The sequence below is a fragment of the Coloeus monedula genome (genome assembly GCF_965178545.1).
Source record: "Coloeus monedula genome assembly, chromosome: 3".
Lineage (NCBI taxonomy): Eukaryota > Metazoa > Chordata > Aves > Passeriformes > Corvidae > Coloeus > Coloeus monedula.
In genome coordinates this window covers 102518985-102591073 of record NC_138783.1, presented here as the reverse complement: position 1 = coordinate 102591073, position 72089 = coordinate 102518985, and the positions used below count along the sequence as shown (strand labels likewise).

At 39.9% G+C, this 72089-nt stretch overlaps 1 protein-coding gene across 1 annotated transcript; it reads left to right on the top strand.

Annotated features, from left to right (window-relative positions):
- Positions 1 to 40551: 40551 nt before the first annotated feature.
- On the top strand, positions 40552 to 69967 carry VEGFD (vascular endothelial growth factor D). The gene is made up of 7 exons (XM_082278121.1): positions 40552 to 41095; positions 56448 to 56658; positions 60633 to 60823; positions 63235 to 63383; positions 65157 to 65254; positions 67620 to 67815; positions 69323 to 69967. Exons 1-7 carry the CDS (start codon positions 41006 to 41008, stop codon positions 69447 to 69449), a joined length of 1062 nt encoding a protein of 353 aa, XP_082134247.1. The 5' UTR covers positions 40552 to 41005; the 3' UTR covers positions 69450 to 69967.
- The last annotated feature ends 2122 nt before the right edge of the window (positions 69968 to 72089 follow it).

Here is a 72089-nt window from a genome sequence, read left to right as displayed (position 1 = left end):
TCAGTAAATTTAAGGGCAAATAAATTTTTATACAAAGTGGACAAGAAAAGGCATCCAAAATTCAGATGAAAAAGAGGAGGAAAAAATTGGAGAAATGCTGCTGTTAGATTACTAGGGTAGCATTGAATAAAGATGAAATATTACAGATTACAATTCATAATGAAAAGCATTGTTTTAACTAGTAGATGATAAACAGATTTTTTGCTTTGAAACAGTGCTTTTAGGTCTTACTACATAATTCAAGTTAAAGGAGTGGTGTGTACTGAAAACAGGAGAAGAATTAGATGGAAATTACCAAGTTCTATGTAAAATACTACATATCCTGAAAAAATTACATTTAACTTGATAAATTTTGTAATGCAAACACAATAAACCACAAAATTCTAACTTTAGACAATTAAAAATGTTATCATCACTCCTGCAATTAAGTTATACTTTGAAGTAACTTTTTTTATTTCAGGATAAATGTTAGAAGTAATTCAAGTTGAAGCTCTTTGATAAAAAGGAAAGAGGGTTTTAGTGTAACCTTATATATGAGTTGAATAAGGATATTAATGTATATGTAATTCTGGAGATGGATTAACTCTCCTTAAAATTTGACTCTCAGCAACCTTTTTATGAAAATGTTGAAATGAAGTCATAGCTGTACAAAATATTGCTGCATTGTAGCACATAAACAAATGCACGTCCATAAAAAAATACAAATGTTTTTGCTGAGGTTGTGATAATTTTGCAGACATCATGCAGAAACTACTTTTTAATATTTTGAAATAACTTGTCTTCATCTTCATAAATTAAAAAAAAAATATTCTGGACCAAATTCACTCCTTCCATAAGTGAGCAGTGAGCATATCGTTATTCTTCTCTGTGACATGCATCTGAATTTAGTCCAGTGATACTGAGACATGGGCCTAATTTATATGTAATTTCCTTATTCCTGATCTCCATCTCAGTTTTTATTTCCTCACTCAAAACAACTGCATATTTCCATCACTTTCAGTGGAGTCAGAATGGCAGGATTGCTGTCATTTATTTTACTCATTTAAAGGCACTTGCAGCTTATTTAAAAGAGAACTGAAACAAAACAACCAAAGGAAAATAAAAAAGCCTCATTCTGGAGATGTGATCAGTGGGATGTAGTGTGAGAGGGATGGTGTAATGCAAGTGTGCAGACAGACTGAGATGGAGGAGGGAGCATGAGAAGGCCCATGAAATAGAACAGATGAGATTAGAGGAGACAGGGGAGGCTGGCTAAAATACCCCCCTGCCTGGTGTGGGGAATTTAGGTGTGATAGCTGGAGCTTTCCTCATATGGAGAGTAGGGACTGTTGTTTGCTGCTTCCCTTTTGTAGTGACTATTAAACTGTTCACTTACACACTGAAGCTAGGAGCTTCCTGGAAAAATAATCGGACACAGTATGCAGTGTCTAAAAGTGCACGTATATTTATTAGAGCAGCATGATTTCTGGGGGCCTTGTGGTTTATAAGTGTTTTGGATGAGCTGTGAGGCTTTCACTTGGAGTGGACAGAGGCTTTATGCAAACCATTCTGTCAGTTTCTGCATGGGAGATTGTATTTGGTTTAACTGGCTCTTTAATCTGGGTGATTCTGGGTGGCCATATATGCTCCTTCGTATTTGACTTCTGAGCCCCTCCTCTCCCATTAAATTATACTCATTGACTCTCTCAATTCTTGGCTTTATTGTCCCAGGTCTGCAACTCATTCGACCTAAGTTTTGCTCAAAATACAACTTCTTTTTTTGAAGCTGAGCCAGAGAGAAGATGGGACAGCACCATTTTGTAGCTTTGCATGTTGGGGCTCATCTGAGGTGAGCAAAAGCAGGTGGAGAGATGTGTGAGCCTATGCCCAGCCGGCAGCTGAAACCAACTGGGGCCCAGAGATGCTAGGCCAGAGGAAGGTATTCCTTGCCTCAGCAGTTACAACCCAGGTAACCAGCGAGTTCAGCAGCTGGTTCGCTCACATGTAATTTGCAGTTCTTCGAAAACCTCAAAATGAGTATTATGTGCTTGTAGGAACAGCCACATCTGCACACTCCTCTGCAGATGTCTTGGCAATGCTCTCTTCAATATGCTGTTGCAGGAAAAATTGACCATGGCTTGTGCTGTGGTACTTCTCCTTCTGCTTTCCTCATTGAGGACAGTCTTAGGAAAATGTGCGGGTTTTGCATTAACCTTGTAACAAAAACAGTGGTGTGCAGCTTTTAAGATCCTTGCTAATTTCTTCCCCTCTTTCTCCTGTCCTAGAAACAAAACAAAACAAAAAGAAAGAGGAAAGTTTAAAGATGTAAGAATAAGAGTCTAGAAAAGATGGAAAGGTTTAATAAAAAGAAAAGAAATAAGGAAATGAGAGGAATAAAGAAAGCAAACCCCAAAAGTGTAACTCTTCACATTAGGTATAGAAAACCACACAAATTGACTTCAGTTGCTTGCTGCAAGGGAATAGATTATTTCTTTAATACCCTACCTTTTCTATTAGAATATGTATTTTTATTCTTAGTGTAAAGTATTTGAGTTTGTGATCATTCTGAATCTAAGTAGCACTCATTGAGTCAATCTGTATCCCTTCTTCTTCAAGGTTACTTTACCATTAGAGGTTTTATGGCTTATGAAAATTTAGGTGGACATGTGACTAAACTGAAGCTAAGCTTTTTACAGGTAAGGGAATCTTGACAGAAAGGAGCACTTGATATTTAAGAGGCTCCATCTGCCTCATGGGAATTGATGAAGACATTGCAGCCTAAAAATATTGCAGGTCTTTGTTACCAATCTCCCTGGTGTGCTGCAACCAGCTGTTGAAGTCAGACAAAGTATTGTATTCTGCCCTTGCCAATGTAGCACGTTTATATTCCAGATGAGTTCTCAACACGCCTTGCTTTACTGAAAATCTTTAGGTTTGAGCTGCTTAAAGCAGCAGTGAATTGTCATGTTTTCTGGATCTGCTAAACCTCATTAGCATTTTACTGGTGCACCATTCCAACACAGAAAAATAAACAGATAATAGATATGAAGTGATTGAATACCTAATTTACCTTGAAATCAGGTGAAAGCCTCAGCTGTATTTGTCACATCAAGTGCAATTCTAGTACATATTTTTCTCCACCTGCTTCTTTTAACGTGCTCTCTACAGTTGAAGGAGCATAGAGTATTTATGGTGCCTTTAACACTGTGAGCTTTCTACCTATGTCACCACATCATACTTTGTCTTTTAGTATTTTGTTGTGAGTTTCTCTTACATGGCAAAATGTTTTGTGGCATTTCTCCACTCCTATGGTCCTGTCTTCTAAAATTCAGTGACTGATTGATGACCCCAGAGGTGGATGCAGTGCTCCAGGTGAGGTCTCACAAGAATGGAGAGGGGGAGAATCCCCTCTCTTGACCTGCTGCCTTTGCTGCAGCCCTGGATGTGTTTGGCTTTCCAGCTGCAAGCACCCATTGCTGTGTCATGTCCACATGCTTTTGCCTCAGGGTTGATCCTTTCTGGGTGCAGGACTTTGCACTTTCCCTGGTTGAACTTCATGAGGTTCCTGTTGGCCCATTTCTTCCACCTGTAAAAACCCCTCTGGAAGGGGACACAGCCACCTGGTGTCAAACACTTCATGTTTCCTTACATGTTTTTCTTTCCTTAAGAAGTATAAAGGCTGTTGGTAGACAACGTGAAGACTTGTATTAGCACCCAGATTAGAAGGTCTTCAGTGTATTTAAGATGTATACATTAAATATATTTCAGATGTATAAATTCCCTTCCACTGAGCCTTAGGAGAAATTTTCTTTCTTAATACATGTAACTCATAGTAATGAAAATTATGGGCATTAGAAAGACAGCAACCTTATGTGTTTCTTGTTAGAAGTTAAAAAAAAAAGCGCCACACACATGTTTTTTCCAAATGTCTGGTCAAATAGGAACTTGTCTTGGAAAAAATTCAGTGGTGTACTAGGGTAATATGAAAGGGAAAAATTTTAAATAACAGCAACTAGAAAAAACTTTTAAGCTCACCTGCTTATGTAATTTCCTATCCTAGCAGCTTTCTTGCATCAAAGTGTGCCTTTTGCCAAAAGAAAGGACACGCAATAAAAAGTGGTTTTTTTCATGTTTTACTTGCTGTTTCTGAGCAATTAAAACAAAGAATTCAATCTTTGCTGTCTTTTGGGCAAGAGGTTTTGAATGTGAATGAGTCAAGATGCTTATTTTCAGTCATAAATTTGGGATTAGAATGCAATGTGTTATTAGGGATCGATTGCACAGATCTAGACAGAAAAGTCACTTTCTTCAGGTACAAAGGTTTAGGTGTGAAAGAATGCCTTTGTGATCTACAGAACTGTGTCTTGCTAAAGAAAAATGAGTTTTTGTCTTTGCTGTGTACCGGAAGGATATTTTCATGAGAAAAAAAGTTGGGAAGGAAAAACAAATATTTAGGACAGCTTGCCAGTGCCTATGCTCCTGCTCCACCCTCCTACTCCCATCTTCAGCTCTGACATTGGCTTCTGCATTCATCCCCTCCTTTTATCCCAACAGCTCTGCAGCAAGTCAAGGGCATGCAAGCACCTGTGTCTGATGCAGATATCTGCAGCCTCCAACCCAAGGGGAGTTCAGTCCAGGTGCCCATTCAGGCAGTGGCTTTAGAGGAGAGAGCCTGCAGAATTAGAAAGAGGACCTGTGCAAAATAAACAGCATGTGTAAGGAAATGTGCTTATCACATTATACCCACTAATAAATCCTTTTGCTTTCCTCCCTCCCACTGTGTGAAGATGAAGCTGTCTGTGGTAACTTTGAGTGCCCTAAATATCTGCCTGTGTCTTACTGTTCTGCCTCCAGTTCAGTGAGGATAGATGGGGTATTTTTAAGACAAATAGTCTCTCCAGGTTGTAATTGTATCGAGTCTGAAAGCTTGTTGGTTTTGTATGTTTCCTGTGAAGCCTGTAGGGTTCTACAGAAAATGGTTGAGCATCTGGAGATTGCTGAGTAATTGATGGGAAAAGAAGACTCTCTCTCTATTTTACACATTCTTCAGACCCGATAAACTATCTGTCCAGGTGCTTCTCTTTCTTCACTATCCTTACAGAAAGTAAGGCAGCAACACCTTTTATGTAAAAAAAAATAGGCCTGATGCAGTCTTTTGGAGGCTAACAGTAGGCTGGGTAAATAATACAGTGTTGAAAGAAAATAAACTGTATAGAAAGAAATAAACTCTATGCATATAAGTAACAGAGCACCAAATTTTCCAGCAGGTCTCTGTTCACAAAAAAATGATAAAAAGGGGCACATCTACTCAGTGCTTTCAGACTGATGTGGGATTCCCTATCCATAGGATGTGTGAGTTGGTTCAGGTCTGGAGCAGGGGAGCTGTGCTGTGCAGTTTGATGCTGTGGTCAGGCTCAGGTAATCTTATTTTTCACTGGGTATCCATGGCTTTATCCATAAGACATATGCTCCATGGCTGGCTTACATTTGACTCACTTGCAGCAGGGACAGAATTCACTGACAACTGTCTGGATAAATGCACCCAGACCATCTGAGGAGCAGTACAAAGTGTACAGAGGAACCGTTTCCTAACTGAGGAAGTGGGTGGTAATGGGTTCCAGCTGTAATTGCAGGCATATAAATGAAGAGAAGAAAAAGCATCAGTCATTTCAGGAATGTTTAGCTTTTTTTTGGCTGTTCTAATTTGTCTCTGATAGGCTGATATGAACTAGTTACTGTAGACTGTGAATCAGAAGGGACCCAATTTTTTTGCTGCACACTGTAGCTTGGACAGGATATTCCTTCCTCTTCAAGTAGTCTAAGATGGATAATAAGAGTGTATACAGAGGAAAAAATGCACAAGTTTTTTTCACTTGACATCAAGAGCATTAGGGATGATAGAAGGGATTTTTGAGGGGTAGCTTTAAAGGAAGTCCTACACATACCATCAGAGGCATTTGTGTTATGAATGAGGTGTCTCCTGAGTCATCTTTCACAAAGTGTTGCTGTATTTTTCTATTTGTTCTGTAGACCTCTTTCTATTACTTGTGGATGCTATCCCAACACACCCCATAATTGTGAAGTCCAGTTGTTTCATACCAAGTCAACAACATGTAAGTGCCATGACTAAAAACAGAAACTAGGTTATAGAGCATTTCTTCACAGCACAGAGATCATGCCTTTCAATCAATTTTCTTAGGAAAAGTACTTATAAGAGACAAATAATTTTGCAAGTAGAAGACACTGCGGCTAAAAATTCCTTGTACAAAAGAATGGCTAGATATGAAGACACCTTCTGATTAGAAATTATATCCTGGTTTACCAAGATTGCACCAATTCTTTCTTGTATCCCAAAGAGAATAATTACCTGATGGCAGCTTATTTAAGAATATTAGAGTTAATGAAAATAGGCCTATCTCTGCTGCAAATCTGATGCTTTAACAAATGTAGATTTGCAATAAGGTTATGCCACTAAAACAGCAGAAGCCAGACCTGCTTTTAAGAGATGCAATATGGGAGTGGATGCTAGATTACTTCTAAGGAAAAGAGCTTGAGAGGTTCTCTGAACATGTAGTAAAAGAAAGGATAGGCCTGCGTTCATTCTGATTTTAGCTCCTTACTACCTCTATTTGGCAATGCCTATACTCATCATAGCCTTTCTCAATTAAGATAAGGAGGCACCTCCCAACTGCTGTGCAGCCTTGACAACACCAAGAAGTACCTCATTCTTTATTGTCTAGGCTGATAATAAACTAGGCTGGAGTTACAAGGCTCTTAACTTTAAAACCTCAGCTGGGTATATAATGATATTTGCAGATATGGCTTGCAGATATGCAGGTCATATGAAATGCTGTGATGGAATTTCTTGTAAGGCAATAATGGTGCCTTTAGAAATAAGCAAGTGGCTTAGGAAAGCATTTGATTTCATCTGTGTTATTGGTAGATGAATAGGGAGGACTCCTTTAACCACAGAAGGCTCAACCAAGAGAGAAATTCAGGAAGGACCAGAATTTCAGGAACAGACTAAATGTCCCTCAAGAAGTACTTCCAATCCATATCTGTACTTCTGAGAAAAAAAAAAAAAAAAAAAGTTTTTTCTGTCACTGGCTTCAGCCTTAAAACCCAAGTTTTTTCATGACTTCTCTCTTCTAAGGAGAAAAAACAACTAACCAGAGTTAAAATTATAGACAACTGAATGTTGTCTGGTAAAAACTGTCTTCTGGTAAAGATGTAGTGAGTATGTAGTGATCACCTCACTGTGGGAATAGACAAATGGCAGCTAAAAGGGCGAATTGCAGGATCAGAGTCTATTGCTACATCCAGAAGGCTGGACTGATGAGTGCCTGCTTTCCAAAACCTCTTCTGAGAGAAAAGAAGAGAAATTCCAACTGCTGGTAATGTCCCTGAATGGTCTATGTTTAGGGCAGTAGCTTGGGACACTAAACCCCATTGTGTTTAAAATGGAAATTAATTGATGATGATTTTTATCTATATTGTTACATAGTTTTTTGTAAAGGGAACTTGCAAGTCGAATTTTTGTTTGGTTTTTAGTACCACTGGTAACTCCCACATGTCACACTGAAGGCCTCATTCCATTTGAACAGAAGGGAGTTAGAGAAAAATGAACAGTAATCAAGGATTTTTTTATGAATAGAGGATTAACAAATGATATAGATAGCTGCTAGAACTGAGAAAATAGTGGGAACCAATTTGTTTTTTAAATAGAGTATGGCACTTCACTAGATCCAGGAGCACTTGGTTTTCTGATGTTAAGAGACAAGAAGGGGCCATTCAGTGCAGATCTGAAGTTTTCAAATTGAAGACTGATGTAAGCTAATGCTTTTTTTTTTTGACCAAAAATTTATTTAGGCTTTGGAACTCAGTCTGTAGGAGGTTGTTGATGTTGAGAATTTAGCAAGATTCATAAAATATTTGACAGAATTACAGGGTTAATAAACTTTCAGGATTGTGGTGATTATTTTTAAAAAAATAAAATATCAGAATGCTATTAAACCACATCCTTCTGAGTTTTAGACAGTCTCTCATAGAAGAAAGAAACACACTTAATCTGTCTGATGTGAGGTTTATTATGTTTCCTCTGGAGTGCCTAATGATTGTTGCTCCATGAAAAAATGATTCTGAGTAATTGGATAGATGCTGGACTGATTGATTTAATAATTCCCTTTCCCTATGTCTCTACACATACATTTATTTAAAAAGATCCCTGAAAGAGTTCGAGGCAGAAGATTTGAGTCTTTTTTCTTCTCTGGGCATTTACATATGAGTATGTAATGCTCCCATGATGTTCCTGTTAGCATCCTGTTCTTTGCCAGGCCACTGGCACAGTAAATCAAAAAGCAGAGCTCATCTCGTATGCAAAGATTAGAGCAGTGCAAAATCCAGATGTCTGTCTGAATTCAGCCCCTCATTTCTTTGGCCTCCACTTCCAACAAATTCCTGAGAAATTATTGATTGCATGCATCCAGCTACTTCATAGATCCCCAACTGCTATAAGAAGCAGTTTCTCACTAATGAAAATAGTGATGAGAACAATTTAATGGGGAATGTAAAAGGCTTTAATGATTAATTTTATCTCTAACACTGACGATTTCTAACACAAGCCTCGGGTGCAGGCTTACTCCTCAGATGGTTCTGTGCATTTTTATGGCTTTGAAGATCCTGTGAAATACAGTCTCAAAGTTCACAAAGCTGATAGAGGCTCTGCTTCTGTGGACTCTCACAACCTGCCTCTGCCTTCAGCTGTGCCTATGGAACAGTTAGCACAGCATACACAGATCATTTTCCAGAGGAACCTGGAGAAATCGTCATCTCCTTGTCTTGCCTGCTTCTCCCAGCCCCTTGGTGCCCAGCAGTGTCCCAGAGACCACAATGGGGGAGTGTGTGTGGAGACCTTTCTGCATATGGAACTCCAAATTGCATCTTGCGTCATCTTGAGTATCACACTGTAATAGGAAGGGTTCTCTACTTTGCTGTTTTTATTTCCTGTTTGAGCTATCCAGCACCACTATCACTATGTCTCCCTCTTCTTATTGTCTCCCTCTATGCATCAGTTTTTCAGATTCCTTCCTTTCCCCAAGACATATATTTCTCCCAGACATGGTTTCACAAACCTCTCACCCTCCGCTTTTGATGAAGGACTCCTGCACTATTTCTCCCTTCTTACTGGTGGTTGATATTCCTCCTGGTTTAATTACATCTAAAAATGACATTTATGTGGTATCCCCTTAGTTTTCCTGATCGTAAATGCATACTTTAAATAAAACCAGATTTACACTGATGCCTAAATCTTCCATTAGCTGTCTCCCCTGATCTCTGTACTTAGGTATTTATCATTACCCTCTGCTTACAACATGGAGGTTTTCAGTCCATGTGACTGTTTCATGCTAGCAGGCTCACATTAATTTTGCAAGTGAGATTTTATAAGGCAGATTGGTGTAATGGTGGTATTTGCTGCATTCTTTTCCTCCACTAATCTTGTATTTCTGGCTGAAAGCAGTCATAAAGAGACAGTAAAAGCAGTGCTGAAAGACAGAAGGTGCAGCTGAGTTCAAGATGTTCAGCACCATGAATTTACAGACTAATACAGAAGAAATACTGTTTGTAGATGAGACTTCCACTTATATGTGTGCAGAAGTGTTTTCCCTCTGCCATTTGTCTAAATACACCCCATCTGTGTGAACTACTGCAAAAACGCCAGAATAGCAAATAGAGTCAAGGGAGATTTATGGTTCTCCTTGCCAGATGGAGCAAGTACATGTTTACAGAAAGGGAAAGAAAAGGGTGTAACTGAAGTTTCAAAGACCACAGATGGATGTTGAATAGGAGGACTCCAGCCTTGATGCTGTATGACTTTTTTTAGAACATAGGGAGTGGAATTATTTCACCTGATTTTGAAGGTCTCAGCTGTCACTGGAGAAGATAAGTATTTTCTTTTAAACTAAGATTTCCATTTTAGGTCAGTCTGAATCAGGCCTGTTGACCTCAGGAAGTAGTTTAAGATGCAAATGTCTGCATTTTATATGATGGCTTTTGATCAAAAGAAACTGTTTCCTGATGTTACTAAAGAGGAGGAGCTGTGTTATCCTGTGCTATGCCAGAACAGAGAGGAAAGGCAGGCTCTCGTTTTTATACATACCATTCTACAGGTCACTTTCCACATTAAGAACAGCTGTTGGCAGTATTACAGATGTCACTTCAAAGTGCTCCCCAAGTGCTTCTTCCTGTGCTAGGGAATGGTTCATGGCCCGGCTGTCACCTCCTTTTTCTCACAGAAGTGAGATAGGGCTGGAAACCTGTTTCCCTACACACCTCAGATCCTGAACACAGAACTGGAGCTGCAGTTGCTACCACACATGAACACACATGAACACACTTTAAAATACTTCTCATGACAATGGATAAAGCAAGAGGTGAAGCTTGGGAACTCATGTTCTTCATGGATTTGTTGGACACCATTAAAAATTAGTTTAAAGAAATTTTGCCTTCTCTAACTCCTTCCCTTCTGCAGAGAGTATTGCCGGGTTGTGTAGCCTTACTGCGAGAGTGTAGACAGCTTGATTTTTCATTTAATGTCAAACTTCTGATGCTGTTTTGTCCATCCAAAACAAAGTTTTAAATGCTTTCTGACTGTTGTGCCAGTATTTTGGGGGCCACAGAGACTGAAACTTATAAAGAATTCAGCAAATCAAGATAAGAGTCAACTTTTTGTTACCAACTGAAAGAAACCAGATTTTCAGCACAAGTGCCATGGGAGTCTTTCATTGCCAGAAGATAATTGTTGGTTTGACTCAAGTGCTCATGGCCTTTTGCATTTTTCATAGTTGAAAAGGCCACTGCAATTTATGTTGTTGTCTCAGTGAAAGGATTGAATTAATGCTTATTAACTAAGCAGCCCCAGTTAATAACACCCTAAAACTGAACATCCCACTACCTCTGACATAAATGCATTTCAGGCACTCATGCTGCATGACGTAAGGCAGTCTTATGTAGCTCCTTCGTTATTCTTTTTTTTTGCAGAGGTATATGGCTCTGTGGTTCTAATATCTTTATTAAGATTAGCCTTTATGGGGGAAAGGGAAGGTGAATGCATATTTCAATAACATTTCTATATCTGCTACTAAGATTGTAATCAGATGCCTTTTATTTTTTCATCAGTTCTCCTAGGTATGATGGTTAAGCACACACTTCTCATTGTTCTGCAGCTGTGATGTTAGTCTTTATCTGTGGGAAAGGATCTATGGGAAAGGGTGGATGAAGGAACAGCTCAGTCCTCTTGATTTTTGTGATCAAGCTGGCAGCACATTTCCAGTTGACAGCAGTTGGATGGTGTTGGTAGCTTTCCTGCTTTTATTTATTCACCCCCAAAAAAACCTCAAAAACCCAGCATTGTTGACAGAACCAGTGAAATCTAAACCCGTAAATACCAAAGAAAGCACAAGTTCTGTGATAGAGATCCTCTAGGGGTAGTGAAGAAATAACAGTGGGCAAAGTCTGCAAAGATGGCATTAACTTGGCTGCATTACATTCACCTTGTATTTTTTCTTTTGGAGTATTTTTTTTTTCCCAAGGTAGTGATAAGGTGCATTACGCCTCAGTCTTTCATCAGGGGACAGTGTCTGTGTGCAGTTACAGTATGCTGAACATTTAGGGCTGTCTCCTGTACTGTCTGCCAGATAATTTATTTTGACTTTGAGGAAAAGCACTTTGGCTGCCTACCTCTCAGATGGTCATGGTCCATGCAACTTCATCTATTGCACTTTATTATAAAATATAGAGAGTAAGACCATGATGTTTCACCAAGCTCTCTTATGCATGACCCTTCTCTCTCTTGCTCCGCAGTCCCCTGGATGCTGATAAGTGTGGTACAGATAAGGGCAGCAGTCTGCACTATCAGATCTAAATTCAGGTGGTGTTAAACAAAACCTGTAGTGGTAGGCAGTTCTGGTTACATTCATAACTTTGCTCCCAGTAAGAATTTTATCATATATACTGGGGCAGAGCACAGAAGGAGTTGTAGATATATTTTTAAAAATACCTCAGACTCGTGTCTGCTTATACTGTTCAGATTTCACATCCCTGCTCCCTTTCCAAGGCCAGATGCTTGTCCTCAATGGGTGTCTTTGAACCAGCTCAAGAAAAACAGCAGCCACCCAGCCTACAATTAGAGCATGAATTGTGGGATGGCCCTGACCACCTCTGGCAAATGGTTGCTGGAGGCTGGGTATTTATACCCAGGCTCAGTAGTTTGTCTGTTCAGCGATCTTGCTGGTAGTATTAAGAAAGGGATAAATGAGAGCAAACAAACATTTGGGCAGGATATGCATTTTTATGAGGTTAACTCATCCTTGGGGAAAGAAAGAAGGCTCTGATCAAAGCGTAGCCTTATTGCAGAAATCTCACTGCAGGGGCAGTTTCGTTTGTTCAGGACTCAGTCTCTAGCAGGCAGCAGCCCTGACTGATTTAAGAGATCTGCCCAACAGAAAGACAACAGACAGGAAGGGGTTACCACTGCTGGGACATTTAATAGTTCTGAAGTAAACTGGTTCATTTTCAAAACAGGAAATATACTACAGTGTTGACATTTACTGCCCTCTGGCAAAAACATAGTAGGTCCATGTGGTAGGGTTTGGATGTTTCTCCTGGGCTTTTTTCCTCCCCAGCAAAAAGGGAGGAAACCTTCTGCTTTTTTTTAACCAGTTGTTTGTCTTTCCCATATCTTCAGCAAGTAATGGGAAAAAATGATTGGAAAAATCACAAAAAAGGGGGTAAATGAGGGACACTACACCTATTATTAGGTCTGTTAATAGATAAGGCAGTGTCTATCCAACCAGATGATTGGCAGAAAGGCTGGATATGGAAACAGATCTCCTGATTTGCTGTCCACAGTTCTCTCTTCAGATCAACCGTCTTAGTGCACTATCATTGCATTTTGTAAAATAGCCTCACCTACACTTTCCTAAAGGGATACTCTGTTACATAACAACCATACACACAAATCAATATTTTAAATTATTTTCAGTAAAATCAATTAAGGAAGTATTGTTAGGTTTTGGGGTATTTTTTAATATCATGATTTCTAATGATACAAATTACTTTATCAGAAAAATTTTGGGGTGAAGTTCTGGCCCTTCTGATATCAGTAGATGTTTTGCCATCAACAGATGAAGAGAATGTTCTGTGTGCACTGCCTGCCTCTGGCAAGTGACATTCAGATGCAACACGACTGCTCTAACTTGTTAAAAGTTGGAAACTAAGTCGTGATTCCTCATTATATAAATTAAGTTTCTGGCATTGCTATTGCCTGTGCACACAGGAGCACTTTCTAATTCTTTGCAGTAAGACATCTGTACCCTGTAACTGGCAGGCACCGCTGTTTGCTAAAAATGGGGTGAGGTAATTAAGTAGCAGGAAAACCATCTGATTGCTCACCAGAACAGGCCTGGCAGGGCACAAACAGAAGAAAAGTGTACAAATCACTAGAAAAAGTAGCTAAATGAAAGCTTGTGTCATACATCTGGGCATGATAAATCATTGCTATATAGGACATTCAGAAGCCTGTTCTGAGCTCATTAGAAATTATTTTGATATTAGTACACCAACGTAGAGTGCCTGGAATAAAAGAAAGCCTTTCCTCTCCAACTGACTTATTTTGCTCCAAGAATGTTATCCATGACTTTCTCTCTTGTGTTGAGGGGCAGCTCCCTATGAAAGAGGCAACCTGGATTCCACTGTTCACCCTGGACTGGTGAGTTCAGTCAAATGCTCTGTTAATACACCACTGGGCTACAACAGTATTCTGTGGTCACACCATATTTTTTTTCAGGACATCTGTGAAAAGAGGCATCTTGACAGAAGTGCTAAGATTACACTTAGTGACTGCCCAGCCTGCTTGGCAGCTCCAGTTATTTGTGCACACTTTCCAGTCCTTGTAAATTGATGGATTAGTTTAAGACCTTACAATAGTTATATCCAGAACTACTAATTTACACGTTTGCATTATTACAGACTCCTTCACTCCTTCTTCATAAACCATCTGTTTTCAGGCACTTTTAGAATGATTCCTTTTTGGGGAATTTCTTTCTTGTGTTTTTCTGTGCTTCAGAAAGCACCTAAGAATCTTTGGCATTTCTGGGGATATTAATTTTGCTGCCTTTAGTTTCGTTTTGGTTTGGTTTGGTTTTTTTGGTTTTTTTAAATGCATTGGCTTATTTTTATTAATTGCATCACTTCCCTAGGAAGACATCAGCAAACATATTACAAATATAATCTACTGTAGTAAAATAATACAGGAAAAAGGAAAACATTAATAAAAAAAAATCTCCTTCTCTTTTCCAAGAAGACAGCTTTGACCCCATCAAGCAAGGCCTCTCCAAACTTTTAGCATGTCTGTGCATCTGTTGGGAATGTATTTTAGCATATTCAGGATAGTAAGCTCAGGGAAAATGCAATTCATGGTGTGCAGTAAGAAAACTTTGGTGGCAGCTCCTCTAGAGCATAGCTGAGGATTATAATAAATTTTCTCTCTCACAGTATTATGTAGCAGAACTCTCAAAATGGGTAAGGCTTGGCTGCAGCACCAACCTTATAGGTTGTAGGGGGAAAGCCTTGTAGCACCAGCACCAAATGAGCAATCAGCAGTGTTTTGTTTTGCAGAAAATCCCATGAGTTCTTCACTAGCTTTCTCTTTCTAAGTTAAGGTTTAATATGCCCTTTGTGTAAAATGTGTTGTAAAATTACTAACTAAACTTGGCAAAGATATGGTAAAACTATACTTCTAGTTCCTACTATCTTCTTCAGAAAAGGATTGGCTGATGACTAAGGAACATTTGTGTTTGTTGCTAAAACCAGTAAAAGTAAAACAGCTCTAGGTATGTTCCCTGGGTTTTTTTGAAGACAGATGCCCTTAATCCTGCTACCCTTTAGTTATCTTGGACTAGGGACATTAACAGTTATTTTCCCATAATTAATTAATAACTTCACAAATTGTTCCCTTTTCAGTTCATAGATGTTCATACATTTGTTCACATACATATAAAGAACCCTAAAAAGTATTTTCAAAGATAGGTTAATCTAGCTTTAACTTTGAAGATTTTATCATAAATAAGGTTCTAGTTAATTGTGGGTTCAGCAGTTAAACTTACTACACAGCTCTGTAAATAGCCAGAGCAGTTATAGGTACATACAGCACATGATTCTGTAACTATGGTTCTATAGGAAACTGTACATAAATCATAGTAAGCTACATATGAACTATAACACAGTATATATAAACTATAGCATAGTGTAGTCTATATAGTAAATTATATATCATCTATAGCAAACTACAGTGTTTGGAGATTACTTGGAAGAAACATATGTATGTGTGTTTGTATGTACACCATAAAATGAAATGGCTGTGCTTTCTACACTTGGAATTTTTGTCTTAAAAAAATTAAGTCCTCTTAATACTGGTCAAGTAACCTAATCTCAAGAGTCACATACTTTTTGGATGTCTTAGCAGGGAAACCATTAGTTGATTTGGCATGGAGACTAACCTTTCACTTCTTGGGGTGGTCCCTTCAGGACATGAGAGAAGGCACGTAAGTGGATTAGTGTGTGGAGCTTACGCTGCTGACAGTGATTCCTACAAGCATCACATTCTTACAGTTCCAGCAGCAATACAGCCCTGCTTAAGTGAAACTATCCATCTATTTCAGCTCTATTTTTGTCCTGTTCTGTTGTCTATTAAAACCAAGAATTTCTGCTGCATTCATATCCTTAGTGAATAGTAACATCCTGTGAATATAACTAATGAAGAGCAGTACCCTAATGGTGTTTTAAACACTAATGGCCAACGAGTTGACTATTTCCTGGCAGTTAATGGCCATCTGGAGGAGATCTTAATCCATCTGGTCATTAACTGCCAGGAAATTATCGACTTGGAGGTTGCTATTGCTCTTAAAAATTAAATAATTTTTTCCTTCTCACTCTCCCTACCATCCTGCTTACAGCCCATAATTACTGTCCTCAGTGGCAGTTAATTTCTTGATTGCAGAAGTTTTTTAAGCTGTCCAAAGTGTTTTCTGTGCTTCATAGAATCTCACAAATATGTTCCATGCCTGAAACAGTCTAAAGGATGAGGAATTTGCATTTGTATCTACGTAGGAAAAATCTTGAACTGGTGTGAAATTACGTTTAGCTGAAAGGAGTTCTAGGTGCAAAAAGAGGTTTTGATCTTTCAGATGCAACTGACCTGATAGATACCAAGATAGATGTGGGCAGAAAGGATATCTGTTGCAAGAGCAGAAACCAGAAAGCAACAGGAGAGTGATAGCAACAAAATGGTTACAAAGATCTGTCTTATGAAAAGTAAAAATTAACATGGCTAAAATTAAGAGTTGCCTTGTCCATCTTTGCCTTCACCCCACACTACTTTTTATATTTGCTATATATTTAGATACAACCTACTGCCCCGTTTAAAAATTAATGTTTGTTAAGTATGGTAGTCATTTAGTGAAATCTGCCTTTCTAAATCTCTCCATAAGAGCTAGCTTTGCCAGGCTGTCTACAGCAAGCTTGATAATAACTTGAGATTGTGCTGAGCCCACTGCCAATCATCACCAGGTTGCCTTACTGGTTCTCTTACTTCCACATTTATCTGTGCTGATTTTTTTCTTACAAGTAATCCTGGAAATCTCTAGGACTTGAAGTCTTTTGGTTTGTATTTATATAGGTCATGGCAGCGTGGCATGTGGGATGCCTGAGGGACCAAATGGTAAACTACTGCAAAGCTGCTCAAATAAAGTCAGACCTGAGACTTAAAGGATTTAGGGAGATAGCAGAGAGGAATTAAAATGAGAGGGTGGTTGTGGAATGGCACCTTTGGGTCATGATTCACTGATGGTGAAGGAAGGAGAAGAGAAGAAGGGGAAAGGCTAAATGGATGAGATGTACAACAGAAAAACAAAGGTAGGTGAAGCAAGGTGCTGGGTAAAAAAAAGTTAATGCTGCAATATAGGAATAAAAACAAAACACAGATAGTTATCAACCTATAGTTTACTAACAAACAACAATTATTCTAGAAGGTGCATTGACTAGATCTGAGTGAGTCCCACAGAACAGCTGTTCACAGAGTGGGTATGTCCAATACATGGCATTTTAAGAAGGAAAAGCTGGACAAAATCTTGGCTGATCCTCATACAAAGAACAGCTTATAGTATTCCTGGAATTATGAATAACTGATTCTTCCAACCCAAACCATTATATGAATCTATGATTGTAATACATATTCTGTATGCAAACTATTTGGTTTCTTTGTTCTCTTAGGAAAGTATTACTAGAATATAAAAAAAAAATACAGGGAGGAAGACTAATTCATTTTTTATGGTGTCTTGAGACATGGTGTTTCATACCTTTGTTGCAAATTATACTTGGGCCAGGAAACTAAATACAATACTCTGAAGAAATTTAAAAAATGGGGCAAGCTTGAAGAAAAATATTAAATAAAAATACCTTTAAAATACAACTGTAAAATACTTACGGATACATTTGAAACCACATGTTGAAAAATTTATGACTGCTCTGGTATGCAGACCCCACTTTGTTTCAGCCTCTCCTTGATTTCATGTTTTATATTTTGCTTCACTTTGGCAATAAAATAGACATATTAAAAAAGGTTCATAAATCATTTCTAATTTGCAGGAGGGGAATTTGGTGTGGACATACATACTCCTGCCTCTCCTACTTGTGCTAGAAAATCCAGTGCCTCCCTGCTGGAGCAGCTGTGATTTCAATAGGCTGCATAGCTTATGTGTGGCAATGTTTTTTTCTTATAATTAAGAACACACTTACAAATAAAACCCAGGAAAGGAAGGAAAGAATGTTAGGGGTGATAAAATTAAAGACTTCTGAATGGAAACTCTTTGAAGGGTGCACAATATAGGAAATTCTTCATTTCAGAAAGGGAATTTATAAATTTAGTTTAGTTCTGGTTTTGCGTGTTTTCTGTTCTAAGACAGTACATTTGGTTACAGTGTGAGACTACTTGCTAAAGGTCAGTTCCTCAACTGGTTCAGTCCTTAATTAGGGAACTATCCAGTGGTGGTGACAGAGATTGTATTGGGAAAATAGCAGGAAGGAAAGGAACATCAAAGAGCTTCAATTTTTAATATAATTTAAGACTTTATTAGGAGGTAGGGAGCTCACCATCTGCCTGGACCCAGGGTAATCTGCGGCCTCTTCTGTTCCTCAGCAGACTCTCCAGTTTTGAATGGTGACCCAACACCAAGACAGACTGGGGAATTTGTCAGAAATGGAAAGTCCATTTATCATTTTCATCCCCCAGAACAAATGTTCTGGGAAGTCTATGAATCACAGGAGAAGGAAACAAACCCCTTTCCTTACAGAAAGGAGATCTGTAAGACTACAGCCTAGTTTTCTGGTGTTTTCACTTTTAAAATATGTAAGTCTGTCTTTCCTTGGTCTGCACGTAAAATTAAGTCTTAGGGTGTGTAATAAAATGTGGGAAATGCAGACAAGTCAATCTCACCTTGGTGCCTGGCAAGATCATAGGCAGATTTTCCTGGAAGCTGTGCTAAGATGCATGGAAAATGAGGTGATTGGTGACAGCCAGCATGGCTTCACTAACAGCAAATCGTGCCTGACAAATTTGGTGGCCTTCTCTGGAAAGGTGGTTTGAGGGAAGAATGAATGATATGATCTACCTGAGACATCCTTGTCTCAAATCTGGAGACATGAATTTGATAGGTGGACCACTCAGTGGATAAGGAATCTGCTGGATTGTCACACCTCAATGGGCGTTGTGCTCAATGTCTTGATGACAAAGTGGAAGGCAGTGATGATTTGTGTGGGGTCAGTACTGGGCTGGCACTATTCAACATCTTTGCTGGCGACATGGACAGTGGGATTGATCATTATATTGATGCCATGATGATTTTTTGCCTTTTCTTTGATACACCCTTTTATACCTTTTATAACTTCTGTATTCGTAATGGGTTTTTTTTGCCTACATTCTTGGACTTGTTTGTTCAGCCAGGAGACTAAACATCTTAGAGGTTTCGTAGTTAGGGATCAATATGCCCCTGACCCCAAGGTCCTCTCCAGAACATATTCTGTAAACTAAGATAGAGCCATCCAGGGGAAGGTTCCTTGGGGAGGGGGGCTCATTTGAGCCTCTCATTGGGGAATTTTTGATATGCTAATTAGTAAGACCTATAATGTTATACCAGATCTTTTGTAGGGTGTGCATTGCGGTGTGCATTGAGGTGCATTCGACCTGGACATAGTGCACCTAAGGATCCTTAAAATAAATACAGATCCCTTTTTCCCTTCTAACCATGTTTGACTCTTGATTTTAAGACCAGGAAAAGGCATCAATATGAACTGCACAGGCTACCCAGAGATGTGCTGGAATCTGCATCCTTGGAGATACTCTAAATCTGACTGGATGTAGCTTAAGCATTGCCGTAACTGCCCCTGCTTTGGCAGTCTTCAAAGGTGCCTTTCAACCTCAAAGACTCTGTGATCTATTCTGTGCTGTAAAGCAGATGTTCAATCTCATTTCTCTTCCATTTCTTTCCTGGTTTCTTTGATGATTTCCACTGTGAAACTTCCATTTAAACACATGTAGACTATGCTCAGATGTAACATATCTGGTAAAAATAGGATGGTGTTTATCTTCCCAAATTTTAGAACTCCGTAGCAGAGCATGTACTACAGAGTTGGTTGCCATAGATGCTCCTTAAAGTATGTGAAAGATTTTTTTGATTATGTTCACAGGTGTATTTTTGTTGTTTAAGGGATGATGAATAGCCCTTTGAAATCTCTGTTTCTCTCCAGCAGCCAGAAAGGCAGCCAAAGGTGACTATCTCAGACAATTCAAGCTATTGGAGCTTCTTGCGTTGTTTCATTGAAATTTTTTTTCCCATTGTCTTTTTCCAAAGTTACAACTCTGATTTCTCCTTGCCACTAGTATCCAAACTTCATGTACTCAATGAGCCAGGTGAGTGTCATACACCATTTTGTTATTTCAATGATGTACTAGCACTGTATTATTTTTCAGTAATATCTCATCTTTTGAGGCTTTGACAACCAGAATCTTTCTGAAATCTCTGGGTTTTGTGGGCACTTTTTTTTTAAAGGAAAAAGTAGGCAGACATTAAGCATTTGTTTACATATTTTGAAATATAACAAACCCTACCTAAGAGCACTGGAATGCATTGCATACATTTATTGTATGACTGCAGCACTAGATTAAGTTTAAGTTTTACAGAGCATTGCCACTGTTAATTTTAAACTCAATTTACTTCATTTTTACCCAATGCATATAAATAAAGAATGCTGTGGGCTAGGTCTAAAAGGAATTATCTATTATAAATACTATGTTATTTTGGTTTTGTGATTTTACTAAAATTATCAATTCGGTATTCTGATGGAATATTTGATGAAAAAGGCAATTAAAAGCAACTGTGATATGATCAAGCACATAACTTAGCTCAGGAATTTGCCACTGTCTGGTTAGAGTGTCCAAACTATCCTGTCTAGGCAGAACACAGATGCTGAAAGATGATTTCTTGCACATTTCCTGTAACTGCTTTGCAGCCCGGCACCCACACAGCTCCAGTTGGTTTACTTATTGACAACTGACTTTCCTGTCAAACAGACATATCAGCAGCTGAAATCAGTCATCAGAGACCAGGAAAGGTCATGTCTGTGACCAGGCAATATGCATTTGAATAGTCTCTGTGAGCACAGAGGAAGACTGCGCTCCTGCTTTACTGTTGTCCAGGCATTTCTGGTCAGTTCAATATCTGCGTTTCATTGTGGCTGTGTATGGACAGAATACTGTCCTGTGAAGCCTCCTGCAGTCTGTGAGGAGTTATGAGGAAAACTTATGGTGGGATAGCGTGGGGATGAAACAACAATGCCTTGGGGGCTCCCTGAAAAGCTTCTTGAGCTTTGAGTAGCTTCTAGCCTTTTCCTAAAAATCTTAAGAAGAAATTTAATTCTCTGTTAAGATACTTCAACTTGTCTCAGGGATTTGCTCTTGGTCTTGCTTTGCACATTAGATCAACAGGCCTCCAGAAAAGGACATGATCTCAGCGCAACATTTCCAGGAATAATCCCTAAATTGTTAGCTTCGAAAAGAAGAAAGCTCTACATGAATTAGAAGGTGATCAAATGCAGCAGCATTCCACTGAGGAAAAGGTGACAGAGAAATTTCTGTCAGCATTTAAACCTAGGCAGTCTTCTGTTGACCTCCTAACCCTGTTCATTACAGCTGAGTGGACTAATAATGCCATGGTGCCACCCAACAACTACATGGGCTTCTTTCATTCAGCTTCAGAGGAGAGGGCAGGAGTGCCTTGGGGGTGTTATACAATACTGCAGGAAGTTCCAAAGAATTCTCATTGCTTCCTTTTGGGGAGGGCTGATGTATATTTTGGAAAACATCAATGTCTAACTTCAATGTGCTTACACTGTCCTATTATTTGGCGGAGGGAGGGAAATAAAAGGCTTTTCTTATGTACATCTGGATTTGCCTCTTAACTAGAAATATTTCCAAACAAGGGTAAGCCAAGTAAACACGCACTGGAAAAAAAAAAATTTACTGCATTGCTATTCCTAATGGATATTTTAATTGATTTATTTATTCAAGTTCTAGTCATATCACTTGCATGGATGAAATTTCACAATTGCTATTGATTTCTATACAGAATTTTTTTTGTTATAAAACTATGTGATGTAACACTTTGAACATTTTTGCCAGTGAACATCAGTCCAAGGGTGGTGATTCCTCTAGTTTGCCAGTAATCTCTAGAGACAAACATAACATTTTCAGTGAAGTGTAATATTGGTTATCATTTTAATTTTTCTAAGTGTCCCTTAATTTGCTTCACTGTCTCAATGCTGATAGCAACAAGTCATTTCTTCATACATACTATTAATTTCTCTCTTGTTTAAAATTCCCTGTTTTCTTCTGAAGAGTTCATAGTTATATAAATACTTCAAGAATACAGAGAAAAATTATGTAGTGCAGGAGCTGTCAAGCAGAAAGAAGATCCAACTATTTTGTATGACCTCATTCCTTCATAGTGGACATTATATACTTCTATTTAGTGTACCTGAGGAAGTGTGCTGAATATTAACCTCAGCCAGATTTCCCCATTTTTTTTCTATGTTTGCTACTTTGGCTTTGCCTTTTACAATTTTTTTTTTCTCTTTTTCCAAATTATGTTTATACAGCTGCTATTACAGCTTCTATTACTACAGCCATAGTGTTAAAAATGCAGAAATCTTCCTTAAATCCTACTCCATTTACCTAGGATATTATAGCTGACTTCCAAAGAACAAAGGAAACTAATTTTGAATAGTGGCCCTGGACATCTCACAAACTACAAACTAGCTTCTAAATATATAAATGATGTTTTCCTTCCCTGCTGGCTTTATCCTTAGCCATATGCAAGTACCTGGGCTTCAAGCTGGACAAAGAAATCAAGCACACACCACTTTCTTACAGGTTATAAGGTTATTAGTTTTGTGGGAGGAGGAAAGTGGGAGAAGAAGAATATAATGAACTGAGTGTGATTCAAAATGAGATGAAGTATTTCACCTTTATAAGGTGAAAAGCATGTTAATTATGAAGTGTTCTACATTCTGAGTGTTTGGCAACATATTGAAAAAAGCAGCTACCTGTTCCCAAATTCTGGTTTCAGGACAGAGCAGCACCGTGTTTGATGGGAGCTGGGCTCCTCTGTATGGGGGTGGAATATCTCTATTGATCTCAAACAGCACTCAAGTACAGCTCAAATTCCACTGACAGAAAATACACAGGAACTGAGGGATGTAATCCCAGGCTACTAAGTGTGACTTTGAGGTGCTGGACTGGAGCACAGGAGGATACAGTTTTTTAATCTAGAGGTGGCTTGTTTGAAAAGAACTTGTTTGCTTGGGAGGGTAACTATGGATTAACACCAGAGCTGATTTTGTAAGATCTTCATTGCTTTCTGGATAACAAAAGGTCAAAGCTCACCAGTGAGACCGAATTTCTTTGTCTCAGCTGATGATGGACTGGATGAGAGAAGAAACTTTGTCTACAAAGAAAAGCATGCACTTGATGGTTCAAAACAACCTCAGGCGAGAGTGTGGGCTTTTAGTGATGCCTTTAGTGAATGAAAACTGCTTAATTCATGATGATTAATCAGTTTAACAGTTCCACCTGGTGTGAATTAAAAAAAAAAAAAAAAAAAAGAAAAGAAGCAGAAGTGTAGTTGTCAGCTATATACACTTGTAAGTGGGGAGGCATTCCAAATGCCTTCATACCTACCCACTGTATTAATGTGAGAACAGATGAAGGAGTAGGCATTTGGGAGAAAGATTTAAACACAGACAGCTCAAAGAGTACCATTTTTCATGTGGTATTTCAAGAGTGTTGTTTCATTGTTCCTTCATTTTTTGGCTTCTGTAGATTTCTTAATGGTCAGACTGCAACTGGAAAATTAACTACAGATGCCAATGGTAATCAGATGTTTTCATGTGTAAATCTACTACAGACAGACTTTGAAAGGGAAACAGAGTAGGATTGCAATGTCTGTTTACTTCAGTCTGAAGTACTAAGAATATATGCAATGTATGGCAGACAATAGCTTTACTTTTTTTTAGGTAGCAAGGGAAGACCTTACTACGTGAATGTACCTGTGGTGTCAGTCAGTTCACAGAAGCAGATTGCTCACAAACAGTTATTCAAGTGATAATGCAAACTTGCTGCAAGTGGGAGGGATGGAGGCTCCATCAGGAGCCCGGTGCTGAGGAAGGCAGCAGTAGGAGTCCACTCTTACCAACCCCGTGAGACAGGGTGTTGCAGATGCCCTAGAACCAGCAGGAAAACATCACTCAGAATCTGCACCTCATCAACACTGGAGGATTCACATAGGAGTGAAAGGAAAACATAAACAAAAGTTGACACACATCCATTAGAGATGATTTTTCAGGGAACTAGTTGTTTTAATTGCCTGGATGATTCCTTTAAACTGGCACATCTAAGAGTTAAACAGCTGGTCTGTGATTTTAGTCTCATAGAAAACAGATGTTTCAGCACAGTGCAAGAGCAGCAGAAGGCAGGCTGGGGGTTTGAAAGCAGTACATTCTGCTTGGCTTGGAGAGAACCCAAGGCCACATCCTGCAGCCTGCACCCATCTGATAAGCCTTCGTCTTGGGAGCAGTTCCCCACACAACATGTGCCAGTCTCAGCAGTCAGTGGTTGCCCTTAGGATTAGCAGAATCTCAGCATTGCATAATTCTTTCACATTTGTAACACATTTCTTCCTGCTAGCTGGATAAAAGGGAATTCCTTACTATCTATGGCAGTGGATTTGGTTTGCACCAGAAATCAATTTCATTTGCAGTACAAAATATAATTTTTAGCTGCTTTCAAATAAAAAGGTCAGATGAGGAATAAAATAATGTTAATCATTACAAGCATGTAACACATCCAAAGAACTCTTGTCTTTATGGTCGTAGGTTACAAATTACTTACATATTAGAAGAGCAATAAAGATGGGAAGCTGGGCCTAGTGAATCACCCCAAATTACACATTAAATGCATCATACAGGTGGGTATGAATAGGCCTGTAGTTGAGTGGTCAGGATTGTATTCAATTGGTGTAATCAGCATGCTGGATCTTGGCACTGGATTGCTAGAAGGATGACTGGAGATGGTCATGGCATGTGAAGTAACAGGAATCTAGTGAGCAAATATTTTAAATTAGCAAATGGTTAGGGTAACAATGTGATCCATGAATGGCCTCAAGCCATGAATGAGTTAGGAGATGGTGGCTCTGATTTAGCAGACCACTTTAATCATAAATACACTTATCTCTTCTTGCATGATGACAGGTCCATGCACATTTGTTAATTGAGCCAGTTTCTAATCCAGCCCTCTGAATGCATGAATGCAGTAAGTGGAGGTAGCTGAGTAGTATTCTAGTTGCCATAAAACAAGTCCCTTTTGACCTGTTTTTTAGGTAGGTTTAATGTCATGGGGTTTTTGAATTTAATAACACATAGATATGCCTTGTCTTTTAAAAGAGAGTCACCCTTTGTTTCTTCTGTCTCTGCATATTACCATATCCACAAGAGATAATTTCTTTAAAAATGGTAAGAATTGGTATAGTGTCTTACCTTAAAAAACAGGGTAAGGTTTGATTTAATTGACAATATCTTATGAGACTCTCTTGTATATTCCAGCTAAAACTGTAGTTATTTTAGCTGCACTGTCTTAAAAATAAGTAGCATCCCAATGTTCTTTATATTGCAGCTTCACAGCAAGGTTACTGTTTTTTGTTACCTTTGGCCTAATTTTTCACCAGGTGCTTTATCATTACTTTTGGCAGGTTTCTTATTTTGATGGACATGATGTATTGAAGGAAAGCATTTTGCATTCCATTTGCCACAAGCACTCTTCAGTGAACAATGTAACGTAAAATTTAGTTCCAGGATTTGAGTGTTTTTAAAAATAACTTTTTTAAACATTTAAAAGCACTGAACATGATCTCATAAATTTTAGAAATTATGGTGGAATGATTTTCCTACCTCTTTGCAGCCAAAATATAATAGTTTGCAGTTAACTTATGATAACTCAGAATTGCAGATAAGAACACAAATAGAAGCCAAACCAGATAAGGCTGATATACTGTCATTGCTCAAGGTGAGAGAAAAGCAAAATTAAGCAATACCATGCAAAATGAATGGGTCAAGTCCTTTCAGTTTTCACAATCAACAGTTCATCTGATAGAGAAGCTGGAAGATATTTCTTTATCCTGAAGTACCTTTCTAAGAATAAAGCCTTTGGGAGGATGCAGCACTCTGCTGTAGGGTTGTATCATCCTTGGAGATCTGAGCTGCTGTAACACTCTCCAGTCACTCTGGAGAATGGTATCAGCCAGCTGTATTGAGCCAAGTCTGACGTTTGGCTTCAGGTGCAGATTGTGTGCCATCCAAAGTCAGTTTGTAAGGTAAGCATGAAAGGAGTGCATTGGGCCTAGTGTCAACAGATGTTCACAAATGAGGGATTTAGAGTCTGTGGTGCTATTTAGGAATCAAGCCTGGATTTAGGAGTTAACTGCAGATGGAGATAAGTAGTTTCTAAAGGGTCATTGAGGTTTCCCTATGTATTTCTAGCCTTACAGTATGTGAGCTGGGGAAAAAAAAAAATACTGAGGTATCGCCTTCATTTTCATTAATGAAGAACTCTAAGCATAAAAAATGGATGGAATGGGAAAAAATAGGGGTGCGAAAGATATGAGATGACATTTTTGAGAATTTCAGGTCTTAAGGACTACACCCCTCTCCCTGCTGTCAGAGGTGATCACCAAGAAAAATTATTCCTTGGACAGGGCAAGTGAAGGGAATGTAGAAAATGTGGTCAGTGTAATATAGTGGGATTCCCATCAGCTGATTTACTGCAGATATATTCCTGATACCAAATGTATTCCAAAATAGAACTGGATTATTTGTTGGCTTGTTAAGTAGTTAGTGAATGTGAATGCATTATTTACATATGAATGTTTCTCACTGTGGTACTAATTGAAAATTTGGCACACCAAAAATCCCTTTAGCGCAAAGTTATAATTTGATTGCAATATTAACTCACCTGCATTGGAGAGCAAAGCATGGAAAAATGTGCGAGGGACACTCAACTTCAGAATTTGGTTAATATTCGAAAAGAAGCTACTTTTAAAGTGTTGTGATACTAGAAAAAATACTCCAGTTGTGGAGTATTGGAATGTAACCAATGTGTATGTAATATTGGGAATAGCATCTCCAGTGAGACTACTCCATGTCTCAGATAGTAAACCATGTCTTCTACTGAATGTAATAATTTCTCACAGCAGTAGTGCAGCATTGTTCAATACAGAACAAAAGCTGTTTCTTTGCTTTTAAGGCATGTCTTACTTTTAAGGCAGCCTGCATACATTGAAAAAAAATGTGGAAATTATAACAGAGGGAAGCTTTCAAAGGTGAAAACAATGTTATGCCAAAACAAAGAGATTGAATAAAATAGGGAGTAAATTGATCCAAAGGGAAATCTTTTGCTAGAGATGAATGCTACAGGGTAGCAACTAAGCCATAAAGTTATTACTTATTAGTTTGAAGTTATTAAGAAATGGACAGAATGTCTGAAAGTCTAAGGGACCTGCAGAAAATTTTGGAAGACCTCATTTCACCTTGAGGAACGGACACAAATATTTCAATTTGCATGAAGCAACAACCCCAGATGGGATACTTTGTGAATTCTGCAAGTAGTAAGTTATTGGCTTGTGGCATAATAATTTAAAATGTTTCTAGGACATTGACATTTTCCAGGCAGTATATGAGAGGGAGAAGAAAAATGCATCTGGAAAACACAGTGATTTTATTACATGGCTGAATGAAAACTGAAGGAGTTGCTTGTGACTGGGGAGACAGAATCCACCTGCACCTGAGCCAGTCACCCTGGACTAACTGCAGGGTCAGTGAAGGCAAACAGGCTCACTAGAATACCACCCTTATTTCAAAGCACATGCATGTAATTGGTCTGATAAACCCATGTTTGAAAAAATCCTAAATTAAAGGAAATTAATCCAGTCACAGGTACCAATAAGTCTCTTGCATAGTGAGTTATATGGCTTAGTGCAAGGAGTTTCAGAGGCTGAGTTAGGCTTCAGATTTTCAATGTACAGTGTTGGGCTCCCACAGCCAAAGCTGGAAAGACTGTGTTGATATTTACTCTGGTGTGCTTGTTCAGAACACATTTGTGCATGCCTTTGTGCATGCATTAGCACTGCCTTTGAAGGACCTGCTACACTCTCCTATGGAAGTCAATCATTGTCCAAAATTACCTTGCTGATTGCAAGTGAGCTGTAAGGCAGCATTAAGAACACTCCCAGCCTGTTCCACTGCCTTTTTTGTGTCCATGAGGATGGAAACAAGAAGGAAAGACACCCTTCTAAATCTGTTCTTGCTGTCTGTCCCTCAGATGGCACCTAAGGCTTACAGACTTTAACCACAGACCCATCTCTGCATGAACAGCTCACTGACCAAGTCTGTGAAACCCCTCAGATTAGTTCAGTCTTGTCCTTTCTGTTTCCTAAAACTCTGTACATTAAACTCGATGTTTGTGTCTTACTGTACTCCAGTGTTGATACCCTTTATTCACACCATGCCTGGCAGTGTGTGTGGTTGGTAAATTTGTATTCAACTCTCCTTGAAGCTTCTGTTCAACTCTCTAAAAGCAGCACTCTGGCGCACACCAAGATGACAAGATTTGTGGGAAACGGCAAGATGACAAGATTTGCAAGTATGTGAGATGCTGCACTTAATAAAAACAACAAAAGTCTGTGGCTGAGCAGAACAACGTGTTGGTGTTTTGACAGCTTACTGCTTTCATTTCCTCTTCAGTGTCTGAGTACTGTTGACACCAACATGCTTTAAAAAAAATGCCCACAGAAGAGGTTTGTGTTATGAGATTATTATTTACATGCTCAATGTCATCCATCAGATCTGTTTTCCCACCTGCTGGAACTGATTTAGGACCAGTGCTCTCCCCCCTTTTATCTCCATGGGGCTGCATGCCTGCACATTGTTGGGGAATTCAGGGGCCACCCATGGAGAGCAACCTGGAGGGAAAAGCTGTGCCCCTGACAGTACCCATCCAGCAGAGTGACCTAGATGTTGTATTGCAGCATCTGACTGCTTAGCTCTCCTGTGCTCTCTTTGTAGCAAATAGATGAATAGGCTGATCAGAGCACAGGGACACAGTTTTTCCATGTTAATGTCCACAGTTCTAATTTCCTTGCTAAGAGATTTAGGGCAATCTGTAAGTCTGCTCAATGCTTCCAACCAAAATAAGAAGCAATAATCAGAATTTCAATATGTGTGCTACAGTTTAATTGTTCTGGTCTGTGTGTCTCAAGATGGTGGGAATTATTGCTTAATCCTCAGTACTAGAAGAAGGGAAGCAGAGTCAATGGGGATTAAATGTGGTAGCCAATAAAAGTCATACCCTATGAAAATATTGCAATTAGAAATGAAAGATAGCCTTTCCAGATAGCTTTCCTTGAGCTTTTACAAATGTTTAGACAGCCTAATCTAACCACATATTTAGAACAGCTATTTTCAGTGAGACCCTGGTGAACTGTGCTGTTAGTTAGCATTCTTGGCCCAGGTTAGCAATGGAAAATATTTCTTATCTGATTTGGCTGTATTTATAAGTGAAAGACATGTAAAATATATTATGTCTTTTGAAACTTTTTTGATTTACAAAAAATAACAGTGTTCATAATGTATCAAAAAAATTGCCTGCAAACATTTATGTAATTGTCTTTGATGCTACTCTGCAAATCTTTTCTAAGCAATTTATGTATAAATAGCAACATATTTTACATATGTAAACTAGCTTTATATAGCTAGCTTTCCCTGTTTTTATAAACTGACTTCAATGTCTGGGACTATAGACAAAGCTCTGCCATTTAGCCATGAAGCCAGAAATTGACAGTCCAGCAACAGGCCATAGAAACTACATTTATGTGTAATCTGAAATGATCTTTCATATGACAACATTGCTGTTTCCAGCCATCCCTTTGAAAGGTGAGGAAAGGAAAAATTATCTCATATAAAGTCAGAAGTTCAATATTTTGGCAAACTGGTAGTTTTGCATATGCAACTTAGAATTCTCAGAAAGGACTGGAGAAAATAAATTCTCCAAGGAGTATATATGCCTTTTATGAAGAGGGCACCACTGATATATTCAAATTTCAGATTACTACACTAAAAATCATATATGTGGCCTTGAAAATTGGTATTTAAAGCTTAAATGGAGACAGAGTGACAGTCTGCAACAACATGCAACAGCAAAAGATTTTGGGCGATCCTTTATATCCAGTGTTTGAGAAAAGGCTGGTTGCGCATATCTATCTTAAAAGTAGAGAGAAAATAGCCTTCTTTCAGACAACACCTAGAAAGAGTGAATCTGAATGTATTCAAGAAAACAAAACTCTCTTGTAAGGATTTGAAACAGATTATAAGAGTAACATAAACATTTCTGAGCAAAAAAAAAAATATCAGAAGTGTTTAGAAAGAACATACAGCTTGGTTCCTGTAATTTATTTTCTTATTTAAATGTCTGTTTTATTCAAAGATCCTGATGATGCTAAACAAAAACTCGAACTTCACCATAATGTATTGATTGACAATGACTACTCATTTTGAGGACAATGTATTTCTGCCCTCATAGCTGCCATCTGAAGGACATTTCTGCATAAGGTTTAAGAAAAGAGTTGCTGACATTGCCATAAGCCAGAACTGTGGGTTCATCACCTTCCTGACACCTCCTTTCAGCCTTTGAAGTATAATTTTACAAACCTACTCTCAGTATCTTAGGTCAGAAAGCTCATAAATATTTCATAATGGTTGTGTTTTCATTAATTGGTCAAATTTTTCTTAATTTTTATGATACATATCAATCCTTCAGCCTCTGCATTAATTGTGAAGTTTGAATTGTAAGGGGACCTTTTCCTTGACATCATCAGGATTAGTTTCACCTGGACTGATCATTCCTTTAAAATGTCTTTTGCAATTCTGAAAATATAACTAGCCCAGAACAAAGTCCCTTTCCCCAAAAACAGGACAAAAAGACAACAGTAGTAGGTCTGTAGTTACACTTAGCATGGTAACTATTCTCCAGATGAGTTTCTCTTGTGTATGGCCTACTTTTCCGGCCCTGGGCATCATCTGTGAGACTGTAACAGGGAAATAATGTCTCTCTGGGGAAGCAAGGGAGACAGCCCCAGTCAGTCATTATGTTTTTTCATGAATCTACATCAAGACGGGATCCTCTCACCCTCTGTCTCATCTGATCTTTTGCTGTGCTCTGCTTCCTTTTATGCTGAGTATTCTTTACTGTAGGCAGAACAATGGTGGGTGGGGTGTTATGCATGTCAGAGGAATATTCTGACTGTGAGGTCCAGCTTGGCAGAAAGATTCCTAAACAATTAACTATTGAAATGTGTTTACTCTATTTGCTTTTGTCCCTCAATAGCAGAAGATAATTAAAATCAGGGAAGTATCATGAGTAACATTGCTTGTATCAAAGGCCAGGGTAGATTCAGATCTGCCCAGAACATTCCTAATAGCACACATTTTATAAGCCTCAGGTAGTCCTCCCTTGGACTAGTTGTGTGATGTTGGACAAAATAAGGACAGGCCCTCTCCCCGGGGACAAGACACTTGTGTCCAGAGTGCTTCAGGCCAGCCCATCAGGCTTCAGAGCAGCTTGTCTGCACCTGGGCTGTGGAGCATTTGGACAGGTATCTCCTCTAAGCTCCATGTAATATTCATGTGGCTTTAAGTAATAATTATCCCTTTTTTTATGACTTTTTAAACATTATTATCCCTAATGACTTAATTATTAGATCATAACTATGCATGTACCATGCCTTGGGGCATGGCACGAAGACACTTGTGCATATTTGCAGAAGCGAAGCCTGCTTGTAAAGCTCTGTGTGAGGGGAATCAGGGAATCCCCTTGCTTCAGCCTTGGAAAGAGATCTCTGGAATGATCTATTGCCAGAACCATGCTTGGGTGTTGCCTTGGAGTGAGCTAACTAGAGTGGTCCAAAACCATGGAGCATGGAGCAAGGTAACCATGAATTACAGCAGAGGCGCAGAGATCCCATGCTCAAAACTCTGTCGCTGCCTCTTTCATATTTAATAATCTAGAGGTATTCTTAGTTCCCAGTCAATCCTGAAAATATAAATTGGTTAAAACCTGCTTATTGGATTAAAATCTGCTTTTTAGTGTGTTTTATGGAGCGGGAAAAGATTTTGCAACATCTTCAGCTCTTTAAAATCTTGTCTGCTTGAAGACTATTACTGAAGAGTTTCTGTCAAGGTGAAGGTGTCAGAACAGCTAGAGCTGAAGATTTAGGTACAGAGTACATTTTGGGGCTTTTTTTCAGTCTTTCAAAACTTGTTGAAAATTTGATATTAATTTAACTATTGCTGTTTTCCAACCTGTTATAGCAGTGATCTATTCCCAGGGAGCTTTTAGGTAATTAAGGTTTAATTCCCTTTGGACTCATGTCTGCCTGTTTTCTTTGTTTTTTGTTTATTTATTTATTTATTTTCAATTTCTTTCTTTAAATAAGTAACTCTTCTTTCAGTACCTAAATAGTATTAACTTTTTTAATTGGAAATTTTTCTATGAAATTTCTCCACTGTCTTTAAAGAATAATGCAGCAGTTGATACAGACTTAAGAATATTTCATTATTTCACTTGATTCTTGTCTTTCCCCTTTTATTTTAAGCACCACAGGTTTGCTTTCTGTTCCCTGACTGTCCTCCTGAACTTAAAAGACATTGTTATGAATACCCTGGCCGAAAGGCAGTGCTGGAGGCTTAAGTTCACGGTATATTTATCAAATACCAACAAGAGGGTAATTCCCAGATAGATTAGAAGGTCTCTCAGAGCTCTTGGGTCATTATAAAATACTCTGGCTAAGACCTTACAGTTTATGTGGCCAAGTGAACTCTTCTACTCTACACCACCACGACTGGTGGGTGATCCATCAAGCTTTCTCTGTTACCTGAACAGAAGTGCAGAATCCTACGCTTGCAAGCAGATGTGGGGGCAGCAGTCTCACCCACAGCAAACTAAGCTTGCATTGGGTGTGAGACCAGCAGGCTCCAAGATGAATGAATATCAGGGCACTCTATGAGCTGCTTCAGGACACCTCCTGTCCTTTGAGAAGCCCTGATGGCACCTGGTCTTCTGAATCCTGATGTCTGCAGTGGATGGGCATTAGAGATAAGTAGTTTGTTCCACTCAGGTGACTGACCAGATGATGATGGAACTGAAACGTTCATTTGATCTTGTATGGAGACAGAGCTGGAGCAGCACTAACAATGTGGGGATGAAAACTCTGTAGAAGAGTCAGTTAGCCAGACCATCTTTTATTTTGTCTTCAGTGGGAAATACATAGGGTGAGTTTGACAAACTGTGTTTATGCTTACGCATTATTGATAGCAATAGGATGTGATAAAAATAGAAATGGTGGGTTTCTTGTAAAAACACAGAACAGCTTTTAAGTGTCAAAAAATCATCTTATTAGAGCTAGAGATGAACTTTGAGATATACACACTTTGAAACATACATTTACTTATCTAAACATTCATCAGAGATCTCATTTATTCTCCCCTGCTGATGTCAGGGAGCTGATTTGTCCTTTTATTGGCCTAGTGTCTGTGAGTGTCAAAGCAGCAAAACCATATGTAAATAATACACATTTCATCCTCAAACTTTACGTTGCACCAGAAGGGTTTTATTTTCATATTACTGAGCTGTTGTTACTCCAGTGTCCTCAGATAAGGTATAAGTCCTGAAATTAACTTTCAGTGCTTTGCTATAATTGTGTGCACACTCTTAGGGTGTTCCCTGCAAGGAGAATTATGCTAAACCCTGCACTGGTTCTCTGACCATCTGCTCTGTATGTATATATTGCTCCAAGGATGTTGCTTCAGGGTGCTACAGAAGTAAGTAGGAAAATCACCTGTAGAAAATAAAGGTATAAATCCCTCTATTATCAGCTTCTTGCTGTCCTACTTCCCACAACATGATTTCAGTTATCCTTGGACTTGTAACAAAATTTTCTGCCTCTGAACCTTTTAACTTCTACTTCTCTGCTTGATTTCTCTGATCACCTAGTAGCCTTTATTTGTGAAAATATCTATACAAGGAGCAGAAGTCTCTGTTTAGGAGAAATTCTGCTTGAAGTAAGTTGTTCCTAAGTCTTTTTACTGCTGAAAGTTCCTGCAAAAAGCTGCTTTGTGTTCAATGAAGACAGGAAGAGGCAGGGGGGGTGACTACAGGTATCTTTAAGCTGTCTTGTGTGGGGCTTGGCCTTGGAGTTCCTTGCTGGCCTTGAGGGGCAGGATGTTTTCACTATATACTCTGGCTGTACCCACTGGGTCAGGAGTCTGGGACAGTCTGGCACAGAAACTGTTCCCAGGGGGTTGTTTCTTCTTATTTCAAGGCCACATCTCCCTGACAGGACATCAGAAGGCGGAAGCAAGAAAAGTCGGAGCCCTGGAACTTGTCCAGGCACTTGAACTTGAGGTATTCTGTATTGCATTTAACCAAGAACTTTTTTTAAGCAGACTGGATATGATTAAAAAGTCCAGAAAAAGGCCAAAAGATAATTGTAAATACACTTGGCTATGAGACTATTTATATTGTTCTGTTCTGATAGACAAAGTTATGCCCACAGTTCCACCAGATGCTTATGGGAGCTTGTGGCAAATTCTCACCTGGTGTCTGAAGTGCAAAGACGAAATTAATCTTACATTTTCCACTCCTGCCACAAAGGCTGCCTTACCTCAAAGAAGTGTTGTGATGAGATGGATGAAGGTCTCTGGGAGCACTTGAAGGTGATCATGTTATAAGGACTGCTTCAGAAAATGTTCTTCCACAAATTCAGCTTTAACTGACCAGGCCTGTAACATATATTTGCTTTTTAACCTCTGAGAACACAGCAGTCACTAGAATAAATGAGTATTTTCTCATGTAAAATATGTTTCTCCTTGGTGTCTTATAGCTGCTCTTCTGCCACCATCCACTCTACAGTCACTTGAATTATATTGTGGTGAGACTCTACTGGATGAGAAGAACGTAAATGTTTGAAGTACAAGCTGTAATGTTGCTCTGCCACATGGAACTTGCTCAAGACATTACCAGAGACTGCAAGGTTAAGGATGTTGATATCACCTGCAGTCACATCTTTCTCTTGAGAAATTCTGGGCTTGATGTGCATAGTGCAACAAATGCCTATTCAGTTACACAAGTTGGTGCAAGCTGTGCATGCCTTAAGTACCAGGGTAATTTAGCTACAGTGCCACGTGTGCTGGAGAAAATGAGAACCTATTATTATTTTCTTCCTTACAAGAACCCATGAGTTCATCTGCTTTGCTTGCAACACCTTTGGGATTCAGTAGTCTGGACACTCACTGTGCTTTGCAGTTACACTTCCGTTTCTTACTGTACAGTAGCTGAGGATGGAGTCTCAGACTGGATGTAGCCACTGAATTCTGGATGTTGAATCCATCCTCTTGGTAACTGCTTCCTTCCTTGGCTTTGTGAACTGTTTCAGACATCTGGCTTGAACAGGTAGTGATCCTCAGACGTACCTAAACACCAGCAGTGATACGCAGTCAGTCTGGAGGCAAGGGCCTGGCTACAGTCAGTGGTAGATGTGAAGGATATAATCTGATCAGAGTTCCTCCTCTCCCTCCTCTCTCTTCTGTTTCTCCAATCCCCCACCTCTCCACCTTTTCCTTTCCCTTTCCCTTTCTTCTCCTTAACTGTAAGACCTGTTTTATCTTTATGTTCAGCTTCTACCACTCCTCTGTAGGAAGAAATGAGAATTTATAAAAGTAACAAGCAAAATAAAAACTTATGAATGCTATTACACACCTCTGTAATTAAAGTTTCATTATTGTTTCAGTTGTGCCCTCATTAACAGGTATGTAAACACAGATGGATGTGAAGACAAGCAGATACAGAGCTCCCATTACTGTAGATAAATAGGAATAACAGGAACCCAGAGAGAGCTCTTGCTCTCTGGATCAGGCTGTGTAGGTTAGATTTCTTAGAAGTTGGAATTACACAAACAGACACAAAGAAAGCACTGAAACAAAAGAAGCACAAATTTCTTCATACTTGAGCTAAAGCTGTCGCTCAGCATAGCAGCCATCTCCCAGAAGGTTTTTCCATTTTTTCATGAATCAGACATTATAAATGTGAACAAGGCAGCTGTGCTCTTCATGAGGTTTAGGCAGAGCCTATTCAAAAACAGAGCAGCTACAAGGTGTTTACATCTCTCAAAAGTTCAACAAACAGTGTTTGTTTGTGATTTGTATCTGCCTTTTTGCTGACAGCACTCCTCCATTAACAAGGGCGTCCCTCCCTGGAGCAGGGGAGAACTGAGCCAGTGGATGCTGTGGAGAGCGAGGAGTATGCCTGCCCTTCAGCCAAGGGTGTGTTTGTAGCTTGTGTAGACATTCCCACGTGAACTTTCAGCCAGCTAGATGAAGGTATGGATAGCAGCTTAGCCACTGCAGCCTGGAGCGCAGTAGAGGCACCCAGTGGGATTTCCCCGCTTCCCTGGCAGGTTTTGCATCCTGCTCTGAGCTCCAGGTTTGCTGCAGCAAGTAGACAATTAATGTTCTAATTTAAGGGCAACTAAAGCATAACCTGAGGAGATGAAGCAGTGTTGTAGCTGGTGAGAGGGATGGCTCTGGATCTGGCTCTGTGGTACTGCCCCCATGACTCCACTAGCCCAGCTTCAGCAGAGTCTTCTCGTGCTCTGAATCGGAGATTCTGTGGGTGGGATTTTGCGTATTTTTTTTCTAAATTCTATCAATCCAGTTTAGAATTAGTGTGATGTTTCAAGCATTCTGCTCTTTGACAGAAATTTCTGATGCCAGAAATAATAAGTAGCCATTTTAATAAATATTGCTTTATTTCAAAAAATGTTCTTAATTTAATAATTAATTGATAATTAGTTTAATAATGTGTGCTGAGTGACCAGATTGCCATATAACTGCTACGTCATGAGTGCTTTATTAAATCTAAGTTAGATCCTTTTTTGCAATATTTTATAAACTGTCCCAATTTTTCTTTTTCTATGTAGTTTTCAAGTAAACAGAAGTTCCTCTGTGTATGGATTACTTAGAGGGAACGTACAGATCTGCTTATAGAATCATCTTCAAAATACTTAATGACCTTCATTGGAAATTATGTTATCATCCTGAACATTGTGCCATACTGAAACTTCTAATGGTGTGGAGTTTTCCAGTCTGAAGTAGCTGGTGACACAGTACTTTATTTGAAGTAAAGGCTAGGAACTGCCTTTATTTATCTCCAATTTTAACTTTGCAAATGGAGACTGATCAATTTATTTGGAATTTATTTAGGGCATATCATCACAAACCTTCCTCGATCTGAGTAGTCCTATTGATTTATGGCTTACTCTTTTGTTAAAAGCCTGAAATATCTTTGGTGTTTTGTTACATTTTTCCAAATCAGAGATGTTTTTTGTTTGAGGTGTTCCCTTTTAGTTTTTTTTCTGGCAAATAGTGACACTAGTAAAGGCCTATCTGCAAGTCTCAGTTATTTTCAGATTACTGAAGGAATTTACTGTCTCACCTGAAAGGATTTCAGCTTGAAGAATGTGAGTTGTTCAGCATTGTCAGGAAATTCTTCTGTTCCTTGGGTGTGTATGCATGCAAGAAATGCATGAGTTAAATACAGTGCTGTTTTTTGAGTTCTAGTCATCTGTACTGGCCTTTTTTCCCTTTGTGTGCTGTGAAGTCCCAGTATAGAACTCTCAGTGCACCATGGCGAGGAGTTCTAATAAATAAACTGCACTTGGTCTGCATATCCTGTCATAAACTTAGCAGAAAGTATCAAGAAATTATGATTAATCCATTCCTTTACCAAGTTCTGTGTCATTTATATGTTCTCTTCCATCACTAAAACAGAGCATAGGAATCAGGGTTTCTGTGCAATGTATGTGAGACTACTATTTTGGAAGAAAGACTCATACTTCAAATATTATTGAAAAAATCATAATTCTTGCAGATAAATAGATTTAAAATTTTAATCTGTATTGTTCATCCATTTGAGACATCAGTGTTGATCAATATTAGAAACAGATTTATCTAAACAAAATTTTAAGCTCTTCTTGCAAAGAGCTGACTCATTGCCATAATATTACCATATTAGCTGCTTATCCAAAGGTGGCATAAATGTTTGAAATTTCAGTTCATTATGCAGTATTTAGCATTGCTGATGTTAGTGGAGCTGATTATTCAATTACAAAAGTAATTTAAATAGTCATATAAATTTTAGTAAAGCCTCTTTTTAGTGATAGATTTTAAGAGAAATACAAACCCCAGCCCAGGACAGAACCGAGCAGGTGGTTCTACAATGGCTAACTGAGGTAAAAGAAGAAACTAGAGTGTGTGTATTGTTAACTTGTGTTCATAAATTAAATGAAAACAGAGATGTCTGGCCAGACAGCAAGTCTGTTCACTGCTGTTGCAGGGAGTCTACAATATAATCTCAACATATTTCTGAGATTCGAGCTCCAACACAAAAGGATTTAAATTGTTCTCGAACAGTAGTCAGGAAAAATCATAAGAAAGCTGTGTAAGGAGCAGGGCTGAGCTGGTGCTGAAGGGAGAACTGATTCTTACCTGGGACTGAGGAGAGAGAGAACTACAAGGAATGGGGTGGGCATAGTGATACATATGGTGAAAACAGTTTCCCAGAAATTCATTATCTGAGTTGCTCTGCTGTCCTACCAGCTGGTTTCTCTTGCTTTGCCTTTGCTTTCACTAACAGCTTTGAGCCAGATTTAGAGTCCTCTGCAGTTAACAAAAGTATTTTTTCCCTTCTTTGCTGTTCTTTGTATCTGAGTCCTAAGGGAGAGACTAGGTACTTTTTGCTGCAGCATCTAACTCACTCTTATAAACGAGTTTGATCCAGTGCCTGAGGGTCAGTTCAGTCTTCCTGCCAAAAAGCCCCCTGAAGCCAGAGGTGGATGACCTTTTCTGATGAATGGTTTGCTTTGAGAAAGATACAGGCTTGGTCTTTCCAAATGTATTTGTAATTTAGAGCTGAATTTGGTAAGTAACAGTGATGAACTAAAACATAAAGAAAATACTACTGAGGTGTTTCCCTCCAACATTTCCAAAGCAAACAGCCTTACTTTTCTAATGCTAGATTGCTTAAAGTCCCTTAAGGGTGGTTTGTGGGCATTTGGCACCAGCCCTACCGGGGAACAGAGCAGCTCATCCCTGAACTGTGCTGGAGACAGGCTGTATAAGGATCCCACTCACCAGGCTTTAAGGCATAAGGGCACATATTGCTTCTTGATTCTCCTGTGACTCCGGGTCTGTGCTCCAAATGATCCCATAAATGAGAGATGAGTATGGCCAGACACTCCCTCCAGTTAACTGCAGGTCAATAGAAAGTTATTTTCATGGAATTCTGAGCCTACAGAGGTTATTTTTGGTTTGATCCCTTATGTGGAAGCTGTGCATCCAAGGTGAGGCATATCCATTTCTTTTAGCAGGCTTTCTGCTCCTGTGAGGAGATGGATATTCGTATCAGAAGCGAAACAGAGACATTAAATGAGGTCAAGATGACCGTACATAAGCATTAGATAACACAGTAATTTAAAATGATGAACGAAATAGTTAAAGAATTTTAATTGTAACCTACAGTACAGATACAGGTTGACCCTTGTAGCATGGGGTCTGCAAAACTGTGAATATCTCTGGCAGCTGGGTGCAGAGGAGATATGAGGGGGAGCAGCAGGTACACTGACAAAGCAGCATTTTCACTCCCATTTCAAAGAGGTGAAATTCCTGCTGTCCTTGTACTAACCAGTGGGGGGAGGAGGGGGGGAGGAGGAGGGGGGGTGGTGGGGAGGAAGCAAAAAAAAGAGAAATAGATTGCTTTCACAAAATAAGTGGGAAAAGACAAAGCTAAAAAATTACAGAGTTACATATATTTTTTTAAAACCTAATGACTGCTAACAGACAACAACTGGAAAGACTGGATTGAAATAATTTTCTTTCTAATGTCCATTTGTGGTGAATACTTAAGAAGAAATTATTCAACCTAATGGTAGGTAGAGAAGTGTGACTTGTATTTAAGAGAGCACTTGTTTGGACATCAGAGGTAGGAAACCAGGACTCTGAAGTATTATGTACATGACTGTTTTTTGTTAACAACTGTAGAGTCTGATTCTGCAAACACTAAGGTATGTGAAAGTGGAACTATTATCCTGAACACAATATATATGAGTACAGCAATACAGATCTAACATGCAAAATTATTGGAGCCTTTGTCCCTGTTATAATTTTAAATGATTGATCTCTGTTTTTAAATCTCTGTTTTAAACCGCAGAAAAATACAGAGAAAATACATACTTATCTTGGAGCAGAAATTCTGGTTGTTTTTTGTTGCAATAAAAACAGATTTTGTCCTTTTATATCTGTAGCTTCATGAGCTTTCTTTTAAAAAATCAAAGTCTTGTTTGTTGTCAGAAATAGTTCTTAACTTTGCTTTTTAAAATTTATTCAGAAAACCCTATGACACATAAGATAGAACACATGAAAGAAAGTAATTCTTTCTCTTTTCTTTTCCCTCCCTCTTTTTTTTTTTTTTTTTCTTCAGAGAAGTAACTTAAAATATGTGTGTGGTGTAAGAACGTGTGCTGAAGTCTCATGTTTCAGGTAATCTTCTTTAAAATAATGGGAGTCTAGATTGCATCAGTTAGTTTTAAAACTGCTATGCTATTGGTAGGAAGAAAATGGGATTTGAGCCAAAATTTGCCTGTGTTACTGCCAAAGTCTGTATCAGATTTAAGACACATGCTTCTGCAAGCTTCCATGAAGGTTGTGAAAAAAGTTTTAATACAGAGTTGGATTACAGCTCTCGGCTCAAAACACTGGCCATTACACTACCATCTTAAAAGCCTGCTGTAACACGGAGCACAGAATCGAGCAGATTTCTCACATTTTCTGGACCACAGATGGATATTGAATGTATCTTTGTGTCTTGATGGAAGATATTTTAACTTCATTAACTGGAATCCATACCTGATCACTTGTGAGTGTGTATGTGTATACATACAGATATAGATCTATTTAAAACCTTATCATGATTTTATTTCAACTGTATCTAAGATCTGCTCTAAGAAATTACATTCTCTAGAGGAACTTACAATTGTTTTGAGCAGCAAAGGGACAGATATTTACTCTTGGATGTTGGAATCCTTTGTGAGTTTATAAGAGAAATTCTGGAAGCTTTTCTGTGCTGGTGGAAGAGAAATGCCTTTTGAAACAGACACCTCCAGCTGTACGACGACGACTCCGTAGTAACCTGTGGATTTTAAACATCAGAATGTACAAACCGTGGGCAACTGTGAATATTTTCATAGTTTCTTTTCTACATCTGCTGCAAGGATCTGACTATGAGAATGGATCTGTGAAGGCAAGTGAACTTTATTTACTGTGATTCTTAATAATACAAGCTGCCGGAATTACCTATATTTAATGTGCAAGGTAGTGGGTTTCTTGCTGTTTTGGTAATATGTTGTTATTTTTTACTTTGGTAATGGTTTAGTTGCAGAGATGTTTAGCAGCACAAAGGAAAATGAATCTACAAGGAATTTAAATTAATATTCTCTGTTTAATATTTTGTTAGTTTTTTTACTAGTTATTAAGTACTTGTTGTATACTTTGTTCTTGAGTTAAAATTTTAGTTTCAATCATGCAAAATAAAAGAAAAACCTGAAAAAGAAGTGTGAATCAGAGTATTTAGAATATTTGTTAAATACATTTTTTTATTTCAGGTATTTATAATTGCAGGAATTAGTATGCTAGTATTGAAATTTTCCCTGTAAGAACATGTGTTCATCAGTTGTTCACTTGTTTGCCAGATATGAGAGAAACGTTTTTCTCTTGCTTCATTAGAAAAAGTTATATAGGATTTTAAAATAAACAGCAGCTAGTAATAATAAAGCACATTGCCTGGACATTAACTTTTCTTCTAAATATAATACATGAAACAAAATTTAAGCTGAAGCCTCACCGTGAGAGTAGGATCTTTCAGATCTGACTTTAAGTCAATGCGAGAATATCCAGGACAATCACTGTGAAAAATCAGAACAAAAACTGGAACAAGCTTCTACATGTGAAGTCTGTTCAAAAATGTTTAATTCAGTGTGTGGTCCATGACAAATTATTTGTTTTTCACTAGCAGAGCAAAACAAGATAATATTTTTGTTTTCACTTCAGAAAACCTCCTGCTTGCAAGCAATGATCACACACTAGTCTGTGAGCCTGCTGCATGCTGACCTGTGCTTTAGAAAAGAATGCTAAGTTGTGTGCCTAATTGCAGATTGCTGCTGCCAGCCCAATAAGTCAGCAGTGGTGAGCAATGTGTGCCTCAGGATGATTGATGCCTGCTGACTGTTCACAAGCTTTTAATTTACAACCTCAGCAATCAATTCTTTGAAGGCATTAGGACCAGAGTAATCAGCTGTGTTTAATGCATTAACTTTGTGCACTCCATGACAAATCACCAGTTTCGTACTTGTAGGAATCACTGCATTTAAACCAGAACGTGCTTTCTAATACAGAATAGTAACCATTTTAGAATTTGCAGGGATGATAATTCTGTCCTTGTGTGGGACACAAGTTTATTCAGCACAATAGTAAAACCACTGGAAGGTTCTTTAATTATAAACTTTGAATCCATATCCACTTTGCCTAGAGTAAATGCAAGAGATCTTCTTGCTAGCTTACACTGGCTTACAGTTTATTCACTCTGATAGGACTGTCCATCCAACATAGGTACAATTGTGATTCTTTTCACTGAAATTTGGCTACCACTGTCAGGCAGCCAGCTTAGCCACAGACTACTGTTGTTGAAACAATTCACTGACAGTCTCCAATCCTATCCTAAAGGAATCTAATAGATCACACTCAAAAAGGTATCCCACTCAAATGCTGTATTTCACTTGCATTGGCTGCTGATTGCCAAAAGGAAAAGACTGGCTTTCTGCTTGTTCTGGCTCTTTTGGTATAGACAGAGGTTTTTGGCTAAACTGTTTGTTTTTCTTTTTATGTTTTACATAGGATGTTAGCTTTCTGGGTTGTTTTCTCCTGTATGACCTGTGGGCTTCTGTGTGTGTACATACGTGGAAATAAACCACAAAAAGTCCTTCATGTTACAGTGTTGGATGGTACACAGGGTTATGACTATTTTTACCATTTGCACCTCACACTGAGTTTGCAGTATGCAGAAATGATGTATTGCATTCACCTACCCTACCTTATTTTTGTAAAGTTCTTTAAGATCAACAGCAGTATTGCCTGGATAAAACCCATAAGGTCAGGATTCACGTAATACACAGCTAATGAGACCTAGGAAGGGTTAGGCACCAGCAACCTGCTCTATCCCCCATGGTATGAATCCAAGTTAGGTGAGCTCTGATCAAGACACCTCAAATTTTAAACCTGTTTATGGTTTAAACCATCAGGTGGTATCAGTGTGGTATTATGTGATAGAGTTTCGGGGCACTAAGGATTTAAACATTCTCTTATTCCCCTTCAAATATCCTGATTAAAGGTATGAATGTTAAAAAGCTTATGTACAAGCTGCCATGATCCAGCAAGTATCTCCATGGCAGCTGGCTTTTCCTAACCCTTCAAAAACTTCATCCTCTTCTAGGCACAGGAATCCCATGCACATGTATTCCTTGCCTGTCAGAGCTCCTCCTTCCTTTCTTCATTCCTGACCTGTTCTATTCCTAGCGTTTGACCTGTATTTCCTCACTTCCAGGACTCAGGGACTCAGTTTTCTCACTGGTCTCTTGTTTGTGCTATCCAAGTGCCACCCTCTTTCCCACTTGCTTCCTTCTGGATAGGGATCTCCTTCTTCTCTCTCAGACCCTCAGGAGTTCTGTCCAAGCACCTCAGAGACAGCCCTAATGGACACTTTTGTTTTCCAGTCATATCTGACCATGGTTCCCCCTTCCCTTCTCCATCCATAGCTTCTTGCTTTGTCCCTGTGGTTTTAACTTACCCAGCTTTCCTTTTCCTGACCCATTTCTAGTTCTGATCTCCAAAGATGATGTCAGCCTCTTTGGCCAGGTCTTGCCCTCTTCCATCAGTATTCATCTCCTTCCCCTCCTACAGGCAAATCCAGCAGGTTCTTATCCCTGGATGCCACAGCCCTGTGGCCTGAGGAGGAAGAAAGACAGATCCTGTGCTCTTGGCCCCATAGGCTGGACCTGGACCCATGGGTGGCCTGCACCCATGTCCTGCTCTACTCCTGAATGGACTGGAATCAGCACAGAACCTGACTGCTGCAAAGCCCTGGGAGATCTCTGCTGCTGCTCTTGGAGGCTTTTACATCTGGGTGTTTTTTTTTCAAAGACAGCAGTAGACACATCTGGGCCAAAAAAGGTTCCTCAGGTGTCAAAAATTCACATCTGTGATTCACTGTAGGGAAACAGAAAAATTGTTTGCATGAATAAAAGAGGAGCTTCATCCTCCACTGCAGTCAAACCATTGTGACAGAGAAAGCAAATAAAATTATTAAAATAATTTTGAGGCAGACATCTAGTATGGAAAGCTTCAGCCTGAACATCGAGTGTCTGGCGGTCTGAGGCACAACTGGAGCACAGGCTTATGGTGGGAAGCAGGGGGCAGCTGCAGACAGGGGCAGCACAGCCACACAGGTGTCCCACAGGGCTCGGCTCCAGACCTGAACTGATGTCAAGGCTGGCCCTTGTGCACCAGTGGCTTGGTTCAGGATGCCAGCCTGAAGTCCTCATGGAAGAGTTAGATTTCCACATACATTTTCTGAAGACTGAGAATTATTTTTTAAAGTTTTTTTCATCAGGAAATGCTTTAAACATTCCTTATTGAAGTTTTTGTCCCGACAGTCTCTTACATTTTGGAACCTCTCAGCTAGAGAACCGCAAATTTCTTTCTGTCTCTCTCCCTCAAATTTTTCCTCTCCTAGAGTAGCAACAGACATAAACTACTTTTTCCAGAATTTTAAAATTAGATGCGAAGAGCTATGTCCTATATTCATCAGAGCCGAGGCAAATTTTTTGCCAAGAAAAGCCAACGATCCATCAGAGCTGCTTCTGCCTTCCAACACTAAAACTGCCTCTCTAATGAGGCTGCAAGTCTTGATCTCTGAGAATTTAAGTCTCATTGCTCCCTGCTCTATTCTGCAGCTTCACATTATTAATAAAGTGTTGGGGACAGGCAAGAGAAAGGGACAACTGCTCGGTCCCAAGTTAAACAGAGTCACAACCTTTTCCTTTTGCAGAGGTGTTCTCCACGTGTTGGTCCCTCCTTTGGTTTTGTTAAAGAGAAACCTGCAGTGGATAGGCCTGAGGAGTGTCCCTGAACTATAAAGCTGCCTTCTGATCAAAAGACTGAGGGGTTAGATGGGCTTAGCTGGGAGGTAAACATGGCTGCTCTCTGTTACATGCACTCATTTCCACAGCTAAATCTTTTTTACTTCTGCACTAAACACAGTTAAAGCCTCAAGTGGTCGCTCTTGCTCAAAAAGATCTTCTTAATCTCCTGCCACTGTGAACTCAACAGAGGGGGAAGCCACTTTCCAAACACAGCTGGTACATAGCCCTTGTCCACTGGTGAGTGAAGCAGCACTTCCCCATCATCCTGAGGCCCTGGACCACCTAAGTGGAGAATGCCTTGCCCTTGGGAAGGCATGGAAATATTGGAGAGCCATCAGACCACGGGCAGAAGAAATCAGGGAGTTCTTTACATCTCCTTTCTGAGAGCCAGCTGCAGTCTGTCTGTCTGTACTACTGAAACAGAGCTCTGAGAGGAAACCTGAGCAGCAGAGCTGGCTGTAGGCTTTTGTCTCTGTAATAATAACTGACACTGGTTTTCAGATAGATCTACACAGCTCCCTAAAACCTGCTTGCAAATGTTGCTCAGTTTCTAGAAAAGTTAGATTCCAACAAATCATCCATGTAATGGGATTTCTTCCTCAAAGGCAACCCCTGAAATTCCAGCAAAATGCTCAACTGCTAGAAAAAGCAACTTGAATTGTCATTGGAAATAATTTCTCTGTTTAAATGAGGTTTTTGATCCTCAAATCCAGCTTCTTTTCAAAGTTAGGAAACTCTTCTAAACAAATATTATGAAATCACAGTTTTCAGAAATATTTCATTCTCCCACTTTTGTCTGCTGCTTTTGATTCTTTGTGATTACCATCTCTGATAGGCATGATGAGCCAAAAATGTGTGAAAATATACTTACAGCACTCCTGCAGAAATGATTGTTTGTGTTTTTCCTTCAGAAGTGAGAAGCTATCAAGGAAGTTGTGAGGAAAGCCAATTTGTTTTGACTTATCTGCTACTGTCTTGACAAGGTACACTGAAGGAAAACAGAACAATCTTGTATTGTTGTCATGCTGCACAGCATCCGTCCTTGGCTCTTATCAATTTGGAAAGGCAACTACTAACACACTGCCACTTTATCAAGAACAGTTCTCACTCATGAGAAATAGCAAAAAAATCCCTCCCAGCTGCTGATCCAATCCAGTCCATCTCAGCTAGGATTGTAATGTCTGAGGATAGAGCAGAGCTTGGAAAAGTACACCAGGCTGCGTAGATTAATCAGATGCAGCATTCAAGAAATCCAATAATCAGCAGTTTGAAATTAAGACAGCACTAATTAAACTTTACCATCACTTGTAGCTCACATCTGAAGGTCTGTGAAAGCAAGGGGAGGCAAGAAGGCAGGTTCAGAGGGCAGTGGGCCATCTGTTTGTTAATTAGTGGTCTTAAGGCAACCAAAACAAGCCATCAGCTCAGGCTTAGCAAATGTTGCTTGTGTCTGTTTTCTGCAGCCTACTAGTGCTTTCTCCCCACAGGCATTTGTGGTTTTTCTAACCACTGGTGTGGTGGTATCAGTGCAGACTCCCACAGGAGGCAAACAAAGCAAAAGTCTGCCTGAAAACAGGAAAACAAACTGGCTGGTGAGACCTCTGCCATGGTGCCTGCAGATTTTGTTCTGATCCACACTGTCCCTATTCCATACAAGGTTTACTTGTGTCTTATCTCCTGTGGATGCCATACTGGCATTTGGGAAAATAAATAAGGTACAGTTGTTGTAGGTGATAACTCATTTATGCTTATTCCCATGAAAAAACTTGTACAATACTTTTTATAGTTATCAAACAGTGGGATCTGTGTTTCTTTTAGGCCTTCTTCTCAGGGCAAGTAAGTCCAGTTAAAAAACTGGTCTTTGCCCTTGGGCTTGGCTTTGAGATGTAGTCTCAAAAATGACTGTATTGCTGAGGGGATGCAGTGAAGTAAATCTGACACGGTAACTTTCCTACAGAAACCCTTATTCCTTAGAAATTTCTTGTTCCTCTCACTATGTGCCATTCCCTAATCTATTTCTCCACCTGCTTCCTACCTCCCCAGCATGCTTTTCAAATCTTCATACATCTTGTTGGGATTTGAGGAGTGGAAACAAAATGCTGAGTGCCCCCTCTACAGCTGCACAGACCCTCTTTGCCCATGGGAAGACCAAGCAGAATTTTTTTTAACATCCCCGCAAAGGAGATGGGCTTCTGCATCAATGAACAGCAGAACAATTGCACAGGCTATTTTAGTTTCCTTGCATTAAGAAAAGTCCACCTTCCTTCCTTTGTGAAGGACAGCTGTGTATCTTTTATATTTTCCCCCCGGTGATTTAACGTGTGCCGCCACTCAGCTGGTGGTAGGACGCCATCTAGGGTCGTCCTGCTTCCACAGAGCCGTCCTGAGCACAAACAACGTGCAGTTGGACTCGTGGGATTTGGCAATCCAATGTGGGCACCACATGAATGGGTCTGGAAAGGGGTGACTGCCTTCCTCACTCCCGGGATGTCAGGATGGGTTTGTCTGAGCCATGCTTTCACGGGAAGCATGCTGTGTTGGGTTGGAGAATTCACGGTCACTGGCCGCAGTGTGCTCACTGTTCGAGTGCAGCTGGGGAGAGAATTCTATTTGAGTCATGTTGAATTGCGAAAAAGTTGCATCATGTTACTGTATCATATGTCACTTTGCACATGGAGAATGTGCCATAAAGACAGGCAAAACCTTTCACTTTAATTAGCAGTGTGACTCAGAAACCATGTTAGGATACTTTTCTGAATTGCTAGGGAAATATTACTCAAGAAAAACTACAATTCCAGGAAAATGTATGCATGTGACTGGGGTAACATAAGTTCATTCATTGTTGGCAATGGCTTTGCTTTGTGAAGTGACATTTTGAAACCCAGCTGTCCAATTGCCTAGTCACACATCCAAAACATTTATTAAAGTGTCTTGGGGCAAACCCAAAACCTGGTGAAAGTGCTAACTGAAGGACCCTTCATCACATTGAAAAAATATTTTCAAATATTAAAAGAATACATAGTCATCTGATTTCATCCAGGTCTCTGTTACTGAGCCATTCCAAACTCACTCTCCAAACCCTGGTGACTTCCAAGGAATGGTCAAATATCAAGAGACAGTGACCACAGCCTGGACATGCTCTTTGTAAACACATTTAATATGCTATTTTTGAGGTGTGCACCCTGTCATAGTGTTAGGCCAGCACCCAACCTTGTGTACAGTGAAGTGATACTGTTCTAGCTGTGCTCTGTAGTGAGCAGCACATCTGCCTCAACACATCGCAGCAATGCAAGACCATATGAACAAGCATACAAGCAGAGGTTCAGAAAATGTACTGCAAGACTCCCAAGGCTGTCAGTAGAATTTAGGACATATCAGTGAGTCACCACACTGGACATTTATGACAAATCACCTGTGTTTTTTTACTTACCAAGTGAATATACTTTGCGTGGTCACCGTGGGAGGGACCTAAAGGTAAACACTCAATGTAAATGACTCGGCTTGAACAGGAAGAAAATCCGTATCTTAGCAGACCAACTTTTGTCTTTCATCTACCACTCGAGCTTTTCCATTACTGCCAGAAAACTGATGCACAGTGGATGCTGTTACCTTCAAGATCACAACTGGGGGATGTTTCCCATGAGAGCCAAAAGACCTGGCTGTGGGAAGAAGCATCTGTTTAATGAGAGTTGTAGCTGATACTCAAAATATTTGCTGGCTGGAAAAAAAGTGCTCCATTTTGGTATAAAGACCTAATTGGCTAAAAGTATATTGTTATGAGAGGTATTTTGATAAAATTTTATCAGTCTCTGCTTTGGACATGAAAAATTATATGAAATATTCTGAGATTCATGCTTCTACAAAACCATGTCCAATTCCGATGTTTTCAGTTATTTGCTTTGAATATTTTGGTTTACTGAAGAGAGAATACAGCAATCAAAATGTCTCATGTCCAAGGATTTTTATAATGTAAGCATGTTACCAAAATGCAAGAAGTCTGATTTGTTTGCTGTAGCATCACAAAAGATCTATTCTAGTTCAAAAGGCCACTCAAAATATAAAACAGCTGTTCTCTTGAAGCCACAGAGTAGTTAATACGATTTACTTGTGGAAACATACCATCTTCAGCTAAAGTTTTATCACCACCTTGACCACCAAGTTTAGAAAATGGGTAATTACGTCTCCTTCTTCAGTGGAAGTTAAACTGGAGCCCAAGAGACAAACTCTCAAGAGGGCGTGTCTGGAGGAAGCTTTTTACCACACTGAACATGTGGAGGAGCTCTCTAGAACTTCCTCCTCCTCTGGCTTTGTGTCTCAGTCAGAAAATGTACTGATAAGGTTTTAGCAAAAGAGGCCCTCAAACATCACAAATGTATCAGTGAGAAATGTGACAGCCTCAGATCAATGTCCCTCTGTCAGCCCCCTGCCACCTCATACAGCACCTGGCCAGACTATGAGTTTGACCAATTTATGTTCCTCCCAAACCCACAAGTAACATACCTGCCAGTCCTTCTTTCTGTGCTCTGGCAACTCTTCACTGCTCTTCTTGCAGGGCAAGGCTCTGTACAGTTTCTCTTCCAGCAGCCATGGCTCACAGGACTTCAGGATGAAGTGCTGTGATCCCACAGTCACCCTTTCCTGAGAGGATGCACGGCCAAGGCCAACACTCTCTAACTCTCAAGACAGACTGCAGAGAGGTTTTGCACGGATTGTGGGTGAGGGAAGCAAAATTTTCCTGTGCCTGTTCTTCAGTCCTTGAGCTTTTTCAGGGGAGAAATTTCGTCCCCTTGCATATTTTTTTGCTATATACTTAGACAATAGAGCTGTATGCTTTCAATACAGCTCTCAGTGGAGAAATCACCCTTTTTAAAAAGCAACAGCTGGAAATTTGCCTCACAGGGCCTAAACTTGTCCCCACTATAAACAGAATGCTCCTTCAGGTTATTAATGCTGTACCTGTGATGATCAAATGAATGTTCAGTCTGGACAAGGCACTGCACTGAGAGAGATGAAACATTTTTAGAAGACATTTGAGTATTAGTTTACAACATTTGAAGGCAGAGTGAAGTACCGGATGTTCCTGAAATTTCATCCATGCTTCTGAGATGACAAAGACTGTAACAGCCACTTAAAAATCCCATGACAAGCCCATCATGTTTCAGAGAACAATTTTAGTAGGAGGTCAAAATATCTAATTGTTTTGTCTCTCTGTGGTCATATTCACTATAATTAAAAATAGCTTATTTGTGCACTAATAATGTACGATCATGCTTCCAGAGGGAATACAGTCAGGGATGCAACTTCATACATCAGAAGTTCATAGCTGACAGAGAATCAAAATCATTATTTTACTGGAGCTGTTGAAAAGTAAATGCTCTTTCTCTCCTCAGAAATGAAATACAATGTGATGATAAAATTACTGCATGCTAATATGTGTCAGACATGTGGCAGAGTTAGATGCCTCATGGTAGATATTTATGGAGTGATGCAGTTGTTTGTTGATACTGCTGTAAGTCACTCCTCCAAGCCTCATGTTTTCGAGCTGCAGAAGATTCACTCTTTTATTACCCGTTATGCAACACCCCAAGGATTCAAGATGCTGTATTATAGACAATATTTGTTATGATAAAATTTGGCAATGGTTGAGCCCCTGCTACCTCAAAGTCATGGCCTGTCACTCTGAGCGATATCTTCTGTGCTTCCTTGGTACTTCCTTTGGATGAATGGCTTCCTCTCTTTTCTCTTGCCTTTTGCTTTGGTTACAGACACCACGTTAGGTATCATCTCTTTATTTTGTGTTTGCACCTGACTCCAAACTCATAGGAGACACAATAATGCTAAAAATACTACTACTAATGATGAAAACCCCCAAAATAGTTCTTCTCACTGCAAAAACTCCACACAAGCTTGTTATTCTTACCAGGAAAATGTAGTTCTTTGTGTTGCCTTCACAATTTTTCATGCCTTCATTTGCCTTCCAAGAGAGAACAAAACTTTTCCATGGGAACTCCCTTGCAGTTCCCTGGCCACATCAGCTCACAGTCTATGTGCTGTGAGCCCACAGCATGGCTGGGCAACTACACCGTGGCTTTGAGGCAGGGAATGGAGTGCTCTCCCTTGCCAGTGCTGGCCTTTAGCCAGTCCCAGCTCCTTCTAACCCTGGTAGAGTTGCACTTCCTGGATGGTTATATTTGTGTACCTAGTAAATTGCTTGTGCTTTGGATTAGGAGAGGTTATTTAATCTCATTTGACTACTCTCAGGTGAGTGGGATTCAGGTCTCCTCCCTACAGCTAAGATGGTGATCTACCAATTCATCCTTCAGCATCAGAGAAGAGAACAGGCAGTTTGGGTGCACAGTTAATTCAACAGGCTTTAGAATGAGATGAATGTTCACCCAGTGCAGCTATTTTTCTTCATTATCTATAAGAGGAGTCTCAGATAAATAGTTCATATTCATTTGGGTGAACAGAATCATAGAATTAGATTATTTTTTATTTTTGATAATTGTGGGGTGGCAGGGAACTGTAGGCACTCTACCTCCACAAGATGAGCCTGCAACTATAATCAGCTTATAGACTGTGGTAAAAACACCTTGGGGAATGCATCATGGAAGAAAAGGAGGTTGTTTTCAGGTGTAGCATACATAGAAGCAAAATTCCTTGGTATTTTCATGTGGTGATGACTCATCTACCTAGTATTTAAACTGGCTTAAATATAGTTCTGAGATTAGCCTTCAGGCAGCACTGGAATAGGGGGAATTCACCTTCTGGTTGCATCAAGTCTTTGTCTTCTACATGGCTTCTCTTGAACTGAATGCAGCTGCTACAGCTGCGTAAAGCACACAATGCTGGCATAAAGGTTCAAAATGTCCTCACATGCTGCCAGTACTCTTTGTGCTCAGGTGCCCTCACTTGGAGACAAAACTTCCACCCCACAGATTGGTTAATTTTGAAAGTTTTAGTCTGACCTTATCTTAAGCCTGTTTGGCCAAGTTTGTGACACAATGGCATTAAGAGAATCATCGTTGTGCTATGCAGCTACAATCTGCTTTTGCTGGCAAGATAAATCTGTTACCTTCTTTCTATTGCTTAGCTGCTGAGAGGATGGATCATAAAACAGTGCAAGGTTATCGAGAGGTTCCTTAATCATTTGTCCTGGCCCCAGACACAGTGGTAATGTTGAAAATTTCCATTGGTATTTATGCAGCACTTGCCACGATAGTATCTGTGACCCTAACTCAGAAAAACATTCCTTATCAGAAGAGTTCTTACACATTTAGCTTTAAGCAGAGGTTTACGTTCTACTGTGGAGAAAGACTGTGAGGCTGGGGCTTAAGGAAAGTAGTCATATATGTAAAGCTTTCAGGGTGTATTTCCTGGATCTGTGAGCGTGCTTGAGTACAGGGTGAAATGCAGGCAGATTGAGCAAAATATGGATTTCAATCAATTTTTATTTTTACCTTCTCATGCACACAAAATATTATTCATCAGCATCAATGCAGATCAGTCATGCATCTGTTTTCTTAAATACGACCTCACATGTATTTATGCTATAGGTCCTCAAATAAATTTAGGACATTAGCAGGCCTTTTTTTTTACTGTTGTACTCCACATCTTTCCTCTGTTGTTCAAAATACATCCAGGAGGTCTAGAAACACAGCATTAATGCAAAGACCACCTGTGTCAGGCTGAAAGAGCAGCACATGCAGAAAAAAAAGGAGTTCTGCAAAGGTGGATTCTGCTGGCTTTCTTAGACATCATTTTGATGTATTTTTCCTAAGCAGGAAATCTAGAAGCTAGTCAAGGATGGAGAAAAGGTGCAAACCGCAGAGCTGCAACCCTGGTAGGATATGGTCAACACTAATAGTCAAGAAAGAGCCCAGTTTGAACAGTGCAGGCTGTCTGTGGGTTTGTGCATCTGTATGACATGATGCATAAGCTAAACATTGGACTAGCATAAATCAGTGGGGAAATGAACTCAGTGTCTGATCTTAGTCCGTGTCCAAGGCGGGAAAGGCCACTGAATGTATCACTGCTTTTTCTCTTGTTCCTTTCCAACGCTGACTACTTTTAGGGTTTTCCTGGAATCTAAGATTGCTAGGAAGAAGATAGATAGTCCATTATGGTTTCTTTTGGAAGGACAAGAGTTGTAATTATCCAAAAATCACAATGATAACTTGCGTTATCATTTCCTGATGATTGTTCATAGCCAAAATAGAGGAAAACAGATATTCCTCTTTGAATTGAAGAACAATTTTGGAACATATGAGAGATCACTGTTTTGAAAAACATGCAATTTCATTTAATTATGAGTCTGGTTTTTATCTTGGGGAATGGGATCCATTTTTAGATAAGATACTTACAAAAATGACATTAAGAGCAGCAGCAAGCTGAGGAGGTAAGAGTAAACTACTTAAACCTACTACTTTGATACTTGTTACATCACCATCTTGCCTAGTGTTAGCAATGCTCAGTGGCAAAGACCGTACTTCATCTCAGTGCTGTTGTTATGGGAAAGGGCATCAGAAAATTCCGTACTGGACAGGGAACCTTGTGAAGAAGTTAAAAATTCAGCTGCAAAATCTGTTCCCTCCAGGAAGAACTCAAATATAAGAAGAAGGAATACAATTATACTTTTGTTATCGTGGTAGGCAACAAGCAATCCGATCAAACTGCAGAACTTGGACAGGTGTTAGGAAACATTATGAGAGAAGGGGAAACAGGTTCACTTCAGGGTTGAATAGCTCAGGCAAAGTTGAGCAGACCTGGATCTGACAGAGAAGTGGTAACTCTGTGTGAGTTTTGGATGATCAGGGTTAGGTTAATTAGGATACATTTCTCATGCAATACTGCAATGAGCACTGCTCCTTGCATTGCCTTTGACCATACCCTCCAATTTCCAAAATATGAAAAGTAGTAAGAGAAGAAACCACCTGAATACACAGGCTGGCTTTGCCAGTACCACTATTATGCATCAATATCAGAGGTGGTTGTTTTTAATTGCCAGAATTAAAATCCTATTGCAGATGCATTTTTTTGGTAATGACCTCTACTCATGACCCTTCTACACAATAGTACTTGTGAAGGCATAAAGGTTGTTAATTTCATTGTATTCTTTCCACATTATGGAATTTGTATAGCTTTAAAAATTAAAAAGTCCTTAAAACAGTACAAATTCTTGCTTTAGATAAAATCAATGATCTTTGCTTAACATGAGGAGGCATTGCTACTTTTTCTGTACTCTTTTATCTTAGGTTTAAATCTTATTTTGCTCATATAATAATCAGGGCTTGGTTTAGTGGTGAACACAGTGGTGGTGCTGGGTTGGTGGTTGGACTTGATGATCTTAGAGGTATTTTCCAACCTTAACAATTCTATGATTCTATGACTAATAAAACCTCTTGATATATAAGTAAAAGAAATTGACAAGCTGAGTCGTCCCAAACTGCTGACTCTTACAAGAAGTTCCGGGATATATTTCTAAGTTCCAGAATGCTGTCATCTCATTTTACAGGTTGTCTGTAAATTCAGTCTAGTTCAGAAGTCTTGGATGCTCATTCAGCTAGAATGTTTTTTTTACCTCAGAGAAAAGGGAAAAAAGTTAATGCTTAATAGAGTTCAGTTTTGCTATCTTTGGTCCCATTACCATGCCACTGCTGGTCCTACACTTGCATGTTTTGCAAGAACAAGGAGACAGTTAGTGAATGGGAGTGAACATAGGCTGCGGTTCTTAGAACAAATAAGTCTTGACGCATTGACCTCAAGCTGAATTTCAGCTTTCCTGGATCAGCAAAATTCTGGGTATCTTGTTTGCAAATCTGTCTTGAAATTCAGTTACTGGTGCTAAGTATTCACATTCCTTCTGAGCTATTTGTCTGTAAGTATTGAGATGGGGTTTCCAGTTTTTACCACATATGAAATGCGTGAGAAATCGTTCACCTATGAAGCAGACGTCTCTGTAATGAAACATAGCAACTTGCTAGAGCACAATATAATATTCTGTATGGGCATAAAAGGAGAGCAAACAACTTTTTCTGAGTTAACTACTTAGGGAATTTTAGGTCAGTGCAAGGTATATACCCAAAATCTAACTTGGCCCATGTGTACAGGCTAACATCTGTATTGTTGTAAAATAAATGCCACAGATGTTTTTATAACAAGTAACAGATGCACTCAGTGCTTGGATTTCAGATCTCATCTAAAAATCTTCCTGTTATAGGTGGGCCTTTCCTTCACCCCCTCCCCAGTCCTATACAGAGCACTCTCTCTAATGGTTCAGACTGCTGTCTGCTACACACCTCATCGACAGCCTCTTTTACTTTGCTTTAAAGAGCTGGAATTTTATTTATGGCAGCTGGCACTGCAGCCCTTTATTTGCAAGTCAAAAAATACAGTTCACTGTATGACCAGAGAGTACAGCTGAGAGAGCACCAGCCCAGTGCAACAAAGAAATTTACAAAGATAACCTCTTACTTGTGTTGGAGACAATGTTTTCAGCAGATCTGGTGAGTCAGTGGAAATAAATACTCAATGTCTTGATAAAGGCACAAACACAGATGTCAGAAAGCAGCAGCCAAAGAAAGCAGTATTATTATGGGATTTTGTGCAATATTAAGTGTTACACAGCTATTTTAAAAGTGAATATTAACTTCAAACTGATGGCGTAGGGAGTTTTCTCCAATGGGAGCAGAGTGGTCGTAAACATCACACAGGTGGAAAATGCAGTGACTGTGCCAATGCTGCTGCACAGCCGCAGCCCTGAGGCTGGACATGAGGCCATGCTGGCTGACTTGGGCATGACCCAAGTGTAGTCAGAATGGGAGATGGCAGATGTGTCTTGCGCTTTGCAACATGTTGAATGTTGCATTTGCCTGCCATGTGGATGGGCCCTCGTTCTTAGTGCAGCTTCCAGCTGTATCACCTGACCCTGCAGCGGTGTCTCATGTCTGGAACCAGAGTTTTGGCACCCAAGGTGGCTTGTTGTAGAGGCACATGGGCTGGGCTCACTGCCTGAACTGATTCAGATTGCCTGTAGGGTGGCCTGGGATTCACTCTGGCATGACTGGCCAGCTCAGGCACACCAGTGATGTGATTGGTGTCTACCAGGTTCCCTGGAGATCAGGGACACAGTAAAGTCTGCATTTGTCAAATAGTTCTGACGGCTGTGATGAAAAGGGTGAAGAAGTGGGTATCTCCCCTTCCCAATTTATCTGGGCACAAATCCTGCAGTTCAGTCTGGTGCTGGGCACTGTCAAAGAACAGGACATCTCTGTGTGCTGTTTTCCCAGGTATCCTCAGATGTCCTCAGTAACATGCTGCCTTTTGGTACAAGTGCTCCACGTGCTGCACTGGGGACAAGCTGTGAAGTACTGGCTTTCTGACTTCCCTCTTTCCTTCCAGAGGACATCTCTGTCAGCACTGGAGCGGTCAGAGCAGCAGATTAGGAGAGCATCCAGCCTGGAAGAGCTGCTTCACATCACTCACTCTGAGGACTGGAAGCTGTGGAAATGCAGGCTAAAACTCAAGAGCCTGGCCAACTTAGACTCCCGCTCTGCTTCACATCGCTCTACCAGATTTGCTGCTGCTTTCTATGATATTGACACACTGAAAGGTAGGTGCAGGTTTGTGGCCAAGTCTGACCTCTTAGCTTCAAGACCTCTCCCTGATTTGTGTGCAGGAAACTGTTAAGTAAGTAGGGGGGTTCCTAGAATACACCCATACTGGAAACAACAGGGCATTACTGGAAAGTGACTTTGTATGAAAAAATGTCAGATGACAGCCTGAGTATACCTCCCTGTTTTTTGGCCAAATCAGGCTTATTGTTCTCTGCATACTCTCCAAAGGGAAGATGTACTATGCAGGGATTTGTCAGTCCACAAATGGAAGATAAGTCAATGCACAAAAAACAGGTCAGAATGACTGGCTGAGGGGGTGGACAGCAGCATTGTGCTACATCTCAGAACTTGCTTGCAGGCAGAAATGAATGAACTTTACTGCAGGCATAGAAATCCCTTTTTTATTAGGTGTGCTCTGATATAAGGCACTGCCCCAGCAGCAGTGTCTGTGTGGGAACTGAGAGAAAGAAGGTGGTGTCCTAACCTCGATCTGTTTGAGGAAGTTTCTCCAGAGAAAAGCAGATCTTGAAGCAACCAACTAGCAACTGAAAGTGGAGAATCACAACCTACTCCCTCATCTGGAGCAAGAATGAATACTTTTCCTTGTAGTTGTGATGCTCAAGGCATTACATATTCATGGCTGTAAAACAAAGAATCAGTTACTATATTTTGGTCTAGCAAATGGACATCCTACAGCAAATCTAAACTGCAGCCTAATGAAGGACAGGCTGAGATAATCTTTTTGTTGTCTTTACCCTGATGTGATATTATCATATGACTTTCCTTTTGGGAAATCAGATATTGCTGATTTTGTTCCAATACTACTTTTACAACAATCCCAGCCACATTCACACACCATTATTCAGCTAAATTATGTCTGAGCAAAGGCCTTAAATTGCTTCTCTGAGCCACAACACAGAAATGTGTATACAAGTGCCTATCTGAAGAGGGTTTTCATATCACAGGCATGGCTTTACAGTTTTCACAGAAATTCTGTACAGAAAAAAAGTTAAAACAAATACACATGAAAAACAATTAAGATGGCTTTTAATAGTGATAAGTATTTTGCTTACATACCTTTATAATTCTACTCAGTGACATTAAAAATCCATAGAGTTATTGGGAGTACCCAGAGTCAAGTGCTGTAATCCTCAACTCCTATTGCTTATTTAGTGAACACCAACATTTCTGCAAAATTAAAATATCCCTTTGTCCAGACAGCATGACAACAGGGGACCTTATTAAATGTTACTGAGACAGGGCATATTGAAATTCAAAGGCAGAATAATGTAGCTTAATATTTATAATGTAAATAATGTTCAGGTAATAAGGTCACTATGCCACTTAGTGTGCTGTGGCTAATTTGAGATGGTCACAGGGCTGGAGCACCTCTCCTATGAAGTCAGGCTAAGAGAGTTGGGGCTGTTCAGCCTGGAGAAGAGACGGCTCCATGGAGATCCAATTGCAGCCTTCCAGTACCTAAGAGTGAGCTACAAGAGAGCTGGAGAGGGACTTTTCCCAAGGGCACGCAGTGATGGGAATGGCTTTAAGCTGAAAGAGAGTAAATTTAGATTAGGTATTAGGAAGACACTGGAAGAGGCTGCCCAGAGAAGCTGTGGATGACCCATCCCTGGAAGTGTTCAAGGCCAGGCTGGATGGAACACTACACATCCTGGTCTAGAGGAAGGTGTTCCTGCCCTCGGCAGTGGGGTTGGAAATAGATGATCTTTAAGGTCCCTTCCAAACAAAACTGTTCTGTGGTTGTATTTTACTATGGTCATATAGATAGAGTTTTCTGTTTGGAACAGCTATTAGGCTGCATCTTATTTTCCCTTCGAAAGTCTGACTCTAGACACAGAATTGTCAGCTTCCTCATTAAAGTCAGGTTACTGAAATTCAAGTTAAAAGAAGCCCATTGGGCCATCTTCTCCATTCTTCCATTCAAAGTGGAATTATCACAGGACAGAAACTACTTTTGTTTTAATATATTAATATGTTCAAGGTACTCAAACTCCTTTTAAAAAAGACAAGCCCATAAACATGTATTTCTTTTCCACACCCTTTCCAGTCATTAAGCAGTGACCTTTTTGCCAAGGGCATCTGTTTTGTTTTAATAAAAGGTTTTGATGAGAAGGCTGGGTCAAGACTCATCATTGTTTTATTTGAGTATCTTCCACAGCACTCCGAACTCCATCTGGGAGAATTCAGGACTTTGTTCCTCCTTTCTAAAGCTTTAACAATGAATTCACTGAAAGTTTGTGTCACTTCATCTAACCACAGTCTCCCCTGAGCTGCTCAGTCACTAAGGACTGCAGCACTTTCAAGCTGGAGACTGTATCACAGCCAAATTTCTCAGCAACTGCCCTGTGCTTGGTCACAGAAAAGATCAGGGTGACCATGGGGCTTCTGAACAAGATGTGAGACCCACTTCCTTGGAGTCCAGTTCCTGTAACAGCCCTTCTGCTAAAGAAGTGGTCAATGAAGTGAGGATGTGTGTAGCTGGAAAGGTCATTGATGCTTATGTTCATTGAAGTGACATCTGAAGTGATTACGTGCACATACCTTAATAAGTTTGGCAAATACTTTATTTTCTATTTCAATGTTAGGATTATATTGCTATTTTGATAGACTAACATTACTCTAGAAAAGTCTATTAATTTTAATGATTATTCTTTTAATTTATGCCTCTTCTTCACAATTCAGACATCAAACTCTTATTTCCTATACTCCTTGCATGACTGAAAAATGGAGCAAATCAACCCTCTGGAAGTACTATGCAGGAATAAACAAAATAATTTAAATATACAAAGTCAGTTAAGAAAAAGTTAAAAATAACAAAAGGAAAGTCAGGAATGAGAAAAATCAATGTTCATCTGAAGGCAAGGTATAGCATGTAGGTTAAAAGTATTCCAGAATTTTTCCTTTTTCAGAACTTCACTGTAAATGTAGGTACTGCTTTTACAATAGTAGGGAGGGGGACTGCAATGGGAGAGCATTTTTTTAATAGTATAAGAGTTGCTTTTCATATTTCAGAAGCCTGATATAGGGGATAGAGAGGAAAAATTTTTTTCATCATTTTACGAAGAACTTAGAGCATAAGCATTGATGACTCATGAGGATTTCCATAACTTGAATCAAGTAAGCAAAAGGCAAAAAAAGGAGGGCCACCTCTTGACAAAACTCAAGACAGTATTATGTAAATGTCCCTATTTTCTCTGTCTGGTTCAGGCAGTTAATATGTTATTCCTTCTCATGGTCAGAATCTGACAATCAGTCAAGCCTGGTCTACTAGTCTACAACAATTCAGTATTTGAAAGATGCCCTAGTGTTTTGAATAGACGACTCACACTTGAATTCATATTCCTGTTATTCAGCCTTGAACACCCTGATGCTACTGAGGTGTGAGACTGTTTGTCTTGGGTTCTATTGGGCAGTTTGGAAATGGTGCTCTCTGGCTGACATCCACCAGGAGTACTAATACCCTCTGACCAGAATCTGTTAATCATTAATGTGCTTTTGCTCTCAGGCCCAGGCTGTACTGAGTCCACGGTGGGGCACACTCAGAGAGAGGATAAAATGACAACAAGGAAGGCTACCCTGGAGCAAAGGGGAACAGGGCGTGGGGCAGCTTTGTCAAATAGACACTGTGTAGCTGGGGACTCTCTGCTAAGGGAAATCAATGCAGCTCTATGAAATCTGCTGGAATTAACAGATTTTGGTCATTTGCATTGAAAGCTAAAGGCAGAAAAATGCAACAACCTCTCTGCCAGTGCAGCTGGTGTAAGTTACTGGGATAACTTTGCACTCAGACTCTCTCTGGTCCTTAGATTGATCCAAATAAGCACAAATTGATCCAAGTAAGTGCAAATGGCCTGCCAGAACTTCATTTTTATTTATATAACGCTTCTGCTTCCCCAATCAAGAGGTTTAACTTTGCCATGATTGTTCATAAAAGTGGTGTTTTCTCCAGTCATAGATGAAGAATGGCAAAAGACCCAGTGTGTGCCAAGGGAAACCTGTGTGGAAGTTGCCAAAGAGCTGGGTACAACAACCAACAAATTTTTCAAGCCTCCTTGTGTGAACGTGTTCAGATGTGGAGGCTGCTGCAACGAGGAGAGTCTCAGCTGCATGAATACAAGTACAACTTACGTGTCGAAAACGGTAAATGAGGCTATTCATCTGTTTTCTTTTTACCCTGGCTCACCAAAAAGGGAGGGGAAGGAGGATGTTTGGTTTCTGAGATCCTGTTATGAAAGATCTGTCTGCACTATCATAACAAACAGAAGAATTTTTTATCCATGCGGAGTGAATGCAGGAGTGTGCAATAGCATTTTACATCCATGTTGCATTATTAAAAATTGTTTATATATGTGTAGAGATGGAAAATCAGGTCCTGAGAAAGGGACTGCAGGCTCATGTGATGATCAGAAGCTTAATCTTTCTGTAATATATTGTTACTTGGACCGGGGACCCCTTGAGAGCATTATCCCCTAGGAATCCTCTGTATCCAAGGTTTAACCCCACGAAATTTTGTTGTGTTGGGCCACTGCCTTTCAACATTATTGTCCTTGGCAAGAAGGCTGGCTAATAATTTTGGATCTGCAATTTTTCAAGCCAGAAAAGGAGATATATTCATCAGGAGAGACCAGATGCTCCTAATTAGCATGCCTCAGGATCTGAATGTCCCAAACCACACGTCTCTCAGGGAAAGAAAGGCTTAAACCAGTAGTCAATTACTAAATAAGTGCAACAGGGCATACCCAAGTTTTAATGACCAGTGCCAAAAACTGAGCACAGAGTAGCCAGACAGCCTCTTTCTTGTAGAGTCCCACTAGAGGCTATGTACAGAGATATCCTGCTCCAGTGGGTGACTGAGCAGAGTTCCAAGTTTAGCACTTTCAATCCGCTCTGTGGAAGAAACCATCCATTGTTCACCAGTAGTCTGGTCTAGTGGGTGGCACCTCTGCCCATGGGAGGGGGTAAGGAGTTGGAACTGATCTTCAAGGTCCCTTCCAACCAAGCCTTTCTGTGATTCTATGATTCATACCCACAGATGAAGCACAGGAGACTGGTCCTCTTTGATGAACCTTCACCTTGTGCATTCCTAGGTCACTTGGCATAATAAATGAAATTCTACTCATGAGAAAGGCTTTTCTTTAAATCAGAACAAAGATCAAGGGCAGTTGCTTCAAAAAGAAAATTGAAGCCCTCATGGGGAGCAGGTCCAATTCACTTCTGTATTTATTTTGTGTTTGTTGGAATGTAATTCCACTGTGTCTGATTGTACTGGAATATAGCTGGAGTAAAATAAAGCAGGGTCTGTCCTTGCGTCAATGCTCCTTAATTGCTTTCATTCCACACCAGAAGGAGAAAGCTGTTAAGAGCTGTTGGCCACACACAAAAGATATCTAATCAGCTCAGGGAGCTAGGTCAGGCTAAAAAGTATTTATTTATTTATGTGTTTTCTGAGCAGCAGTTCACAAGTTTGTGGAAAAACTGCAATTTTGCAGAGTGTAACATTCCTTTAGCATCCTTCAAAATAAGCATTCCCTCAAAAGTCCCCAGCTAAGTTCCACTTATGGATACACCACCATCAGTCCAGATTTATTCATCTAATGGAGTTATTCCCTTATTCCCATATTAGTGAGAGGTTTTTTTTTTTCCCTTGGTATAAAATATCCACTGCAGGATATTAATGCCACCTAAAGTCAGACACTGCAACACCTAGGTTTTCATGTCTAAGCAGTCTGCTTAGGAATACTCAGTCCCTGCAGGTGGATGCAGCTTTAAGCCAAGACATGCTGGCACACCAAGACATGCCCAGTGCTTTGGTTTCCATGGGAAGGAAGATGGTTTGAGGGGCAGAGGAGTGTGGATCACTTCTACATCTCCTACACATAGCTGCCCAAGGAACCAGAGCCTCCACAGGCCTTCTCAAAGATCACTCTTAACAATTTGGATGCACTGAAGGCAAGGTGCTTTGTTCCTTAAGCTCCTGCTATATACATCAGAGAGAGGTTTCCAGGATGATTCCCTGCCTAAACCCAGCTAAAGCAGAATGAACTTTCCTCTTTTTACTTCTGTTTCTTCCCTCTCTGAGAAGGCTGTGGGGGTTAAGTTAGATCCCTAAAGATGCATACTGTGATTATACCCAGGGACAGTTAAGTAGCTGTCTCTGTAAGTGGTAGAGATTCAACTGATGATATAACCAAGAAAAAAGTTCTCAACACCTACCTCTTTCCCAATTGTCCCTAGCATCCAAGAGGTTTTTTTGTTTGCTTGCAGTAATTCTATAAATAAATTGTCTCACCCAAGACATAATAGTCTTGGGTGTTAAATAGCTGTAATACAGTGCTAGGATACCAATTTTGTCAAGTTCCTACTTTGGTGAGCATTGCTTACTCTTCAAAACCCTCAGTACACTTCTGCTCATTTATATTTATGGTAACTTTCTCTAGAAAAGAGCAAGGGTGGGAAAAATGGTGGAAAAGAATACAAGATTTTTATTTAAACCTCCAAATATTAACTATATAATGGAAAACTGAAAAATGAATGTTATTTGTCCCATCTAGCTGTTTGAGATCTCAGTTCCCTTGACAAGTGTTCCCGAGCCTGTGCCCATCAAAATTGCCAATCACACAGCCTGCAAGTGTACATCAAACACCCAGCGCCACCAGTACACCATCATACGAAGATCTGTCCAGTACCCCGAAGAAGATGGGTAAGTTCCCTCATTTGCAAACTTCTGCACATGTTGAAATTATTTTGCTCTGATTTGCACGTTATAATGGTCCATTCCATTTCTGTTATCCCAACAGTTTTTCTGAATAACCCGATTATCACTCAGGGTTAGAAAGTTCACCTAAACCATGTGAATTTTAAATGAATGGACATCAGAATCCAATAAACTGTAGGCCAGTTCATCAGCATCAGGAGTCACTAAGACATTTAGGTTCTTGAGCAGGGACCCCGAGTGCTCATATTGGCATTGTGTTACACTGGAGCTTTTTGGGTCTGTGTGCATAGACGTTTTCAGCCTGACACAGCAACTCTGCTAGTGCATTATTCAGCCAGGGCACACTGAGTTCTGTGCTCAAGCTAAAGCCCTCTGCCATACCTTAGGGCACGTCAGGTCAGAATCAATATGAATCGTGGCTTTTCACTTTTGACCCAGTCTTGGTTTGCATCTGTTGGGCTCATGAACTGGAGAAAAGCGACCTCACATCTCACTCCAAAATATGGCATAAAATACTAGTACTCTATGAAAGGAGGCTTTGGTGAATCGATGCCATGTTTCTCCCACAGGGTCCCTTGTGGATCGCTTAGGCGGCGCTCTGCCAGCACCCACGCGTGCACACGATCTCACCTTCCCAGGTGGCTGTGAACAGCTGCTCACACCCACAGTCTGTGCACAAACCAGAGACAGAGAGGCGAGAGGGGCTCTCTGCTGCAATTCCGACGTGTTTAATGAAACCAACACACCCAAAGGAAGCAGGGACAAAGAACCAAGAACGAAAGGCACGCGCGGTTTTATCCCAAAGAGTCCCAGGGGCGGGCAGAGCATCAGAAGCCAATAGTCTGAGGGCTAGGGGTCAGAGGCAAGGGTGAGTGACATAACAGGGGGCAATGGGAGAAGGGATGGAGAGAGTCACTGACCAGTGGAATCTTGGTAAAGGGAGAACTGGAGAACTTTCCAGCACAGAGGTTTACCGAGAGGCCACTTTCAAAGCAACGTGGGGGTGTAAAGTGGACTTTGCCACTGCAACAGTACTCCCAGTGAGAAACGGCTACATAAACAAACACTCTAGAAACTCAAACAGCTTGAGTGACTCACTGGAAGGCAGCTCAAAAGTCTCTGTCAAGCCCTGCATTCGGCTTGTCCCCATCACTGCCCTTCAGCAGACATCTGGGTGGGGAGAGGTATCATTTCAGCAAAGCCACTCCAGACCTCCCTCAGCCTTCTGGCCACTCCAAATCCTCCTCCTTGACAAATATAGAAGAACCTCAGTCTTTTTTCAGTTTGTGAGTTCCCCTCCCAGAGCAAAGGGCCTTGAAGTCAGTCTGTCCTTCTGACACTGAAATAGCCCCCTGTACATGCATGAACATGGGCAAATTTAAACTGTAGCTGGACCTTTGGGAAGCAAGGCAAAATTGAATAAAGTTACATGGGATGAATACTGCAGGACAAAGACCACCCTGCTTGGGGTAAAACTATTTTATGGAAAAGTGAAGCTGCAAAACTGTAGCTGCTTCCTAAGGCTGCTATCTGATATAGGTGCTGAACTCGCTTCTTGTAGTTGCTGGGATCTAGAGAGCTCCTCCCTATCAGCAGAACCGCCCAGACCCAATTCTTTCTGTTTGCAGCGGTAATGCCAGGCCTTCACATGGTACAGGTGGCAGACCCAGCACACCAGCAGGCTCATTTTCCCAAATGACTACTCTGATGCCCCTAATTATTTTTTTAAATTCCTATCTCAACTTCTTTTTCTTCTAGATGCCCCTTTACCAACAAGTTTTGCCATAATGGATGGATCTGGGATAGTGACAAATGTGAATGTGTTATAGACACACAGCACTCCAACAGACGAGAAGGTAAAGATGAAATGACAAAGAGACACTTTTGCATACTATCTCCAAGCTCTTTGTGTCTCATTCTGGTCTTCTCACTTTTTTTTTTTCATTGAGGGAGTTACAGTTTCTATTCCATATCCCTAGATAGACTTGGATTATGGTATGGAAACTCACCTGAAAATAAACACATATATGTGCTTCCCCCCATCTCATTTTTTCTTGCTTGGAAGTTTTATTGTCTTTATATTAGCAACCTGAGTAGGACATAGGAAAGTATTTATAAGATTTTGTGAAGTAGGCAGCCTGTACAAATTCTTATTTCACATTTTATGATGGGCATTAGGGAAACTTCTTAACTGTAGGAAAAAAAATGCCCCAGAATACATTGCATGGGGAAGGTACTCATTTTATTTTTTTTTAGTTCTTAAGGAAAGAATTAATAAGGAATAACACAGGCAAGACCATCCTGCATGTTAGCTGTAGTCAGTGAAAAAACTTATATAACCTTTCCAAGTATTTGAGTACTTTTAATGTTAATCTTAAATTATTTAGGAATCTTTCAAACTGATATACCCTACATACTCAGGAGTATGTATGTATACTTCTTCAGGTCTGTGGAAGGAAATGGAAGAGGGTAAAATTTGTAGAAAAGTAGTTACTGGCCTTCTTCCTCTGCTTCTCCTGTAAAATTTTAATTTGTCAAAGAAATTTGCAGGAAATATTCTGAGTGGCAACTGTGTAAGACTAAAAAAACTTACTAGCAATAAATATTAAGAGAAATTAAATTTTCTCCAAGTCATGTGTAAGGTTTTTAAGAATTGTTTTTCTCAGGAAATTGTATTGGTCAAAAATAACATGATCATAGCACTAGAGGACACAGACAGAGAAGGAAGCCTTGCCTTTGTGCTTTAAGCTAAATTCAGCAAGAAAAAGAATAAACCATCCAAGGCAACAATAAATCAATCATGCAAGCAAATCCTAGACTAGCAAACTAAAATAAAGCTAAATAACCTCATAAACTGGTCTACTGACTACAATCTCCTAATGTTAATAAGCAAGAAATAATTTGCATAGTGGTTTCTGTTAGATCTTTTCTCACTCTGGATAGGATCCTCTGACCATCAGGTTAGACTTTTCACTCAAGAAAGGATTAGTCATTTGTATTTCAGGGTGAGTCTGAAGGACTGAGAATAGCCCGAGACCTCATAACTCAGAGTCTTCTGTAAAGCCCGTTTAGAGCATTGAAATCTGTGGCTTGTTGAATTATGGCCTTTGTTGACATAGACTCAATACTTCCTCAGAAAAAATATCATTCTCTGAAGTACATTGTGTTTGGCAAGTGGCTGGGACAAAATAACTTAAAATCTGTCTTTGAGGTTGAAACAAAGTGAGATTGAAACACTCTACACCACTTCACACATGCCAGGCTTCATCACCCCAAGGAAAGGGTTTATCTTCCAAGAATTTTGGGCAGACTCCCTCTTCCCTTTCAATAGGCCTTAGGTTTTATTCTGTTGAAATACTGTTTTTTCAGCAGTATTTTCAGTAAATAATAATGAAAATTTCTTTCAAGTAATGTGCAAGCCTTTTCTGGCCACTGAGATCAGGGATCAGATAGCAGAGGTGCAGGTTACATTTCACATTCCATAGGTTATATCCAAGAGCTAATTGTAAAGTTACAGGAAATTACCTTCCCAATGACACCTTATATGCCATGACCTTTCACTGGGGATGTGCTGCTTGCATTTTAATAAAGTTTTCACAAAATGTATTCCCTTTTGAGAGGATTAGCTTCATGTTGTACTCCAGATGTGCATTTTCAGGGAAGATATTAGATAGTGAGCTCCCTTGGCTGTTCTGACTTTTCTTCTGAAACAAAGTACTTTCTTTCATCTTTGACAAATATGAATGTGCTCCTTGTTGAAGTGCTAGGCCAGCTTGCCCCCTAGTAGACATAGCATTACTCCTTAAAAGTTTCTGCAGTGACTGTGTAGTGAAGTACACATGTGGTGGGTGTGGTAGCTTGCATGGATGTGCCTTTTTGTCATGGGTGTAGACTAAATCCTTTTTGAGATTATCTTTTTAAAACTTGCTGTCCAGTAAAGATTTGTGCATTTCAAAATGTAACACTAGCCTCTTGCAGTATACATCCCCCAAAATTTTTTGTGCTGGGTTCAACCCACAAGAAACAGCAGTATTAGAATAGAGTGAAATAATTGGCTCAATCCTCTCGGTCCTTTTCTGCACGGGAAGTTACAACAGAAATTGTGAAGTCTAGAAACTATCAGAAAGTACATGTGTAAGTCCTAATGAACAGAGAACAGAAAGAGTCTCTTCAATTTAGTTATGTAAACTTTACAGCTAAAATATGTATGTGCTATTGCAGAACTCCCTCCTCTTGCTGAGCTGGCTATGTGTGGACAACATATGGAATTTGATGAAGAAAATTGTGAATGCATCTGTAGACATAAGTGTCCCACAGATTTCTTTCAAAGTAAAGAGAACTGCAGCTGCTATTTGTGTAGGGAGAGCCAGGAGAGCTGTGCTCTAAAACACAAGATATTTCATGCCGAAACCTGCAGGTAAGTGATCCTTGCCATTCACTGTCTACACTGCAAGACCTGAATTAGCTTGCCTAGATGTCAGAGGTGCGACTGCTGAATTGGCTAGGAGGTCCACTTGAGATGAATACCTTGCTGAAGTTAGGGAGATAATAATAATAATAATGGATATTATATTTACAATACTTACCTTATAAAAGGAATTTAAGGTTTATTTGTATTTTAAAGAAATCTGGACAAGGCTGCTATTCAGCTGTCAATACTTGCTACTTTTTTTTTTTTTTTTTTTGTAATCTTTAGGGAATGATGATTAAAACTGTACTACAACTGACATTAGTTTTTGCAGTGAGATATCGAGTCTTGTACTTGTAGGTAAGCAGAACCCATCCCATAACAGCTGTTCTCTGCGACAGCTGAAGGCAATCTCATGGATGATTAGGGACAAAGGCTCCCTAAATTTGCACACAGAGCACAAAGCACATTCCTTATCCAGTTTGTCCTCAGAGCTAGTAATTTTCTAAACCTAATGCAATTTTGTACACATATAAATCCACTCAACCAGCTCTGACTCTACTGAGAAGCAGAAAAATTGTTCTGGGGCTACTGTACTCCATGAATTTCCCTAATCTTTTTGTATTATTAGTTTTGAGGTTTCTGTGTCAAATCAAAGATAGAAAATGCCCTCTAAAACACCTGTTTTCATGCATTAGTTAATTTTTTTAATTTTTCAGAAAGCCTTGGTCCCATGTAGAGACCCAGGAGCATGCAGGAGCTTAGTCTCAAAGTTTATATAAGGATAGTCAGCATCCAGTTTCCCTGGGTACCTTGGCAGAGCTGCAGTTCACTGAGTGGTCACCCACAGGATCCACTCTCAGTAGCTTCATAGGTTCATTCACAGGGAAGATGCTGTGGAAGAAGTAACCTTCACATCTTCAGGTTCAGCTTTGAAAACAAGGACAAACACTAAATAGTTGGCAAGTATAAAAATAGCTAAAACAACCAGCAGAGCTAAAAATGAGCATGAAAGAATTGGTTATTTATCTGTTTCAGACAGGTGGGAGGGGAGGAATGTAATCATTTGTTTACATGAATTTGGCTTCTAAAAATTACTGTAATCTGGACACAGGACCTTAGTGGCAGACTTCCATCTGCAGTATTTCTGGAGGAGAAAAGTTGAATCATGAAGTGAGATAAGCTACTTTGCAGAGTTTGAGGGCAGCACTATCCAGTGCTGACCCTTGGGACTTCACTGCTCTCAAGAAATGAAAGGATCACTTAAGTCATGACTCTGGACAAATGGACCACTGCGAGACATGTTGCTGTAGACAAAAATAGTCAGGCATTTTCAGGGAGTCAGGCAATAGTCAGGGAGACAGCAAATTCTTGTCTCCCTGTGTTGTAGGATTCCCAAACTGTGTGTAGGGAGCATTGCAGTGTTCAATGATGAAAAAGTTGAAGAATACGACAGTGAAGAATTATCATATTAAAATGCTTTTCTCTTTTGCCTTCTTTCTCCTTTATCAAACAGTTGTGAAGACAGATGTCCATCCCAACCCAGAACATGCCCAACTGCCAAACCAGTGTGTTCCAGGCATTGTCGTTGTCCAAAGGAGAAGAGAGGTTCTCATGGGTCCCAAAGCAGAGAAACTCCTTGACTGAGCTTCCCCTATTCTTTGACAATCCACTGCTTCGCAAAGTAGCTGTCACTGACTTTCAAACAATAGTAAACATGAACATCTTCCACATTAATAGCAGAAGAATTAATCCAGTCTGCATTTATTTATTAGAGTAATCACTAACTGCAAGTGAATCCTCTGGGACATTGGTAATTGTTCTCTAAGAGGTAACAACAGCTGATGAATTTCTGACTGCATGGAAGAAAGATTGGAAAGTACCGGTTCCATGTTACGTTATGGAAGATGAAGCTCTGTATCGGAAATAAAGTCACAGTCTCCAGCCAATCGCTCAGAAATTGAGACTTGATAATCTTAGCCTCTGAATCCTTAGCTAATGCAGCTCCTGGGTAAAACTTTCTTCAGAAATTCAGTGTACAGGATTCGGCTTCTAATAGGTTCAGCACTGAGTTATTTGATCTACTGTCTGGCTTTGATCATCATTTTGTGTTTATTGTACAACTACTGTCAGATGTGCCATATTTAAGTGTATATAGGAAAATAAATACATCAGTTATTCGAGTGGATTTGATTTTTTTCTGTTATTTTAAAACTCTGCCCCACAAAAAGAAAATAAGCAAAACCCCAAAGCCATTTCAAGTACAGTTTTCTTACATTTGTTCCACAGCGACTGGCTTCTGCCCAAACCCAGGTCAAAACAAGGTCACTTGACCCAATAGTTTCAGTAAAAAAGAAGCATTTTTTCCCACATCTGCCTGACAGCATGTGTGATTTATTTATTTGTTCCTGGTGTAGTGCATTAATCTTCCTAGGGGGATAACAGCACACTAGTGCTAACTCTTCAGCACATTTTGGAAAAGCACTGTTCACTAAGAAGGTGGTTTTCCTTTTAGCCTACCACGCAATGAAAATATCTCCTTTGCACTGAAATTCCTCTCCCCAGTGTGAGGCCTGAGTAACAGTGCTTTAACCAGATCAGGTATAAGGGCAGTATTATTTTCTGAGCCACTGAAGTCTGGTGTGAGCTAGTCCAGAGAAAATATTGTGAACAATAATCCTGAACTGGAAGTGATATTCTTGACATCTGTATGATTTTTTCCCAGTTGCTGAATTCTCCAATTCTACACTGCACTGTGAACAAAGGGAATAGAGTATATGAAATAAATGGTATAGAGATGGAACGTTTGACACAACACAGGGAACAGGAAATGGATTTCTGATGTGCAACTAAGATTTTTTTTTTTATTATTCATACAGAAAAAATAGATTGATTTAAAATAATATTAGAGCCAAATCCGGTAAGATTGATTGAATGGCTGAACAAAGCACCAAACAATTTAACACGCCTTTAGTCTCAGTAAGGCATTTAGGATTTGATCCTGAGTGCTGTGAGTGCCTCCTAAGCTACCTGGGACCTAGGTCTGGGCAAACAAACCTGCAGGCTGTTTGTGCTACCTGTTCTGTGAACTGGCCTGGGATCCTCAGACTGAGCAGCATAGTCTGACCTGTGAGCACATTGGGTGGAGCCCCTGCAGCAGGGTTTCCTCCTGGGCTGCACAGGGCTTGCCTGATGTGGGTGTTCCTCCAGAGCAAAGGACACGTGCCACCAGCATGAACTCTGCATGGACAGCAAGGGGAAGGTGATCCAAGTGCAACACCAGGTGAAGTAGCCTGGCAGCACAAGCACACCCTTATATGTCTCCTGCTCCTCCAAGAGGCTCTAAATTCAAACATATGTGTGTGGTAGGGAGGTCCCTGAGCTGCACAGGGGTCCGTAAAAGGAATGAACTGCCCCATCACTTCTGTCTCATCTGGGGGCACCCTGACCAAATGGCTGTGTTGCCAATAAGCTACACCAGCAGCACACTCCTCAGAAAGCCAGGGAGCTGCACAGGAAAACCTGACATTTAACTGGTAGCACCAGAGGTATATGGAATAAAAATACACCTTTATGCAAAACCACACAAAAGTATCTGTAAAGCTAAATTCTGTGGGAAAAAATCAAGTGTTTACATTTCCTAGCATAACCTGGAGTTTAGCAACTGGAATGCTGTATTAATTACATTTGTGTCTTGTCAGTGTTGATCTGTAGAGGTTTCCTTGGTTTTCTGTCCTGACCAGTGAATATATTAACTTCATTTTTCAAAACTGAACTGCTATTACCTGAGAGACAATTAAGTCTGCTTCAACCCCAGAAGGTTCATAGATAAAGCAGTCACTGAGGGGCTGAAAACCATGTTCCAAAGCTTCTCTCAGAGAGACAGAGAGGGATTTGAACATGAACCACCTAACCTCCAGGAGATTACAATGGCCATTAGGATACCTAGGGTGGAAAGGCACATTCAATGACCACCACTGTGAACCCTGCTCTGAGGTTTTCCACACTTCCCCATTCCACTGAAAAACGGACCTGTGCCTGGACGTGCAATGCAGGACTGAAGATCCCAGTGGGATGGAGTGAGATGAGATCGTGCTATAATCCATAGGCTTCTTTCAGTCTAAGCCTCTGGGTGAATTTAACCTTTAACCTCAAAATTTTGCTCTTAAATCTTGTGGATCACTTTGTTAGCCACTTAGGCAAATATTTTTTTGGTATCGTTGTGGTTTAACCCCACCTGGTAAACTAAGTACCACACAACTCATGTGCCCTACCACCACCCT

Bases quoted from the DNA above. Each gene is read 5' to 3' on its own strand.
- VEGFD (XM_082278121.1), top strand. From the start codon at position 41,006: ATGTACAAACCGTGGGCAACTGTGAATATTTTCATAGTTTCTTTTCTA. The intron at 60,824-63,234 runs GTAAATGAGGCT...TGTCCCATCTAG, and splicing joins CAACTTACGTGTCGAAAACG to CTGTTTGAGATCTCAGTTCC. The intron at 65,255-67,619 runs GTAAAGATGAAA...GTGCTATTGCAG, and splicing joins GCACTCCAACAGACGAGAAG to AACTCCCTCCTCTTGCTGAG.